The following is a 60,948-nucleotide window of genomic DNA, read 5'->3' as shown; positions in this document are numbered from 1 at the left end:
TTGCCCTTGCAGCCGTCTTTGTAATGCCCTACATTCAGAATAATAAATGGAAGACACCAGTCCTCCACTCCAACTACTTTATAACAGACTTAATATTACAAAAGAAACCTAGGTTGTGGGTTGATATTAATTGTTGGGTGGCATTTGCCGGTGAAATCTTAATCACAAGCTGTTAAGTGGACACATTTTTTGAATTTTATACATACCCGTAACTCTTTTTAAAATGCGTTGTACCTTAATTATACAAATTAGTCTACCATTGGAAAAGACTTTAGAGGCAAAATAAGTACCCCGCTATTTGTGTTTTAATGTAAAAGATAGTCAATTTATAAGGGACAATTTCAATGATGCCCCTCATAAATAATTAAAATTTAAAATCCCACTTAGACTACAATATCAAAAGAAAAAACTTATTTTCTGCCTACACCAAAAGAAAAAGAAAAAAAAATATATATATATATATATATATATATATATATATATATATATATATATATATATATATATATATATTTCCATTTCCCCTCACATATGAGAAAAGAGACTTATAAATAGTCTCCCTCTCTCTCCACATATCCAGTTTATTACATTGTGACTCAAATTCTCATGAATGGGCATAGGTGCTACAATTAAGGTAATCTACAATGTGCACATTCATGTGAATTTTCCTTTGAGAACAAGAGATGCATGTGTTACAGCTCTTGAAACCCTCCATACTTCATGTTGTACTGGTTTCCATGACTCTGTGGTGTTTGAGCTCTTTGCCTTTTCAATTGCGTCATCGACTCCTGGAAATGATTTTGATCCGTAGTCGTTGTGGTTTGATGGCCCATAAATCTGTGAAATTAATGTGGTCAACAATGACCATAGTAATACATATAACACAAAATATCAGGTATAAACCAAACCGAGGTATTAAGAAATGACTTGATAACCTAAGATCGAACTAAAGGTATGGTCCTTGATAGAGTGGAATGGCGGAAGATACTTTGAATATATAGCCAATTCTAACTACAATGAGGACGATGGTGACAAAGTCATGGTGTATGGTTTATCCACTAGTTCATACATCCTGCATGCATGGGGAGAGAGAGAGAGAGAGAGAGAGAGAGAGAGAGGTACCAAATGCTTGTACCATGGCCTTCCAAAAAGCCCATCTCTATCTGTAAATGCTCGTTCAGCCATCATTAATCTGTCATTTAGCTCTCTCACTTTCAATGGGTCCTTCCCCCACATTGATGCCCATCCATTGCCTTCTAATGCCTATATAGAACATCCTTTGATCCCATTAATCATCTAAAAGATGAATGTGCAAAACCCAATTCCTTTTTTTCCCTAACTATACTTTTGGTCCAGGCAATGAGAAAAATAATTTGGGATTTTCGGATTTTTCTACTCCTAGTAGAATTTTCCCAAAGTCATTGAAATGGCCACAACAGAGCCTTACAACAGCTGCATGTTGCGATCTTTTAAAGTTCTACTGAGAGTAGAAATTCCCAATTCACAAATTATTTTTCTCCGCCCCAAAAATGGCTGCAAACCAAACACCAACAAATCAAGAAAAAAAAAAATGATATTATAGAAAAATCAAGGGATGCCTAACCTTTCGTTGGTCATTTATTTTAGTGGCTGCCTTGTTTAGCTCCTCAATAGACTTATATAAAGGGCTCAGGCTAATAAGCTTTCCCAAAATCTCATTTTCTAATTCCTTTGTGCTTCTCTGTTAATCAAAACATCATTACATTAATACTAATTAAATCATGAATGCATGTTACATGTATGTGTGTACTTATGCCATAGACTGTATGTGCACACGTATGGATGGATGGATGGATGGATGCACTTACTTGGAGCTCAGAAGCATAGGAGACATAATCAAAAGGCAAGAACTCTTCATCAGCCAGTTTAAGAGCAACAAGTCCCCAAATGCTTGCCACTACTTAGAAAAAAAAAAGAAGAGGGAAATAAAATACAAAAATTAATATGATTTAGTTATACTTTTGTTAGGACTCAGCCAATGTCTTAATATTATTTTCTTCAACGCGGGTGAGTCCATTTCTAGACATGACTCAGCTGAGCAACCATCCGAGTTGAGCCACCTGTAGTGTGGGTCACACCTCAAAGGTGAATCTTCAACATAATTAGAAATCAAAACATGGAGGATTTTCAAATGCTAATGGTAATTATTATTTTCAATTTTTCCAAAAAAAAAAAGGCGTAGAGAAAATACCTGCCACATGTCTATGGAACATTGGGTCCCCAAACTTTTGCATCCGGACAAAGTCATCATACAGTGAATGGTACACGGCGTATTCTGCCAGAGACAAATATTCCTGTAATATTAATGGAATGAATATCCAAAACAACAAATCATAAAGAAAACCCACTAGGAAATCAGCAACCACAGCCACAACAATAAAAATATAGTTTCTCTAGGGTATGTTTGGTTGCTGGTTTTTATATTTCATAGCTTAGTAATTTCCTGATTTCTAAACTATTATAAAAATAGTTTAGCTCACGTTTTTTGGTTGGATTTTACATCAGTTGTTCGGAATTGAAACAATATTTTAGCTTTTCATAGGTTTATCCACATAAACATGGTGCATCAATTAAAACAAATTTAGTTATTTCCCAAGAAATACTAAGCAGAGTGTAACATTCTCCAAAAACATAAAATCCAGGAATTTAATTCCTCAACAGCCAAACAAACCCTTAATACATAGTTTTTTTTTTTTTTTTAACAATCCATCAAACTAATTGCATAGCTTCTCTCGTATATACAGTAAAGATGCTAGCTACATGTGTGTACTTAGAGCTGGGTTTACTTGTAATAAGCTCCAATCGCTCTTTGTAAGAGTATAGGAAAGACTGTCTGGCTGGCTGGATGGCCCTCTTGTTGCTCTCTTCATATCTCATGGGAATCATCACCGGTATAGTAGGCGCTGTTTGGTTGTTTGATTCTTCGTTAGGAAAGTGTAGCAAAACCATGCCGCATTGAATAGAATAGACTCAAAGTGTATCCAAAGGGCACTATTTAACAATTCACCTCAATGCAAACATCCAAACTACCCATATGTTTAATTGTCCATTGTGCAGTGTTCCAGTATTATGTACAAAGATAGTGAAGAAAATGAACCATTAAAACTAGCATTATATGTTTATTGAGTCATGCAACATAAGTGGAGAATTACTGAAGATTTTCATAAAGTAAGCTATGTTGTCTATCAGTATATATCAATGCATTTATACTTTAAGAAAAGTCTTGTGTAATTATTTTGATTGTCGAAATGCGAAAGTGAAAAAACAAAAAACAAAAAAAAGAAGAAGAAGAAGATAGATACCTCCTCCATAGAACATGTCGACGGCAGGAACACCAACATGTTGGATGAATGATGCGAAATCTGATCCACCTCCTCCTAACCTCCCAACCTTCACAGAAGAAAACAATGTCAACAACCAAAATGAAGATGACAACAGCAATGATCACCTACAACCAGTTGTATCCTACAACGGCAATTAATTAAGGAAGGAAGAAACCTTCCCATTGTTGTCTCAACCATGATTTGAGGGTGGTAACTGACGGAAAAGCTGGCACATTTTTTTCAGGCTGGGCTTTCCATGCCAACCTAGATGGCAAGTGGACCAGTACATTTGGAAACCTTAGCCGACCATGATCATCGGTGCAGCCAAATGCCTACTGAGCGAGTCATTGACAACTAAACAAAACGGATTAAGGAAATGCCACATTTGAGCTTTTTTAACCATGGGATTTTCAGACCTCCAAGGGAGCTGCATTAGCCCTTGTTTGAAAATCAGAATGGCAATACCCGCCGAACGCTACTTACCATTTGAGAATCATTTGATTGAATCCACGATTCGTATACTGTTTGGGAAGAGTTATCTGGGTCTTGAACCTACAAAAAACCAAAAGTATGTAGTCACACGACAAGAACAAGCATCATAATGACAATGGCAAACAACAAAAACAACAGCATCAGCGAGAAAGGCGGAAATGGGCTGGGCTGGGCCAAAGCATGCCCAAGTACAGTTCATGAGATAAGGACCTGAGTCTAAGAGCGAAGGACTCAGCCCATCAATGTTAAAATTGTTGGTCTGAGCCATACCTACTCGTTGGTCCTTTAGGGCTCAAGTCCAACACACCGGGACTGCACTTGGGTGGAACCAGGCCAACGCAGGAGGCCATTTGCTACCCTAACAGTAAGAGATGGACCTGTTGAGTAGCCTGCTTGAGGAGTTTGTCGAGCTGAGGAGTTGAAGAAACATGGAATCCTGATCCAGAGACAGCACAATCTACATTCAGATAAGCAACTACCCTAGAAGCAAGCATTTCCCTGTTCTCTTCCACCCATTCCGTCGATCCTATCTGCGAAAAATAAAATAAAATCATATAACAGAGAAAATAGATTGATGGAGGCAAAAAATCGCACGTGCTCCACCTTCATGGGCATGTTCGCACTTTGCTCTATGGTCTGATCATCTATCTGGACCGTCCATTTGTTCGATACCACTATTGACAGGCCATGGTGCAACATTCACATTGATCAAATGATCCTGACCCTTCCAATGTCGGTCATTTTGTTATAACCGACTGTTTTTCAGACGCTATATAGATTGGATGCTTAGTATCATCTATGCAGAGTGCTTCACTGGAATAATAGGCCATCGGTTAGATGATCCTGACACTATGTTGTTCAAGATCATCTTGTTACCACGTTTGTTTTTTACAAGCCATGGGAAAAAAGGAAAAAATATCACCTCGTTTGGATGGCTCTAACAACCATCTGTTTTTACAAGCCATATGTATAGGGGTGTACATCTGAGTCAAACCGAGTCGAGCTGGCCTCAGCTTGACTCGGGTCGGCCACTAGCTGACCTCAGCTCGAACTCGGCTTGGCTAGGTCCTCGATCCTGACTGGCCAGCTCGGCTCGGTTCGGTCAGCAGCTCAGGCCAGTTCGAGCCGAGTTCCCCTGTGCAGCATTTCCACAAACACCTAGACTGCATCTTCAAAATCCTACTATATGTAAAACAGAAGCAATAGTTTTACAAGTATTTTATCAAACACCTTCTAGTATTTGTTTCATGTACATACCTTCCTTGCCACCAGCCACACTTCGTTGAGTCATTTCATCAAACACTTGGTGAGTAACATCAATAGCAAAGTAACCGAGTCACCGAACTGGTTCGATCCGAGTAGAGTCGAGCTAGGGCCAGCTCGAACTCGGCTCGAACTCATTTTCGAGCTCAAAAAATCAACTTGACTCGGCTCAAACTTAGCTTCAATCCGAGTCGAATCGAGCTTTTTCAAGTTGAGTCGAGCGAGCTAACCGAGCTAGCTCAGTTCATGTACGCCTCTACATATGTATAAGATGATTAGCATTACCAAACTAGAGCTCAAAGATCAACTTGACTCGGCTCGAACTTAGCTTCAATCCGAGTCGAATCGAGCTTTTTCAAGTCGAGTCGAGCGAACTAACTGAGCTAGCTTGGTTCGTGTACACCTCTACATATGTATAAGATAATTAGCATCACCAAGCCAGAGGACTTCTTTGCAAAACAATCCACTTAATCTTGATTGTCCATTTTTCATACTATTAATCTAATGTAGGATAATTAACCACTTGTTCTAAAAGCTCGAACAAATTGATAGAACATGGAAAGTCAATCCCTTTATCTCATCATCCACGAACCACATCCCATAGATTAGGTTCTTGGTTGAATCCCCAGTGGGTGCACATCACATAGGTTCCACTTCACACAAGTGACCCGCCTTACATGGGTGGGTCCACACCCCACATCCCATGGGTTGGGTTATTGGGGAGCCTGCCTGGTACAAGCAAACAACCCACCTTACATGGGCTACTCACCCTGAGTGTAATCTTGTATTTCACATGCCACGCCACTTGAATCCGATGTGAAAATGTCCATGCATTATGATCCCATTGATAAGATATCATATGGGCAAGACTCTCGCCATTTTTTTTTTCTTTTTTTTTTTTTTTACCATGTCTTGACCCCAACAGTATAGTAGAATGAATCAAATCCTAACCCTTCCTTGCCATGAATAGGTTTTATCTGTTTTTCTGCATTTTGATTGGTTCATGTCATCACTCATGTTGTCAGCATTGCTGCATTAAATGCACTTTGTGATAATGTGATCCAATTACCCTGCAACAAACAGATTTTTTCTATTTGTGATAAGTAAAAGATCCGAATTTGAATGAATCAACGGTCCGCACTTTTGTTTGGCTGTGCAAACATCACATACAAGCTTTAAGCTAAGTGGAGAGAGAGAGAGACCAGGCCATATTCTTCACCATCCCAGTTGCACAAAATGATCGTTCGTCGAGGTTTCCATCCTTTCTTTTGCAACTTCTCCAGCCTTCGAGCTACCTGCAATGGTTAAAGAATACTTGAGAAACCGCAGATGCAAGACGCGTGATAATCCGTGTCGAGGATCGCATTCATCTGTTTGAAACTAGGTCATCCATCCATGAGGCGTATACGTAGCCCACAATTCAAACAGATGAAATGATCCTAATCATCCGATTGCTGGTCATAAGGACGGTCCGATCAGGGCCCACAGTTTAATACGCCTCGTGTACAGTGGACGCATCAGTGAGCATGCCCCGCGGCACTTAATTAGGAAAGCGGATTAGGTGGAGTACCACACACCACCGACTTGAAAGCGTGTGTGGTACACGACCGTGGAAATGAGCCCACACAACAGATGAAAAGGTAGATCTCTCATAAACATTACAGTGCCCACATAAGGTTGATTTCTCACAAACATAACGGTGCCACGTAGGTTTTCATGGCAGTAACTTCCTGGGAAAGGCTAAAAAGTTCCTATGCTGAAAACTTGGATGGGCCCACTATGGTGTTAGTGAGAAATACACCTGTCCATCCTTTTTTTTTAAAGACCATTTTAGGACATGGGACTAAATATGAGCGGAAACTAATAATCAAGTAGGCCAAAAACGTAAGATTGAACCTACATACTTGAAATATTAGTGGGGCCGCAGAAGTTTTGAATCAGTCTAATATTTGTGGTAGGAATTTCCCTATCCACCATTTTCTTTAATGTGGACCACTTGAGTCTTGGATCCTTCTCATTTATGGTCTCAAGTCCTAAAATGAGCAGACATAATGAATGGAACGGGTAGATATCTCACAAACATCATTATGGGCCCACTTATGTTTGCAGCGCAAGAACCTCTTGCAGGAAATTCATATGGTTCAAAAGACGGCTCAAAGGGGAAGCGATTCGCTTGTGTACCAAAGACCACCGACCTTACTAGACGGTTGACATCACCAGGTCCTATCATGAGGTATGTATTATATCCAAACCATCCATCAGCAGAGAAATAAGACAAATTCAAAGATTGAGTGGACCACAATGCAAAAAGCAGTAGGAGATTGAACGTCTACCATTGAAACCCAGTTAGTGCTTACAGAAGTTTGGGTTCGACATGATATTCGTATTTCCTCTTCATCCAGGTCCGTGTTACCTTACAAAAAGGTTAGATGTAAAATAATCGTTATTATGGGCCCTACGAATGTTCTAATGGTGAGAATCATTATCCCACTGCTATTTGCGGTGTGGTCAACTTGAGCTTGAGCTTTGGATATGCCTCATTTTTAAGGTTACGCTCTAAAATGATCTCACCAAATGAATGGATGGTGTGAATATAATAAATACATTATTGTGCCACCCTCTTTTGAACCGTTCATACTACCTCGAGCTGGAGGAGTGTCAAAGCTCGTCTTCTCACGACACATACACACACCAGCTAGGTCAATAGTGTGTGGTACACCAACCAATTTGCTTCCCTACCGACATGGCTGGTGTGTTGAAGTTACCAAATTCTGTGGGTCCCATCGTGATGTATGTGTTATATCTAAATAATCCATCCACTTTGCAAACTGACATAAGGCTTGAGATGAAAAATAAGACAGATCCAAAGGCCAAGTGAACCGCACTGTATAAAGTAACGGGGGATTGAATGTTACCATTGAAACCCTTTTGGGGTTACAAAAGTTTTGGATCAATATGATATTTGTTTTTCCTCTTCATCTAAGTCTGTATGGCCGTAGGAGCAAATTGAATGGAAAATAAATGTTATGGTGGGCCTACAAATATTTTAATGGTGAGAATTAATATCCCACTGCTACTTGTGGTGTGGTCCACTTAAGCTTTGGATATGACTCATTTTTAGGCTCATGCTTTAAAATAATCTCGCCAATGGATGAACAGTGTAGATATAATATATACATCATTGTGAGGCTCATGTAACTTTGTTCACTAAAAAATGAGTCCTATCCAAAGCTCAAGTGACCCACACCAGAAATAGCTGTGGCGAAGATGGTTACAACCAAGAGATTTCTGAGGAATCCTCAATCCACGTCATATCTATCACACAAATGGTTTGCATCAAAAGACGTAGCACAAAGTCCATGGACAAGCCTCCTAAGGGTCATTAGGTACAAGTAAATGTTTGATGTCTTCAATCTGACTAGAATAAGGGTTGGTTAATGTCATTGACAGACCACTTGATCATATTGAAAAAATCCTGATTTCCCCTCTATATATGCTCGCTAGACAGTTTTTGGGGCATTCTTCGATCACATCGAAGGTGGCTTTGATCCCATCGACATACCTCGATGACTGTCGATCCTATCAAAGGTCCTATAGACATAATTGTGCGATTTTGCAAAAGTGTACATTTTGTTTCCTAATTCGGTTGTAACACTATATAACCAGGTGTAATCGAGATTATAATATGCTAAGATGTTCCTAAGGTATTCTATAGTAGAGAAAGAGTTTTGTAAATTGATTTTAAGGTTTCTTAGATCGGTAACTCCATCCATCTCTTTTAAATTCGATTTCATAATAGATTCCTTGTCGCTTTGTATCATGGTTTTTTTTTTTTCTGCGAGAGTTTTTCACGTAAATTTGTGTGTTTTTTGTGTTCTTTATCTACGTTTAATTTTCTCTTGTTTGATTCGAATTCGGTGTTTGCTTCCACGATTTCCTAATAAGTGGTATCAGAGATAACACTAGGCTTCGATTTTGAATCTCAAATATGTTGTCGAAGGGATAAAATATGAAGTATGAAATAGAGAAGTTCATTGGTAGAAATAATTTTGAGCTATGGAAGGTGAAGATGAGAGGCCTTCTAGTTCAACAAGGATTACAACATGCTTTCCTTGGTAAGGTGAAGCGTCCTGTGTCTATGAGCAATGAAAAGTGAGATGAACTTGATGAGAGGGCTACTACCTCGATCTAATTGTGTCTAATAGATAATGTCTTCTATAATGTCTTGAATCAAAAGACCATCGTAGGGGTATGGACAAACTTGATAGTTTGTACATGAAAAAAATCCTCAGGCAATCGCTTGTATTTTAAAAAATAATTTTATAAGAATCTCTCGCACTGTCATCTCGTTGAGCTCTCTTACACCGTCTTATGAGAGTATCTTATAGACACTATATGCCATGGTAGGGAGATCATAAACAAGGAAACTGTTATCTCAACCCTTCATGAGAAGCAGTTAGGAAAGAAGGACAGCGGTGAGGGTTCTTCCATGGATGCATTGGTCGCTAGGAGAAGAAATTTTGATTGGAAAAATGGTAACTCACAATTCAGATCCAAATCGAAAAGTAAATAAAAGATGAAGTGCTGGAATTGGGGAACGATGATACATATGAAGAAGGATTGTCGAAATACTAAAGCTCAGAAGGGAGAAAATTTTGATATTACAATGAAAGAGTCCAACACAGTGGAATCAAGTGAGGAAGTTGATGGTGGTGTTGTTCTGACTGCATCCAAATTTGAATATCTAGACAACGAGTGAATTTTAGATACGGAGACTTCATACCACATGATTTTTCAACGAGATTGGTTTACTAGTTATAACAAGTGCAATGGTGGACATGTGTTTATGGGCAATGATATTGCCTGTAAAGTTATTGGTGTCGGATCGGTGCGCATCAAAATATTTAATAGGGTAGAGCGTATCTTGATAGATGTGAGACACTTTTCTGACCTAAGGAAGAATCCAATATATCTTAGAGCATATAAGGTACTTGGGTGCAAATTCATGGGTTTAGATTGTTTCCTAAAAGTTGTAAAGGGGGTACTCATAGTGATGAAAGCACAGTCGAGCGGTAACATTTACAAGTTGATTGGGAATACCGTATTGGGTGGATCTATAACATTTGTAGCGAAGTCCACATTGGCATGTTTGTGGGATAAACACCTAAGCAACATGAGTGAGCGATTATGAAGGTATTTTTCGATCATTGTTTGATTCTTGCATTTAAAAATGTTCATTTTAATATATGCGAGCAATGTATATATGGTAAACAATCATGATTATCTTTTAAATCGCTAAAACATAATTATAAAAGAGTACTTGATTATGTGCATTTGGATGTATGGACGCCGTCGTTATTTCTACTGGGGGTCATCATTTTTTGTCTAATTCATAGATGATTGTTCTAGGAAAGTATGCATTTATTTTTTGAAGTGTTGTCACATTCAAAGTATACGTCAATGGTTGAGAAGTAAATATGACAGAAACCAAAAGTCTTAAGGACGTACAATAGTGATGAATTCACTTCATAGGAATTCAACTAGTTTTATAAAGATGAAGGGATTGTGAGACACAATATAATAAGACACATACTATATCAGAATAGTATTATGGAATGGATATATCTGACTGTGTTAGAGAAAGCTCGAAGCATGTTGAGCAATGCTACATTGGACAATCAATTATGGACTGAGGCCGATAATATGACTTATTATCTTGTGATTCAATTCCCGTCTACGACGATAAACTATAAGATTTCAGAAGAATGGTGAATTGGTCATGATATAAATTACTCACAGTTGTAAGTTCTTTTTTTTTTTTTTCCATGATGCTTACTTTCATATACCATTAGTCGATAGATAAGTTACACCAAAGAGTTAAAAAAGTGTACTTTTCTGTGATATGGTGATGGTGTGAAGGGATACCGGTTGTATGACCGAGTCATGCAGGAAATCACGATTAATCGGGACATCAGGTTTAATGAGGATTCATTGTTCCACAAGAAAAAATTGTTTCATCCGACGTTGTACATGATATTTTTAAAATAAGATGTTTTTGCTCACTCTTGATGCTTCAGTTCTCCAGTGGTGAAGATGGTGGGCCATACAAAGAAGATTACTAGGAGGGAAAATTGGAACAATCCGTTCATCAGGTGGACCTCACGTGTACATTGAGTAAGACCATCCACTATCCATTGATTCCTACGGCCTATCCCACCTGATGAATGTAACATCCTCCTCTTCACTCCCCGTGATTTTTACGGTACGGCCCACCTTTTGCACGGGAAATAAACCACTGTCATGCAACGTTTTATGTGAAGATCCTTCTCCTAAATTCTCATGTAGGGTTATTGTAATCATTTCCCGTGTGAGGGCAATTGGGTAATTTTATGGAACCAATCTAATAAGCATCCAAAGGGAGGAATCAAGACCATCGGTTTTAGCTCAATTTCTATCGTTTATCAATTCATTGGTTTTCAACATGTTTGTGTAAAATACAAAATATAGAACATTTGTTTGTTTGATCATGGTCCCTTTCATATGTGCGTGTATAAATGCCTGATCAAATCACATTCTTTTCAAGTAACCAAAAATATTCATTGGAGGATTTGTTCTGCTTGACAAGTGAGAAAAGAAATGGGAGGAAGGAAAGATAGGGTTTTGATCATTGGGGCCACTGGTTACATAGGAAGAAGGCTTGTCAAGGCTAGCATGGCCCTGGGCCATCCGACATTTGCCCTTTATCGACCGGAGATTGCATCCGATGCCGAAAAAGTCCAGATGCTCATCAGATTCAAAATGGAGGGCGTAACACTTCTTCAAGTACTCCAAATTACCCTATTTTGTTTCGATTGTCATACTTAAAATTTGGTTTTGTCTCTTCATTTTCTTTATTATTATTAATATTTTTTATTTTTTGTTATGTGGTCCACTCTAATTTTTTTATCATAAATTTGCTGGTCGATAAGTCCATGGTGGGCCCATGTGGCTTCATGGAATAGGATGATCCAGACCATCCATCCAACATGTTGTGAAGTGGGTGGACAACTATACAAATCTAGAGGCGAACAGTAGTGTGTTTAGATGGATGGTGGGAGATCCATGCAAATGATGTGGACCAGTAATTCAAAGGTGGTTCCGAGTTTAGCAGATGGGATCGTCGAACATTGGTTTTCACCACTTTACTTCCTTAATCACTTGATTAAGCATCCCTTTAAATAATCTAGAAAATGGTCTTATGATATTAAAGTCTATCTCATCCCATTCAGTAGAATCCTTGTAAGTGGTTGGGGTAATATGGGAAGGATCATCACTAGATGGCCTACAATGGGCCATTTGTTAATAGTCCCTAAATCCCACAAGAATGCTAATTCAGATGAACTCATTAATTTGCAGGGTTCTCTTGAAGATAAAGAAAGCTTGGTGGAGGCATTGAAGCAAGTAGACGTTGTGGTGTCAGCTGTAGCTGGAAATCACCTTAGGCATGCTATCCTCGATCAGCTCACTCTCATTGAAGCCATGGAAGAAGTGGGAACTATCAAGGTTTGCTGTGTCTCTCTGTATGTTACACTTGGAAGTGGTGTACACTCTCATTTAAGAATGTTGAGAGTGTCCATCTAGCTTACGCAAATTCTATGCATAAGCCCCACACTCAAATCGCTGGTTTAAACCATCTCTACCATCCAAACAGTGTACATGCCCATCGATCCAAACGGGTCAAATAATCTTGAATGGGCCATATTGTCAAAATGGTTGGGATCATGCTTCCATGACTATCAGAATTTTGTTGGTCAGATGGCTGGGATCATTTGATCAATGTCATTTTTGGGCTCTGGCCTATGCAATAAGCTGTTCATTGTCTGGACAGTGTAGGCTGACGTTGATGCACTGTCGAAGATGGATAACTATGGCTGTACACAAACCGGGCTAGCCCGGTTAACTCGCTCGACTCGGCCCGACCTGGAACTGAGTTCAGGCCGAGTTCAAATATGTCCCAGTTCGGCCTGACTCGGTCCGAAACCCGACTTGACCTGGCCCGACTCAACTGTTTATATATATATATATATATATCCTAAATTCTTACCTTAATCATTTGAGACAGGAAGTGAGAACGCCATACATCCCTTTGTAGATGGAGCAAGCCCGAAATTGGCCCGAACTTGGCTGATTTTTGACTGGGCTGAGTTCGGGCAGGACATGTTGGCCCAGTGATCGGGCCGGGCCGGGTCGGGTTTGATAGGTGACCGGACCGGGCTGGGTTGAGCCAAGTTCGACTTGGTTTAGCCCGATGTACACCCCTATGGATAACTAAGAATGGAGAGAAAGATGACAAAGATGCCAAAGGGGCACGGATTGGGTACTATGACCCACCCGTCCCAGCTAAGAACAGACATGGGCTCTAAGGGGCCATCGTGATGTATGGGCCATATCCACACCGTCCATCCAATTTTCAATATCATTTTAGGCTATAGACCCAAAAATTTGGGAGTTCCAAGGCTCAAGGGGACCACACAGTTGATATTAAAAACTTACAGTTGAAAACTTTTTAGGAGTCACGGAAGGTTTGAATCAAGCTGATATTTGTGTTTCCCTTCAACCAGGTCTATGTGACCCTATGAACAGGTTGGATGGTAATTAACCATCACAGTTGGCCCTAGGAAAGTTTCAACAGTGGGTGTTCGTTATCACCTCTGCTTCCTGTGGTGTGGTCCACTTTAACCTTGGATCTACCTCATTTTTAGGTTTGCACCTTAAAATAATATGGAACAATGGATGGACGGTGTGGATAAAACTCATACATTACGGTGGCCCCTCAGAGGCCCTGTCCGTTCCTAGTTATGAACGAGCAGGGGTCGTTCTCAATCCGTGTCCATGCCAAAGATGCTGCAAGATTACTCAAACGCGGATTATTCAAATGGGTACTGTACGAGGGCACGTTCGACGTTACATGACAACTCGAGACTCGCCGATTCAACCTGGTCAGATTATGGGCCTGGTCAGTTGGACGATGCAGGTTCTGGTTTGCTGGTCAACTAAAAAATCAGCTAACTCAGCCTGTTTTAACGAGTCAGCCGACTCACAGAAAATACATTTAAGTAAATTTATGACGCACCTGGTTGACTCGGGACTCATTGGGTGACTCGACCCAGTGAGTGATTCTATACATGAAATGCCACCTCACAAGGACACATGGACATATGGTTTAGAGCTATGACCAATCCATGGTGTGACCTACTTTTTTTTTGAAAGGTTGGAAACCATGTTGATGTTGTGTGAGTGTGTCTAATCAATAAGCCCTCACGGTTTTGTATAAGGGGCATAATTTAGTTTTTATTCTCTTATGAATAAGGTAACTATATAGAGGAAAGGATCTATGTCCTAAACACTTCCATCTAGGAATATAAGCATGTGATCCAGACCTTTCATCTACTGGGCCCTACTTTTTGGATGGATCATACCTGAAAGGCAGGATGGTGTAATGATCACAGTAGCCGATTGGACGGTTTTTTCAAGCCATTGAGTGTAACCGTTGAATGTATATTTTTCTTACCGAATCACCGAAAGCCCTAGCTTGGATCATCCAATCGGTGTGCTTTATGGGGAATAGCTCATCCATGATAAGGCCCAGAAGATGAATCGTTTGGATCAACTACAAGTGTACAAAATTTTCTAAAATGATAAAGAAAATCATTGTGGTGATTTTTAATGGTTGATAAAACTACTGATGGTCCCATGCAGCGGTTCCTTCCCTCTGAGTTTGGGATGGACGTGGATCGGATGGAGCACGCAATCCCCCCTGGTGACTATGTGTTCAAGGACAAACGTGTGATTCGGCGGGCCATTGAAAAGGCCAAGATCCCCTACACTTACGTCTCGGCCAACTGTATGGCTGGCTACTTCCTGGCTGCTCTGGCGCAGCTGGGCCACTTCATGCCACCCACCGATCATGTCTACATCTATGGCAACGGCGATAAGACCGACAAGGACTGTAAGTTCCACTCTAAGTGGGCCACCCCGATCTTTCTATTGCTAACTTAGACTGCTGATAGTTGTTTGTTATTGACGTGGCAGGTATTTGGGTGGATGAGGATGACATGGCAATGTATGCTATGATGGCCGTTGATGATCCACGGACACTGAACAAGACTCTCTATCTCCGTCCACCTGTTAACATACTCACCCAGATGGAGGTGGTGAAGATCTGGGAGAAACTGATTGGAAAAGAGCTGAAGAAAACCTTCGTTACACAGGAGGAATGGCTTGGCAACATGGACAGTACGTAACCGACTCTTGGATCCTTGTGATTGGATTAGGGGTTGTGAATGAAATGAAGGGTGGTGATGCGTCCGGACATGTGTCCTGATCATTAAGAGAGACCTGATCACCAAGAGGCAACGGTACAACTTGTGATACCGTACCATTTCCCTGCAAAAATGCCAATTGTGCAGGAAATCAGGGCCATGAAAACTACACACCCCACTATAAAGTTCTGCCTTTTAAAAAATCAGTCTGATTGGTTCACCAGGTGACCCACACCCGTATATTGAGTCAGATTGTCGGATTCCAACATGTGGCCCACCTGCGAGAGGACCGTCCAAGTTTTTGTGCCACGTGATTTTCATGATGCAGCCTATCATATTCATGGTACAGATGTCCTGCACAATTGGCTGAAAAGGACGGTACGGCACATAAGTTGTGGTACCTTGGGACGCGGATTGTCTGCTTACGCTGTCAGTAGCAAGACTGCTACTGGACGGTGCTCCGTAAACCCGATCATGACTTATGTGTTTTATTCGGAAACGGGGCTGAAAGTGGGGAGGGTTAACTCAGGTTGATGCTGAACCAACCCTAGCCCAATCCAAGGTGTCTGTACCGTAACCTTGACTTAACCCAGCTCAATTTTGGGTTGAGAATTCTCAACTCAAGTTCAACCCAAGCAGGATTGGTCAAGTGAATACATAGTAATATTTTTGTTATTACATTAGTCTATTAATTTCAATACATGTCTTATTTTTTATACCTATAATTTTATTAATTATATATGTAGTTATTTAGGGTAAAGAACTTCATTTTTTTCTGACCAAAAAAGCTAAAAAATAAGACTACTTTAAAAATCATGTTGCGTAGGACGCAATCTATTTGAGAGAGAAATGTAGCATATCTTGTTAGCTTTAGTCTTCGGAAATGGCATAGACCAATGAGACGTAATTGCAATGGAATTTCCTATGCCTTCAACGCAGATGATCCATGCTCAATTATCATTTATAACTTATATATCGATTGGGTTCCATCTAGTTGAGCAACCCAAGACCTTAACCCAAGCCTGGCCCAACCTTTATCGGGTTGGTGTTTTTATAGCTCAAGATCTAAACCAAACTCGATACATCTTGCCCGAGCCCAACTCAATGTCGAGTCGGTCACAGGTCGATTGGGTTGAACCTGCCTAACTTTTAGCCCTACTTGCCAGTAGCCAATGGCTAGTCGTCAGTTCTCTGTGGACCCCACTATGATGTATGTGTTTCATCCATGTCGTCCACCCATTCTTGCAGATCATTTTATGGCATGAGCCCAAAAATGAGGTTGATCCAAATCTCAAGTGGACTGCACAGTGTTGATTAAACGCACACTATTAAAAACTTCTTGGGGGACACAAAAGTTTTGGATCAAGATGATATATATTTTTTCACTTCATCCAACTAATGTATGACCTAATTAATAGGTTAGATGTCAAATAACCATCACGATAGGCCTTAGGAGGTTTTTAATGGTGGACATTCAATCACTACTATTTTCCCATGGTGTGGTCCACCTGAGATTTAGATCTACCTTATGCTTTGGTATCAAGCCCTAAAACTATCTTTCAAAATGGATGGACGGCATGGATAAAACACATACATCATGGTGGGGTCCACATAGCACCGACTACTAGCCACCTGACCGGTGGCAGTGTTAGTACCAAACCGTGTCCGTTTTATCCTCGCCCGTCTATCTATCCTCCCAGGTAAATCCAATTCTCAAGTGGATCGCATGGCAAGATAATAGTGATGATTGAACGCCCACTGTTAAAAAGTTCTTATACTGTAATGTTTATTTGTCTTCTAAACCGTTGATCAGGTCATACAGACTTGAATGAGGGGAAAACACAAATGTTATCTTCTCCCTAACTTTTGTGGCCCTTGAGAAGTTTTTATTGGACCACTATTTCCCGTGGTGTGGTTCATTTTAGATTTGAATCTGGCTCAGTTTTGGGATCATGGCCTAAAATAATCTAGGAAAATGGATGGAAGGAGTGAATAAAAGCATACATCATGTTGGGCCCACATAGCACCATAGCATCAGTAGGCAATCCAAGTCCCGTACCCTGTCTATAGATGTTTAGCTTCTCAAGAGGATGATAAAACAATATGGATAAAAGGCAAAGGTCAGGATCGCATGTAATCAATAGGATCAATAAAATCTTCCGGTTGTAAAGAATTTTGGGGCATTCCCTTTCCATGATGGGGCCCATCAGATCAATGATATGTGTAATCGAATCATGAGGACTCTTATGATTTCTCAAGAGGAAATGAATGGGTGTAATCTAGGTAATATTTTTTGCTTTTAATGCAGAGATGCCGCCTCCACTGCAAATCGGGGTGGCCCACCTGTACCAGATCTTCTACCATGGGGACTTAGAGTTCGAAGTAAAGGGCCCACATGGTGTGGACAGCCATGACCTGTACCCGGACTACAAGTACGTCACTGCTGGAGAGTACCTCAAGCGTTTCGCCTAAGCTCTTGTTATTAACACGGAAATTAAGGTTGTATTATTATTATTATTATTATTATTATTACAACACCCATCCACCCACTACATGGGCAGTTAAGCCATGATCTTAGTCTTGAAATGCAGGCTGTCCACCACTGAGCGGTGGGTTGGAACCCCTTTTATAGTTGTATTTGAATATTTGTTGCATGTAATAATAAGCAGGCAATATTAAGAGCCTCCTAAGTTCCTAATAGTTCTTTGTCATGAAATTATATTGGTTATTTTCCCTTGTTTACATCCAAATTGTTAGTGGTCCCCACCTGAACAATGGATCTGCTTAATTTCCACTCATAGTAGCTGGGTCCCCCTTTCGAACTGGGCTTCCGTGGTGATCCCTTCAATACCCAAATCTCCATACTAATCGTGATGTGGACCCCACCATGATGGATATATTTTATCCGTGCCATTCATCCATTTTTCCATCTCATTTTAGCCATGAGCTCAAAAATGAGTCAGATCTAAATCTCAGGCAAACCACTGGTAATTGAATGCCCAAATTTTTCGTAGGGCCCACCAATTTCGTCACACAGACTTGGATGATGGAAAAACACAACTATCACCTTAATCCAAAATTTTTGTGGCCTCCAAGAAGTTTTTAACTATGGGCGTTCAATTACCATTGTTTCTTAGTATGTGATCCACCCAAGAGATTTAGATTTGCTTGGACAAGTGCACTAAAATGAGCTGGAAAAATGAATGGACAGCAAGGATAAGACACATGACTCACGATGAGTCCCACAGCACTATCAATTACTGGGTCACTATCAGAATGGACTCTCTCTCTCTCTCTCTCTCTCTCTCTCTAAGTGAAGGCAATGAACTCACATAAAATCATCTCCGGTCAAGGCCTAACCGTTATATGATGCACACAGAGGCACCCAATAACCCACCACTTCCATGAAAGTGAAGGTAATGAGTTCACATAAAATCATGTCCGGTCAAGGCCAAACAGTCATATGATTCACAGCTATAGTGACGTTTTAACATGGGAGAATCCTATCAATGTCCTGATTCCGAGACAATAAGAAATAGGCCCACTTTTTATTTTCACTACTTAAAACTGAAAGCCCACCATTCAATAGGATACTATTGAAATGCCCATTTAGTGATGACGTGCCGGCAACAAAAATGGACATATTTGATATGATGGACATAGGAGCTACAGGGAAATTAACAAATTTGTCCTCACATGGAGAGTTTTTATGTCATGCCGGACCACCTCTGACATATGTACATGATGCTTTTGGGTGTGGGTCATCATGTGAAAGGACATGTAATTAGGGAAACTTGCCATCTTGATGCAAGTAGCATGTGACCTAAAATTACGTGGGGCCCACCATAATGTCCATATGACATATATACATTTGTCCATCAATTTTGCCAAATCATTTAGAGGATGTGAACCTAAAATGAGACAGAAAGAAAACTATAGACCACACCACAAGAAACAGTGATTGAATGCCCACCTTTGAAACTTTATTAGGACATGTGGGAGTTGTTGATAGAGATAATATTTGTGTCTTTCATACATATTTAGGTGGGAATCATCTTATGCTAAGGTTGAATGACATATAAAGATCACAAAGGTTTCAATGGTCTGATGTTTCTGTCCCCACTGTATCCTGTGGTGCGGGCTGCTTGAATTTTGGATCGACCTTATGTTTTTTGCTCAAATCTTAGATGATTTGGCTATATTTATGTACATGATGGATATCACGTGGATGTCATGGAGGGTCTCACAGAGCTTTGGGTTGCACATTGGGGTTACACCTAACTCACATCCTTTTCCATCTTGGCTCCAAATCAAGTGTCTTGCAACACTTGTTCTAGGGAGCTGGTGAAACAAAAAGCTGTCCCGCGAAACTGTCTAATTGACATCTACTTCATCCATCAATTTTTGCCAGTTCATGTTAAGATGTGACCTAAAAAATAAGCAACATAAAAAATTCAAGTAGCCCATATCACAAGAAAGTGTAGAGAAGAGATACACACCATTAAAACCTTATTTAAGGCCCACCATGGCATATACATTCCATCTGACCATACATAGTGATTCCACTAAGGCAGCTCAGAAACAAACAAATATCAGCATGATATGCAAAACTTGAGTCGGGCTGGTGGAGTTTGAATGGTGGATGTCCTCATCACCACTGTTTTTTGCCATGTGGCTCACTTGAGTTTTAGATTGATAAGATTTTTGGGCTCACTTGAGTTTTAGATTGGTATGATTTTTGGGTTCACTTCCAAACATAATCCAGCACAAATGATGAATAAATTGGATGTCACCGAGGCATCTGTGTGTCAAATAGCTTTCGGTTGTACGGGTTCCCTTAGGAAGTCACGTCCAGACCAAATTTCAATCAAATATGCATATGATTTGCCTTAAGCAAGTTTTTGGAAGTGAAATATAGCTGACCACCGACCTCACCGGTGTATTGACGTCACCAAGTTATGTGGGCCCACCATGATGTATGTGTCATATCAAAATTGTTCATCCATTTGGCAAGCTCGTTATAAGGCTCGAGCCCAAAAAAATAAAATAGATCCAAAGATCAAGTGGACCACACTACAGAAAGCGGTAGGGGATTAACACATTTGGCATTGAAACTTTCTTGGGGCTCATAGAAGTTTTGGATCAATCTGATATTTGTTTTTGCTCTTCATCCAGGTCTGTCTGACCTTAAAAAATAAACATTATGATGAGCCCTACAAATATTTTAATAGTGGGAATCATTGTTTCCACTGCTATTTGGGGTGTGGTCCACTTGAACTTTGGATAGGACTCGTTTTTTGGATTATGCACTAAAATGACCTTGCCAAATGGATGGACAGTATGGATATAATAAATACATCATTGTGGTGCCCACATAACCTTGATCTCCTTCCAACTATTTGTATCAGGTTGGGCTCAATGAGCTGACACGCTTCTCTTTGAGTGCCACGCATACACACCAGCCAAATCGGTGGTGTATGATATAGCAGCTAATTCGCTTCCCAAGTTTTCACCATAGGTATAGCCACACCTGAACTGGCAATGTCTTATGTTGCCCTTGCAGCCGTCTTTGTAATGCCCTACATTCGGAATAATAAATGGAAGATACCAGTCCTCCACTCCAACTACTTCATAACAGACGTAATATTACAAAGGAAACCGAAGTTGTGGGTTGATATTAATTGTTGGGTGGCATTCATGGGTGAAATCTTAACCACAAGCTGTTAAGTGGACACATTTTTTGAATTTTTTACATACCTGTAACTCTTTTTAAAATGTGTTGTACCTTAATTATACAAATTAATCTACCATTGTAAAAGACTTAGAGAGGCAAAATAAGTACCCCACTATTTGTGTTATAATGTAAAAGATAGTCAATTTACAAGGGATAATTTCAATGATGCCTCTCATAAATAATTAAAATTTAAAATCCCACTTAGACTACAATATCAAAAGAAAAAAAATTATTTTCTGTCTACACCAAAAAAAAAAAAAAAAAAAAAATTTATTTTTTGCCATTTCCCCTCACATATGAGAAAAGAGACTAATAAATAGTATCTCTCTCTCTCCACATGTCCAGTTTATTACATTGTGACTCGAATTCTGATGAATGTGCATAGGTGCTACAAATAAGGTAATCTACAATGTATGCATTCATGTGAATTTTCCGTTGAGAACAAGAGATGCATGTGTTACAGCTCTTGAAACCCTCCATACTTCATGTTGTACTGATTTCCATGACTCTGTAGTGTTTGAGCTCTTTGCCTTTTCAATTGCGTCATCGACACCTGGAAATGATTTTGATCCATAGTCGTTGTGGTTTGATGGCCCATAAATCTGTGAGATTAATGTGGTCAACAATGACCATAGTAATACATATAACACATAAAATATCATGTATAAACCAAACCGAGGTATTAAGAAATGACTTTATAACCTAAGGTCTAACTAAAGGTATGATCCTTGATAGAGTGGAATGGCTGATGAAAATTTGAATATATAGCCAATTCCAACTACAATGAGGACGATGGTGACAAAGTCATGGTGTATGGTTTATCCACTAGTTCATGCATCATGCATGGAGAGAGAGAGAGAGAGAGAGAGAGAGAGAGAGAGAGAGAGAGAGAGAGAGAGAGAGAGAGAGGTACCAAATGCTTGTACCATGGCCTTCCAAAAAGCCCATCTCTATCTGTAAATGCTCGTTCAGCCATCATTAATCTGTCATTTAGCTCTCTCACTTTTAATGGGTCCTTCCCCCACATTGATGCCCATCCGTTGCCTTCTAATGCCTATATAGAACATCCTTTGATCCCATTAATCATCTAAAAGATGAATGTGCAAAACCCAGTTCCTTTTTTTCCCTAACTATAGTTTTGGTCCAGGCAATGAGAAACATAATTTGGGATTTTTGGATTTTTCTACTCGTAGTAGAATTTTCCCAAAGTCATTGAAATGGCCACAAAAGAGCCTTACAACAGATGCATGTTGCGATCTTTTAAAGTTCTACTGAGAGTAGAAATTCCCAATTCACAAATTATTTTTCTCCACTCTGAAAATGGCTGCAAACCAAACACCAACAAATCAAGAAAAAAAAAATGATATTATATATAGAAAAATCAAGGGATACCTAACCTTTCTTTGGTCATTTATTTTAGTGGCTGCCTTGTTTAGCTGCTCAATAGACTTATATAAAGGGCTCAGGCTAATAGGCTTTCCCAAAATCTCATTTTCTAATTCCTTTGTGCTTCTCTGTTAATCAAAAACATCATTACATTAATACTAATTAAATCATGAATGCATGTTACATGTGTGTATATATGTACTTATGCCATAGACTGTATGTGCACACGTATGGATGGATGGATGGATGCACTTACTTGGAGCTCAGACGCGTAGGAGACATAATCAAAAGGCAAGAACTCATCATCAGCCAGTTTAAGAGCAACAAGTCCCCAAATGCTTGCCACTATTTAGAAAAAGAAGAAGAAGAAGAAGAAGAAGAAGAAGAAGAAGAGGGAAATAAAATACAAAAATTAATATGATTTAGTTATACTTTTGTTAGGACTCAGCCAATGTCTTAATATTATTTTCTTCAACGCGGGTGAGTCCATTTCTAGGCATGACTCAGCTGAGCAACCATCCGAGTTGAGCCATCTGTAGTGTGGGTCACACCTCAACGTTGAATCTTCAACATAATTAGAAATCAAAACATAGAGGATTTTCAAATGCTAATTGTAATTATTATTTTCAATTTTTCCAGAAAAAGATAAAAATGAAGAGAAGAAAAAAAAAAAAAAGTAGAGAAAATACCTGCCACATGTCTATGGAACATTGGGTCCCCAAACTTTTGCATCCAGACAAAGTCATCATACAGTGAATGGTACACGGCGTATTCTGCCAGAGACAAATATTCCTGTAATAATGGAATGAATATCCAAAACAACAAATCATAAAGAAAACCCACTAGGAAATCAGCAACCACAGCCCACAACAGTAACAATATAGTTTCTCTAGGGTATGTATGGTTGCTGGCTTTTATATTTCATAGCTTAGTAATTTCCTGATTTCTAAACTATTATAAAAATAGTTTAGCTCACGTTTTTTGGTTGGATTTTACATCAGTTGTTCGGAATTGAAACAAGATTTTAGCTTTTCGTAGGTTTATCCACATAAACATGGTGCATCAATTAAAACAAATTTAGTTATTTTTCCCAAGAAATACTAAGCAGAGTGTAACATTCTCCAAAAACATAAAATTCAGGAATTTAATTCCTCAACAGCCAAACAAACCCTTAATACATAGTTTTTTTTTTTTTTTTTTTAACAACCCATCAAACTAATTGCATAGCTTCTCTCGTATATACAGTAAAGATGCTAGCTACGCGTGTGTACTTAGAGCTAGGTTAATTTACATGTAATAAGCTCCAATCTCTCTTTGTAAGAGTATAGGAAAGACTATCTCGCTGGCTGGATGGCTCTCTTGTTGCTCTCTTCATATCTCATGGGAATCATCACCGGTATATTAGGCGCTGTTTGGTTGTTTGATTCTTCGTTAGGAAAGTGTAGCAACACCATCCCGCATTGAATAGAATAGACTCAAAGTGTATCCAAAGGGCACTATTTAACAATTCACCTCAATGCAAACATCCAAACTACCCATATGTTTAATTGTCCATTGTGCAGTGTTCCAGTATTATGTACAAAGATAGTGAAGAAAATGAACCATTAAAACTAGCATTATATGTTTATTGAGTCATGCAACATAAGTGGAGAATTACTGAAGATTTTCATAAAGTAAGCTATGTTGTCTATCAGTATATATCAATGCATTTATACTTTAAGAAAAGTCTTGTGTAATTATTTTGATTGTCGAAATGCGAAAGTGAAAAAACGAAAAACAAAAAACAAAAAAAAGAAGAAGAAGAAGATAGATACCTCCTCCATAGAACATGTCGACGGCAGGAACACCAACATGTTGGATGAATGATGCGAAATCTGATCCACCTCCTCCTAACCTCCCAACCTTCACAGAAGAAAACAATGTCAACAACCAAAATGAAGATGACAACAGCAATGATCACCTACAACCAGTTGTATGCTACAACGGCAATTAATTAAGGAAGGAAGAAACCTTCCCATTGTTCTCTCAACCATGATTTGAGGGTGGTAACTGACGGAAAAGCTGGCACATTTTTTTCAGGCTGGGCTTTCCATGCCAACCTAGATGGCAAGTGGACCAGTACATTTGGAAACCTTAGCCGACCGTGATCATCGGTGCAGCCAAATGCCTACTGAGCGAGTCATTGACAACTAAACAAAACGGATTAAGAAATGCCACATTTGAGCTTTTTTAACCATGGGATTTTCAGACCTCCAAGGGAGCTGCATTAGCCTTTGGTTGAAAATCAGAATGGCAATACCTGCCGAACGCTACTTACCATTTGAGAATCATTTGATTGAATCCACGATTCGTATACTGTTTGGGAAGAGTTATCTGGGTCTTGAACCTACAAAAAACCAAAAGTATGTAGTCACACGACAAGAACAAGCATCATAATGACAATGGCAAACAACAAAAACAACAGCAGCAGCGAGTAGGGCGGAAATGGGCTGGGCTGGGATGGGCCAAAGCATGCCCAAGTACAGTTCATGAGATAAGGACCTGAGTCTAAGAGCGAAGGACTCAGCCCATCAATGTTAAAATTGTTGGTCTGAGCCATACCTACTTGTTGGTCCTTTAGGGCTCAAGTCCAACACACCGGGACTGCACTTGGGTGGAACCAGGCCAACGCAGGAGGCCATTTGCTACCCTAACAGTAAGAGATGGACCTGTTGAGTAGCCTGCTTGAGGAGTTTGTCGAGCTGAGGAGTTGAAGAAACATGGAATCCTGCTCCAGAGACTGCACAATCTACATTCAGATAAGCAACTACCCTAGAAGCAAGCATTTCCCTGTTCTCTTCCACCCATTCCGTCGATCCTATCTGCGAAAAATAAAATAAAATCATATAACAGAGAAAATAGATTGATGGAGGCAAAAAATCGCACGAGCTCCACCTTCATGGGCATGTTCGCACTTTGCTCTATGGTCGGATCATCTATCTGGACCGTCCATTTGTTCGATACCACTATTTACAGGCCATGGTGCAACATTCACATTGATCAAATGATCCTGACCCTTCCAATGTCGGTCATTTTGTTATAACCGACTGTTTTTCAGACGCTATATAGATTGGATGGTTAGTATCATCAATGCAGAGTGCTTCACTGGAATAATAGGCCATCGGTTAGATGATCCTGACACTGTTGTTCAAGATCATCTTGTTACCACGTTTGTTTTTTACAAGCCATGGTAAAAAAGGAAAAAATATCGCCTCGTTTGGATGGCTCTAACAACCATCTGTTTTTACAAGCCATATGCATAGGGGTGTACATCTGAGTCAAACCGAGTCGAGCTGGCCTCAGCTTGACTTGGGTCGGCCACTAGCTGACCTCAGCTCAAACTCGGCTCGGCTAGGTCCTCGAGCCTGACTGGCTAGCTCGGCTTGGTTTGGTTAACAATTCGGGCCAGTTCGAGCTGAGTTCCCCTGTGCAGCATTTCCACAAACACTAGGACTGCATCTTCAAAATCCCACTATATGTAAAACAGAAGCAATGGTTTTACAGGTATTTTATCAAACACCTTCTAAGCAACATAAAAACCAAGAAAAAAAGAGTACTTGTTTCATGTACGTACCTTCCTTGCCACCAGCCAACACTTCGTTGAGTCATTTCATCAAACACTTGGTGAGTAACATCAATAGCAAAGTAACCGAGTCACCGAACTAGTTCAATCCGAGTAGAGTCGAGCTGGGGTCAGCTCGAACTCATTTTTGAGCTAAAAAAATCAACTTGACTCAGCTCAAACTCAACTTCAATCCAAGTCGAATCGAGCTTTTTCGAGTTGAGTCGAGCAAGCTAACCAAGCTAGCTCAGTTCATGTACACCTCTACATATATAAGATGATTAGCATCACCAAACTAGAGCTCAAAAAATCAACTTGACTCGGCTCAAACTCAGCTTCAATCCTAGTCGAATCAAGCTTTTTCAAGCCAAGTCGAGCTAACTAACCAAGCTAGCTTGGTTCGTGTACACCTCTACATATGTATAAGATGATTAGCATCACCAAGCTAGAGGGCTTCTTTGCAAAGCAATCCACTTAATCTTGATTGTCAATTTTTCATACTATTAATCTGATGCAGGATAATTAACCACTTGTTCTAAAAGCTCGAACAAGTTGATAGAACATAGAAAGTCAATCCCTTTATCTCATTGTCCACGAACCACATCCCATAGATTAGGTTCTTGGTTGAATCCCCAGTGGGTGCACATCACATAGGTTCCACTTCACACAAGTGACCCGCTTCACATGGGTGGGTCCACACCCCACATCCCATGGGTTGAGTTACTAGGGAGCCCGGCTTGTACAAGCAAACAACCCACCTTACATGGGCTACTCACCCTGCATGTAATCTTGTATTTCACATGCCACGCCACTTGAATCCGATGTGAAAATGTTCATGCATTATGATCCCATTGATAAGATATCATATGGGTATGACCCTTGCTTTGTTTTTTTTTCCTTTTTATTTTAACCATGGCTTGACCCCAATGGTATAGTACAATGCATCGAATCCTAACCCTTGCTTGCCACAAATAGGTTTTATCTGTTTTTCTGCATTTTGATTGGTTCACGTTATCACTCATGTTGTTAGCATTGCTGCATTAAATACACTTTGTGATGATGTGGCCCAATTACATTGCAACAAACAGATTTTTTCTATTTGTGATAAGTAAAAGATCCGAATTTCAATGAATCAACGGTCCTCACTCGTGCAACATCACATACAAGCATTAAGCTAAGTGGAGAGAAAGAGAGAGAGACCAGGCCATATTCTTCAGCATCCCAGTTGCACAAAATGATCGTTCGTCGAGGTTTCCATCCTCTCTTTTGCAACTTCTCCAGCCTTCGAGCTACCTGCAATGGTTAAAGAATATTTGAGAAACCGCAGATGCAAGACGCGTGATAATCGTGTCGAGGATCGCATTCATCTGTTTAAAACTAGGTCATCCATCCATGGGGCGTATACGTAGCCCAAAATTCAAACAGATGAAATGATCCTAATCATCCGATTGCTGGTCATAAGGACGGTCCGATCAGGGCCCACAGTTTAATACGCCACGTGTACAGTGGACGCATCAGTGAGCATGCCCCGCGGCACTTAATTAGGGAAGCGGATTGGGTGGTGTACCACAAACCACCGACTTGAAAGCGTGTGTGGTACACGACCGTGGAAATGAGCCCAGACAACAGATGAAAAGGTAGATCTCTCATAAACATTACGGTGCCCACGTAAAGTTGATTTCTCACTAACAGAACGGTGCAACGTACGTTTTCATGGCAGTAACTTCCTGGTAAAGCCTTTAGCAAAAAAGTTCCTATGCTGAAAACTTGGATGGGCCCACTATGGTGTTAGTGAGAAATTCACTTGTTAATCCAATTTTTATAAAAGATCATTTTAGGACATGGGACTAAATATAAGCGGAAACTAATAATCAAGTAGGCCAAAAACGTAAGATTAAACCTACATACTTGAAATATTAGGAGGGCCACAGAAGTTTTGAATCAGTCTAATATTTGTGGTAGGAATTTCCCTATCTACCTTTTTCTTTAATGTGGACCACTTGAGTCTTGGATCCTTCTCATTTATCGTCTCAAGTCCTAAAATGAGCAGACATAACGATTGGAAGGGGTAGATATCTCACAAAGATCATTATGGGCCCACCTATGTTTGCAGCCCAAGAACCTCTTGCAGGAAATTCATATAGTTCAAATAACGGCTCAAAGGGGAAGCGATTCGCTTATGTACCACAAACCACCGACCTTAGTAGAGGGTTGACATCACCAGGTCGTATCATGAGGTATGTATTATATCCAAACCATCCATCAGCAGAAAAATAAGACAAATCTAAAGATTGAGTGGACCACATTGCAAAAAGCAGTAGGAGGTTGAACGTCTACCATTGAAACCCAGTTAGTGGTTACAGAAGTTTTGGTTCAACATGATATTTGTATTTTCTCTTCATCCAGGTCCGTATGACCTATGAAAAGGTTAGACGGAAAATAATTGTTATTATGGGCCCTATGAATGTTCTAACGGTGAAAATCATTATCCCACTGCTATTTGTGGTGTGGTCAACTTGAGCTTTGGATATGCCTCATTTTTAAGGTTATACTCTAAAATAATCTCACCAAATGAATGAATGGTGTAAATATAATAAATACATTATTGTGCCACCCACGTAGCTTCGATCTCTTTTGAACCGTTCATGTTACCTCGAGCGGGAGGAGTGTCAAAGCTCATCTTCTCACGACACATGCACACACCAGCTAGGTCTGTGGTGTGTGGTGCACCAACCAATTTGCTTCCGCACCGACATGGCTGGTGTGTTGAAGTCACCAAAATCTGTGGGTCCCATCGTGATGTATGTGTTATATCTAAATAATCCATTCACTTCACAAACTGACATAAGGCTTGAGATGAAAAATAAGACAGATCCAAAGGCCAAGTGAACCACACTACATAAAGTAACGGGGGATTGAATGTCTATCATTGAAACCCTTTTCGGGTCACAAAAGTTTTGGGTCAATATGATATTTGTTTTTCCTCTTCATCTAAGTCTGTATGGCCGTAAGAGCAAATTGAATGGAAAATGGATGTTATGGTGGGCCTACAAATATTTTAATGGTGAGAATTAATATCCCACTGCTACTTGTGGTGTGGTCCACTTAAGCTTTGGATATGACTCATTTTTAGGCTCATGCTCTAAAATAATCTCGCCAATGGATGAACGGTGTGGATATAATATATACATCATTGTGAGGCTCTTGTAACTTTGTTCAAAAAAAAAAATGAGTCCTATCCAATGCTCAAGTGACCCACACCAGAAATAGCAGGGGCGAAGATGGTTACAACCAGGAGATTTCCGGGGAATCCTCAATCCACGTCATATCTATCACACAAATGGTTTGCATCAAAAAAAAAAAATGAAGTTCCCATTTGTACAGCATCCGGCAACTCAGTGGACCGTACGATAAAGTGGACGTACTAGTGGCAAGACTGTTGCCACAATCAATCGCCACTGAGAGCAGTTTTGTCAATGGCGATCGTTGACACCACTACAGGAAATGATGGTACGGGCCATCATATGAATGGAAGCAGAATGGCTAGTGTACCACACACCTCCGACTTGGCTGGTGTGTCTACGTCACCAAGTACTATGGGGTATGTGCTATATCCAAACCCGTCCGTCCATTTGACAATCTCGTTTTAAGCCTTGAGCCTAAAAATTAGACAGATCCAAAGATCAAGTGGACCACAATGTCAAAAGCTACGGGAAAATGAACATCTACCATTGAAACCATTAAAACCTTTTTGGGAGCACAAAAGTTTTGAATTAATAGGCCTCATTAGCAGATGGGATGAAAAATAAATGTCATAGTAAGCCATATGAATGTTTTATCTCTGAGAATCATTATCTCACCGTTATAGTAAAAGCCTTACGAATGTTTTAAAGGTGAGTAGGCCCTGCTATTTGTGGTCAGCTTAGCTTTGGATATGACTCGTTTTCCAATCATGCTTTAAAATTATCTGGCCTAATGAATGAACGGTGTGAAAATAATAAATACATTCACTACGAGGCTCACGTAACTTTGATCTCATTTGAAATGAATGTCCATACACATCATGAATTTGTACTGTCTGATTTTCACTTTGTCGGACCAGAGAGCAGTGTTACGCGGGTAACACCTCAATGGGTAACCCTTATCCTGTGGGGCCCACCTTGATGAAGTATTTGTATATCCACTCCGTCCATCCATTTTCCCATATCATTTTAGGATGTTTTACCAAAAATTAAGTAGATTCAAATATCAGGTGGACCACCCCACTGGAAACAGTGGTGAATGACAATTAAAAGATTTTTGTGGGCCACCAAAAAATTGTATCAAGCTAATATTTATATTTTCTCTTCATCCAGTTCTTTTTGACTTTATCAACAGGTTGGATGGAAATAAAAATTACGGTGGAAATTACCATTGGCTGGATATGCTTCACTTTTTTCCTTTTTTTTTTTTTTTTGGCAAAATGTCCTAAAATGGGATGCAAAAACAGATGGACGGCCTGGATATACAAAAATAAATAAATAAATAAATAAATAACATTAAAGTGGGCCCACACCCGGGTAACACCTAGTCCACTCCCGTTCGAGCAGAGGCAAGTGGGGCCCACGGTCACTGAGTCAAAGAGTTGAGTGTGGGTCGGCTGTGGATGGCCCGTGTACTAAAATCCCCCCATACTCGGAGAATCGTAACCGTTAAATAGGTGGTCAACAAGCTAATGGTTAAGAGGAAATTATTTCAACTGTTCACATTCAGCCAAGAAAAATAGGAAATCTTATACACGTCGGACAGGTTTTTCAGAATTGAGCGGTGGGCCCCACTTGTTCAAACAGAAAACCCTAGTGATTCTGTACAACAACGTTGTATGATACCTCAGCATTCAACGCCAGGGTGGAGAGTTTGTATAGTGCGCTCGGGATTTCTTTATGTACAGGTGGGACATCCTAACCTTCCAATTGGTGTGCAGCGATGATCTATATTTAAAGGCCAAATGTTCAATGGATAAGATTCTAAATCCGTGGGATTTTTTCTACCCCTACATCGAGAGTGAGGCCCATCATCTTAACAGTTTGGATCACTGAAGCATGGGCGCCACCCGAACAAACTTAAAACCGATTACCTTACAAACTCTCCGCAGCATTGTATATATGACCATACCTTTATTGGCGTGTCCCACGTGCCTTCACCACCAAGCCCTTCAACACGGCAGCATGCTTGCTAAGCTGGCACGTGCTTTTACCAGCCAAGACTTCATGTGCGCCCCACAAGGAAACGGATTGGCTACTACCCCTGCCACCAGCCAATGGCTGATGGTCGGTGCTCTGTGGGACCCACCATGATGTATGTGTTTCATCCATGCCGTCCATCTATTTTTCCAGATAATTTTATGGAATGAAACAAAAAATGAGATATATCCCTACCTCAAATAGACCACGTTACAGGAAACAGTGTTGAATGTGCTTCGACCATTAAAAACCTTTTGGGGGCTATAAAAGTTTTGGATCAAGCTGATCTTTGTTTTTTCCCTTCATCTGAGCATATATGACCTAATCAAGAGATTGGATGTCAAATAAACAGTTCAGTGGGCCTTAGGAGGATTTTAATGGTGGATATCCAATCACTATTGTTTTCCTGTGGTGTGGTCCACTTGAGACTTATATCTCTCTCAATTTTGGTAGCCCTAACATCATCTCTAAAAATGGATGAACGGAATGGATGAAACACATACATCACGGAGGGGCCCACAGAGCACCGACCATGAGCTACCGGGCTGGTGGCAGGGGGTGTAGCCAATCCGTTTCCGCCCCCACAAGTGCTTCTGCAGACTAAAAGTCAAGGCCGCCCTACAAATCAGGCAGGCGACAGCAGACAAAAGAAGTGGAACAGCTCAAAAGCCTTCTAGTAAGGAGAATGCTCATTGTGGGGCTGTGGGGCCCACCTGATTGATGTCTTGTATGGTCACCACGTGCCAGCTTGGCATGTAAAGGAGCGTATAGAGGGTCCTCAATGACAAGCTATCTTAGAACATAGCTTCTAAAAACGTCCACTAATTATGTGATGCAGCTTGATTAATTGAATGGTATAAGCGACCCCGTCTATGCACAAGTGGGACCATGGTTCGGCACTCAAGACCATTAATTGAATGGACCATGATCCCATAATCTCCCAGATTGGAAGATTATCTAGACATTTTTCAACTGAAGGTGGACCATTATTGTATTTCTCCATCTTTATCATTACATTTATGGCCACCGCAACAAGGACTAGAGATGAAACGAAACAAAGAAATAGTGTGTTATATCCATGTAATTACCTCTAGTAATGTTGCAGTTCCACTGTTAGGATCAACAGCTCCAAATGTCCAGGCGTCCCGATGATTGCCCAGAAGGACATATCTGTGAACATGATGCATGTTGGACAAATCGTATCAATAAACAAAATATCTGTTCATGCCCTAACATAAACTTACATAAATGCATAATAATAAAATTAGTTTAGTATCTCTCTCACCAAAACAATGGTAAATCATAATAGTCCTTTTCTAAAAATTCTTATGCTAATGTATGTTATGAGTATTTTAAAAATTAGAAAGGCATGTGTTTAAATAAAAAGTGAAAGTATCTTGTTTGGTGTTTTGTCTTTTAATGCATTTTAGTTTCATATTATATAGAATAAGAGTTGAAAAAGGGTTTATAAGCATTTGTCATCTGCGAACTCCATGAGGTACATTGAACAATGTTCTGATGGGAAAACTTGAAGGGAGTGTATTTGAAGGTAGCGTAGTTGGTAATGTAGTTGCATTAACTATCTTCTAGTGAAGGGTCTCAAACACAAGACCTGATAGTAATTTGATGCAGGACAATTAATCATTTGCTCTAAAAGCTCAAATTGATAAAGCATGACGAATTAATCCATTTATTTCATAGCTTAGGTACGACATCTCATGGGTTAGGACTCCGGTCAAACCCCCTCGTGAGCCCCAAATAACATGGATATCGCCTCACACGGGCCGCTCACTCCGAGTGTGCTCATGCATCCCACAGGCAACCCTACTCTAGCCCAGTGTGAAAATGCCTCTACATTACCACGTGTCGATAGCCATTTGTGATTCATTGTATCAAAAGACATGAACTATCTCAAAGATAATGACCACATATGCGCTTCGACCCACTAGTTATTTCATATTATTGACAATCTATTCATTCTAGCATTGCATATCTCCGTTCTAGGTGTGGGATTCCTGTATTTCATTCATTTTCATTATAGTTAAAACAACTACATATATCACAAAACCTTCCATATTTATATTGAATGAATCATTAGTCCAAATCACCATTTTGCTCATTTCTTGTATTTGAGTTCACTAACCATTTAGAGACTGTTTGATAGACCTACTCAAATCTTTTGAATATAAGGTCAATAGAGTATTAATTCCTTGATGTGAGACATCATTCATGAAGGGCATTATTCGAGGTTTGGCGATTTAAAGAATGGGGAGAACTGGTATATGGTCTACAAGGCATGCATCCATCATATAGCCAGATAAGATTGTAGAGAACTGATAAATAAGATTGCGTACTAGGTGTGATGTTTGAAAGGAATCATCTATGATAGAGCCTACTACTATGATAGGGCCTACTACAAAGACGTCCCTGGTTCATGCATCCTCATAATATTCCAACTCCATTGCGTCATATCCTAGGTGTTTCAAAGCATGACACGTGTCTATTCCTCAAACACTTGTAGAGTTAGGTACAGCATGTAAACAGATTTCGACACCCCCACATGGATGGATGCTGGCACGGTGGATTGGTTGAATCCTAAAAGTAATCGTGAAAAGGAAATCATTTTTCATAGATGTGACGTTTTTTGCTGACTTCGATAATAAAGACGCTTGAATGTGATTTTCTTTTAAAATGGATAATTTTCCTTTCAACCCCAAATCTAATAATATCGTTTTCCACAATTTTTGAGAGACAATATTTATTCTTTTAATTGTTTCATTTTTTCATGAAAATCATATTTGTTAAATCAACCTTCGTAGATTTATTTTTTCTCCGCAAATTTTCTAATGTATTCTTTTCATGAAAATCATATATTTGCTAAAACACATTTTTAGTTCCTCTTCCTAAATTTATTATGCATTCCACTAGTCGATATGAGTATAATTCCTTTGAGATCCATTTGAATTGTTAGCATAATGTATTCTTCGGTAATTCTATGTTATTAAAAAGGTTCATCATCAGCGTCATCATCATTATAGCCTTATTTCAATTAATAGGGTTTGGCTCCATGAATCCTTTGACATGCTTCGTATCTTTCGAGAGTAGTACCTTTAATTAGACTATATATAGGCCATCATGTATATTCAGTAGATTATCAACCTCTATTAATGAGATTTTTCTCACTAAACGCCTCATGCACCATTCAAAGACAATGGTGAGACTCCCAACATGTTTTGAAATGGAAATTAAATTATCCTTTCCAAAATCTCATTTTTAAATATAAATTGGGTTTTCACCGTGTCTTTGGATGATGGAAGATGGTTATGGAACGGCTCGTTGCCTATTCTAAAGTGGGTCCATAAAATAACTAAGAAAAATAATAACAAGGCCATAAACGTACCGATCAGGCTCTTCTACTCCTTCGATCACACCAAAGACATTTTGGATTGTCGTTATTGTTTGATTTCCCTGAAAATTTCATAAACAGCCCGGCCATATGGAATTGAATAACAAGAAACAAACATCAAAAGGAAATTTTAAAAAGAGTGTGGGGAACGGTGGGACAGTAAAATGCACAACTTATCATCTCCCCATGCAAAATGGTGTGGCCCACTTTGTACTATCGTGGGGATAAAAACCAGACCATAAAATAATCATTAATAAACACCCAATCTTGGTGGCCCAACATATTGCATATGTAGATCCAATCCGTCCATCAGGCCATAAACCTCATTTTAAGGGCACATACAAAATATCAGCAAGAACGATACTTCCATGGGCCACACCAATGAGAACAATGTAAAATTACTCCTAAAACCACCATGCTCGTGCGGTGTGGCCCATTTGAATTTTGGATCAGTCTGATTTTTGTATCTTCAACTGATGGGTTTTATGAAATACACACCATGGTGGCCCCCACACAGAAACCTATGGTTAGCATCCTATCCATATTACTCCCAGTGGGGTGGACCACCTGTGTTGTGGATATGGCTCATTTGTTTATGGGAGGACTCAAATTGAGGATAGAACCTGATGGATGGATTGGATTGTGTGGACACTCATCTCCCACCGTCCAATAGTAATGAACACGCTGGGGATTTCGGGTCCTCTGGATACCCGCCAACTGCCTTTGAATATCGGAAGATAACGCGCAGACCCGTGGTGCTGCCGTCGTTGCTGAAGTAGCTTATTGCTCATAACAACAACAGCAGCAGCAGTGCAGGAGGTGTACTCATGTGATAGTTCACCACCAGTTTAAAACGAATTTGAACCATGCAGTAGTTGTGAGGTAATCTAAAACGTCCAAAATCTCCAACCGAACCAAATCGTAAATGGAGAAAAGAATAAAAGATATCAGTTTGATTTTTAATGTATGCTCCATCCACGATATGGACGGTTTCGATAGCCGCGACGAGTGACTAACGTGAGTAGGATGAGTCACCACCGTTTTAAAAATGTTAGTGACTATCAGATGAGTGTACGTACTTAACTAGTTGAAATTTCATGTAAATTTCATTTAGGGAACCTTACATTATAGGTGAGATTCAGAAACCCTGGGCCCGGGCCCACCCGGTAATCGATCGACTCTGCTCCACCTTGCCAATCATCAGGCGCCACGTGTCCCCCGATTGCCTCCATGATCGCCTCACCGTCGGCCGAGGACACTGGCAGCGACGGTATCAATGGAATCCCTCCTCCTCTCTCTATCTCTTCATCATCCATCCTTTCACATGCACTAGTGCTGGCCCACCCAGGTGTGGTCGGATCGCCGGCCCCAATATACAAAGACCCCACCTGGACCCCACTCGGCGGCATCCAACGGTCCTCAGGAAACCACTTCCCATCTACTCCACCACCGTAGTCCTTCGTATCCGTATACACCACCACTCCCACGGCGCCCGCCTCATATGCATTCCGTACGATGTCCCCGCGATATATCTTGCCGTATCTCACCAAAACCACCGTACCGGATACGTTTACTCCCATTCCTTTCAACGTTGCATAGTCTTCCACGCGTCCGTAGTTGACGTACGCCACGTTTCCCGCCACGGATCCCGACCTGGCGTAGGCGTGGAACGTGGGGACGGCTTCCCGGGCTACGTCAGCGTACGGATCACCGGCGTAGATCTCCTGATCGAGAGAGAAGGTGATGGTGGGGCCCAGCGGGTGGGCCCGAGTGAGGGTGAGGGAACGGGAAAGGGGGTAGTTGAGGGCCACGTGGTAGGATGAGATGTGGGTCCGGAGGGAGTGGGAAGTGAGAGTGGAGAGGACGTAGGATGCGGCATCGGCGTTGGCGGGGGAGCCGGCGACGTGGGGCCGGCGGGTGAGGATGAGGAGGTGGTGGGATACGGTGACGTTCTCGGATTCGGATACGGATACGTAGAGGGAGTGGTAGGTGGATTTGGGAGGAGGAGAGGCTGTGAAAAGTAGGAGAGAGATGGAAATGGATATGAATAAAAGGTAGGTGGTTTTTGATGTTTTTGAGGTGGGAGATTTCCTCTCTTCAAGGAGGTTTTCTTCAAGGAAAGGCATTTAAGAGAGAGAGAGAGAGAGAGAGAAATTTGAAGAAGTAGAAGATTTAAACCGAAGGGTTGTAGCTTTTTTATAGAATCTGGATTAGGATCATAGTTACTAATCAGGCGCACCATAAGAATACGGTAAGGACAATGAAAAAATAATAATAATAATAGTTAAAATTTCGGCTATAAAAATGGAAACGCCAAAAGTAGGAGAAAGATTCGTTTGGGTGTGATAGAATTTGAATTAAAAAGTTGGGAACGAATATTCCTCTTTCTTGTGCATGTGTGGCACTTCATGTGGTAGGCCTCATCTTTGGCCCTTCAAATTTGGACCACTCACTATTTTGTTTTAACCATCCATTTGATAGCTAATATTCGGATGGTTATAGCATTGATTGATCTGATGATTTTGGGGATACGATTCATTGATAATAAGATTGAGAATTTGTATAGCCTACATATTTGTCTACCAGTGTGATGACCACGTGTGAGAATGGTGCGCATAACTAATCTAAGAGGTCTAAACCCTTTATCTCGATAAAGAGAGAGAAATAAATAAATAAATGGCTTGATACTCTAGTAGAGTGTGATGGATTCTACACAAGCACTTAGATATTACGTACACCTCTTTGGCACCTTAGATTTGGTGGTAAATGGTTATTTTTCAAATATAAATAGCTACTTTTTTGTCTCAGATTCATACAGAGGTAAATAGAATGATCTGCTGGACACATAATACACTAATGATACCCAAGACAATTCAATTATCAGCTACAACACGAACAACACGAATATCACATTAATTGATACAATAATCTGAACCATTTAAACGTTGGACATCTAAATGGACAGTTAAAAATTGTTGATGGGTCATGTATTTGTGATCCTTGCATTTGTGGCGTACCTAAGACTCGGTTTTTTATTTTTTTATTTTTTTGCTAAAGTATAAATTTTAATAGGTTTATTACAATCATTTTATCAAATATTACACACATACACACATATACACACACATATATATACACTAATTTAGGATATGAAAGATGATTTAGTTAGACAAATCTAAGTCCTGTGAATAAAGTTGGGTACAAGACAACTCGACTCAGCAGACTTGACTCGTTTGACTCAACCCAAATTAAGTTAGTGAGTCGATCTGAACTGAGTAGACTTCATTCAATCTGATGTCAAACCGAATCAAGTTTGGGTCACCTAGTAACTCGACTCGAGTCAACCCAAAATCCAACTCAGTATTGACTCAACTCAATTCGAAACCCGACTCGTACATATATGTATATGTATATGTGTGCATATATATAAACACATTTCATATCCGAGATACCGAATAGTTGATAAATAGGCTACAATTTCGACAAGTGCACCTAGGTTTTGAGTTGTGATTTCAACTCGTGGATGCTCGTTGCACCCGACTCGACTCAGTGCCGAATCGAGTCGGTACCTCTAACTAGGTCAGACTCAATCCGGATTAGTCATGGCCAGATTTGGACTTGGATTAGGTCAAGCATGCTAGACTCGGGACCAAGTCGGGTCGAGTTTGGGTCAAGTCTATTTTAAAACTAGATCGAGTCGAGTTAGCTCTAACTCGGTTCAACTCAACTCGATACCCAACTCTACCGGTGAATATACCAAAGAATTTCAATGCCCTCCAAATACAAGCTCCTAAATAAAAGATTTAGATTCTAGTGCATTTCAACCAAACACAAATGAGGATTCAAAATTACCTTGATTCCAATATAATTGTGATTTGGATTCCCATGCATTCCAAATCCAAGCTCACAAACAGGCCCTTAGGAACTTTGAGCACAACATGTAAGTCTTCAAATTTATTTTTCCAAATTATGGATCATAGCTTGGATGGCTATAAGACCAACCATGCTTTTATGGGATAAAATAGTAGACAATTAAGTAACAGTGCATATATAATGAGTGTAGCTAAAATAAGGATGCAAAGATGGATAAGTGAATTAGAAATGAATATACTTGAGAGAATTAAAGGGTAGCACAAATAGGTGACAAGGTGTGAGATAATAATCATATATGGTTTAGTCCTCCAATTAGGAGTGAGTTTCTAAATGTTGAAGGTTCGCTTTATAGAGTTAATGTGGCAAAATCGATTCTTATAGCCAACCCCAATTTGTTTAGATAAAATTAGATGATGATGATGATAATGATACAGTTTATATGCATTGATCTTAGACCAAAAATTATAATTAATTATTCTTCTTATTATTGGATTAGAGATTTATTGGATGATTAAAACTAAAAAGATACATGTGTTGGTGGTAGACTCTCAAGAGTTTCAACACAAGCTAACGGGTTCGAGTACCCATTGTGGTGTGAGTGCCTGGGGTGTAAGCGTGTGTTTAAAAAAAAAAAAAAAAAACTAAAAAACTAAAAACAAAAAACAAAAAAAACAAAACGAAACGAAAAAGAAAATAAAAATAAATATGGAAAGATAGAGTTGATTTCATTGAGGAAGCGGATTGCGTACTGAGTAACTCGGTACCCTAGCGTACTGAGTAAACTCTGTGGGGTCCACCTTGATTCAAATATTTTTATCTTCTCTGTCCATCCATTTTAAAAGATAATTTAAAGGCATGAGCCTAAAAATGAATTATATCCAAATCTCAAGTGGACCTCACCACGGGAAACGGTGTTAATTAAAATTCTATCGTTGAAACTTTTTTGGGCCCACAGAAGTTTTGGATCAAGATGATATTTGTGTTTTCCCTTCACTCATGTCTTTGTGATCTTATGAATAGGTTGGATGACAAATAAATATCACAGTGGGCCCTAGAGAATCGACATGATCTTATGACCAGTACGTTGGTGGACATATATTCGATGGATAAAAATGAAAATTATCCAATGATCCTAATTGATCTAATAAGTGTCCTTAAATCAATGGTTAGGATTGTTCTACCAGTAAGATTTTTGGGATGTGACTTATTGTGTATCAAGCTTCCGTACTCTGTTAAACTACCAGAGAGAGAGAGAGCTATCCGCAAGGGCGATTATCCAGGCCGTTGGATTCGAAGGGATTCGTTCGGGTGTATTAAGTTAGGTTTTATATTTTCTATATACCGTTGTCTTATACACGGATATATATATATATATATATATATATATATATATATATATATATATAACGCATGTTAAATGTTTTTTAATCGGTATCTGTTTATGGATACATCGAATCAACGTTTTCACCAGAAAAGGTGAATGTTACACGCGTACTTGCTGGAAGCGGATTGGCTGGTGTACCACACACCAGCTATATAGCTGCTGTGGGCACGAGTCGTGCGAAGACGAGCACTGACGCTCCTCGAGCTCTCAGTTGTACCAACGGTTCAAAGGAGATCAAAGTTACATGGCCCCAAAGTGTTGTATTTACTATATCTACATTGTTCATCTAATTTTAAAGATCATTTTAAAGCATTATCAAAAAAATTAATAATATCCAAAGATCATCTGGACCACACTACAAATAGCAGTGGAGATAATGATATTCACCGTTAAACAATTTGTAAGGCCCACCATAACATTTATTTTCCATCCAATCTGTTCATAAGGTCACAAAGACCTGAATTAAGAGGAAAAACAAATTTCATATTGATCCAAAACTTATGTGACCCCGAAAAGGGTTTCAATGGTAGATGTTCAATCCCCCACTGCATTTTGCAGTGTGGTCCACTTGATAGTTAGATCTGTCTTATTTTTCGTCTCAAGCCTTAATACGAGCTCTCCAAATAGATGGACGGTTTGGATATAACACATACCTCGTGATCAGACCTATGGAACTTGCTTACGTCAATACAGCACCAATATAACTGGTGTGAGGTTCATCAGCCAATCCGCTTCCGTACTTGCTTGGGCGCGTATTAGCTACTAGCAGGTTGAGTAGCGAGAGTGACGTCACCAAGTCACATGGCCCCACCATGATGTACATTTTGTATCTAGGCCTTCCATCTATTCGAAGAGATCATTTCAGGATAATATCCAAAGAATGAATTAAATCCAAAGCTCGAGCAGACCTAGCACAGAAAACAGTGGAGACAGTGAAGCCCACTGTTAAAAACTTCTAAAGGCTACAAAAGTTTTAGATCAAGCTGATATTTGTGTTTTCTCTTATTTCATGTCCTTTTAAACTTTTGAACAGGTAGGATTTCAAATAAACATTATGGTGGGCCTTAAGATATTTCAACGGTGGGAATCACTCTCCCCACTATTTTCTGTGGTGGGGCCCACTACAAATTTTTATCTGCCTCATTCTTTGGCTCATTAATTAAAATGATATCTCAAAATGGATGGACAGTGTGGATATAACACATAAATTATAGTGGGGCCCACAAAAGTTGGTGACGTCACTTCAGTAGTCGACTCGCTACTCAATCTGTCAGTATCTAATCCGCGTCCTGCTTGCCGACTATGATCAGGAAACGTGAAGGAATGGTAAAGGTAGGGTTGTTCATGAGTCAAGCTACCTCGACTCGGCTCGAGTCAGCTCAGATTGACTCGGCTTGAATGGCTGATTCGAGCCGAACCAAGCTAATTATTTGAAGCTCGAGTTAAGTTCAAGCCAATTTTGACCAGGGGGCATTTCAACTCGACTCGAAGCTCGAACTCAAGCTCGACTCGTCTTGATTAATAAATATATTAAATATTATATATTATCTATTATATTATATTATATTATATTATATTATATTATATTATATTATATTATATATATATATATATATATATATATTATTAATATAAGTTTTAAGTTTAAACTTAAAAAATAAAAAAACAAAAAACAAACCCTACGGTCTCTACCCAACCACACACACCCCCTTCCCTTTCCCTTTCTTCTCTTTTTCTACCCACTGCCAGCCGCACGCCCGCCTCGACCACCACCACCAGTTTTCATTTCAGTTCTACAATAATATAATTTCAATCTCTTGAGATCTACTTCTTAGGCGAGAAACCCAAGAAATTCGAGATGGGTTCTTCTTAAATTTGTTAGAGCTTCAAGGAAATCCAATGATATGATTGGTTAGAGCTCTTTACTTGGATTTCTGATCTGTGTTCTACTCTGTTTCTTTTCTAGTACTTGGATTTCTGCTAGTGAAAGAAGATCAAGAATAGATCGATTCTTTCAGGTTTCCTCATCCGATTTAAAGCTTTGTTTGATTTTTTCATCGGGTTTTGCTTTGATTCTCTTAAGATTTTTAAATTTTTCATCAATGGAGGAGGACGAAGAATAGAATCCATTACTCTCTCACCCAACAAGCTCGAGCTCGACTCGAGGTAAACTCGACTCAACTCGAACCACTAGCTCGACTCGAACTCGACTTGACAACTTTGGCAAACAAGCCAAGCTTCAATGTTGAGCTCGAGCTCGAACTTGAGTACATCATGGATAAGCCAAGCCAAGCTTGGCCCACCTCGACTCGACTTGGCTCAATGCCCACCTCTTAGTAAAGGTAGGGACAAATGGTCGACTGCATACAAATCTACCAGAGACTGTGGTACCGTTCCATATTTCTTGCCAATGTACTACTATTTTAGAAAATCGGTACCATGGAAACGGTATGTCCTACCATAAATATCGTATTTATCCAAAATCAGACTGATTTTCTCCCAATGTGGACTAGGCCTATGTATTGGGACAAACAATCGATTGTACGTTGATTCCAGCTGTATGGTTCACTTGAGAAGCTGACCCGGCTGATTTTTGTACCCGGTAATGCTTATACTCGGGAATGCCGTTTCAGTGGCATTGATGTCCTACCTTGCCGGTACTCCAGTACTTGTAAAATTCTACTATGGCATGAGTATGTGGGAAGCGAGTTGGCTGGTGTACCTCACACGAGCTATATAGCTGTTGTAGGTATGTGTCGTGCAAAGACGAGCACTGACGCTCTTCGATCTTCGAGTTGTACGAACGGTTCAAAGGAAATCAAAGTTACATGGGCTCCATAGTGATGACCGTTCATTTATTTTTAGAGATCATTTTAAAGCATTATCTAAAAAATGAAATCTAGACCACACCATAAAAATCAGTGGAGATAATGATTTTCACCGTTGAGCAATTTTTACGGCCCACCACAACGTTTATTTTACATCAATTTGTTCATTAGGTCAAAATTACTAAATGAAGAGCAAGTTGTACAGACGATTCAAAGGAAATCAAAGTTACATGGGCTCTACAGTGATGACTGTTCATTTATTTTTAGAGATCATTTTAGAGCATTCTCTAAAAAATCAAATCTGGACCACACCCTAAATATCAGCGAAGATAATGATTTTCACCGTTGAGCAATTTTTACGGCCCACCACAGCATTTATTTTACATCAATTTGTTCATTAGGTCAAAATTACTTGAATGAAGAGCGAGTTGTATGAACGGTTCAAAGGAAATCAAAGTTACATGGGCTCCACAGTGATGACCCTTCATTTATTTTTAGAGATCATTTTAGAGCATTATCTAAAAAACGATACCTGGACCACACCATAAATATCAGTGAAGATAATATTTTCACCGTTTAGCAATTTTTACGGCCCACCACAACGGTTATTTTACATCAATTTGTTCATTAGGTCAAAATTACTTGAATGAAGGGGGGAAAAAAAAAACATATTGATCCAAAACTTCCATGACCCTAAGAAGGGTTTCATTGGTACACGTTCAATTTCCCACTGGTTTTTGTACTGTGGTCCACTTGATAGTTAGATATGTCTTATTTTTCGAATCAAGCATTTAGACGCAAAATGTACATACAGTATACATATAACTATAACGGAAAAGGTACTGTGCGCTTGACCTGACTATAAGCTCCCATGAGGTCGAGCTGTGTGGGCCCCACCGTGATGCGTGTCGACCATCAACACCGTGCATTTGATGGGTCCCCTCTAAATTATGGGATATCCCAAAAATCAGCCGTATACGGAACTCAGGTGGGCCATACCATCTAAAATCATGTGAAGACATGCTGAAAACATATAAAAGCACTTGGTGGGGCCTACTTGAGTTTTTAATGCTGCCGAAACTTGGTATGAACCCTCATCCAAGTGGGACACACATAATGGATGGGCTGGATTGGCAAAATACATTCGGTGGGCCCAAAAAATGATTATGAATGTTTTAATGGTGCACGGCCCCTCCCCACTTCTGTATGTGGTGTGGCCCACACAAGTCACGGATTGACTTGATTTTTGAGACCTAGGCCCACGATGGAATGGTGCATCTGACTGATGGGGTAGATGTTCGAAACGCATCACAGTGGGGCCACACAACTCAACCTCATGGGACGGTCTCGTGAGGTCGAGTGCATAGTACTTTTTCCCAACTATAACACATACCTTATCATCAGACAGACGGATCTTGCTAATGTCAATACAGCTGGTGTGAGGTACACCAGCCAATCAGCTCCGAGTACGTGGGGTGCATGTGCATGCGTAAAAAAAAAAAAAAAGAAAAAAAGAAAAAGGTTATCAAGAGGTCTTTCAAACTGTATATCCAACCTTTTCCCACCGTTCTTTTCGTGTATTCCATATTACACTTTCCCAAACTAATACCCCATTGTACGAATCCAACCAAATTACCCCGTGTGGCGGTTATGCCTTCGGACCGGCGGTGGTACTGCCGCCCCCTTGAACATTCCAACGGTGGTGCTGCCACCCACTACCATATCCGGCAGTGGTGCGGCCATTTCCATGTTGTATTGAGGTCATGGGTCCCATCATAAGGTATATGTTATATCCAAACCATCCGTCCACTTGGAGAGCTCCTTGTAAGGCTTGAGCCGAAAAACAAGACAGATCTAAAGATCAAGTGGACCACTTTGTAAAAAGCATTTGGGGATTGAACATCTACCATTGAAACTCTTTTGGGGTCACAAAAGTTCTGAATAAATATGATATTTGTTTTATCTCTTCATCCAAGCCTTTTTGACCTTATGCACAGATTGGATCGAAAATAAATATTATGGTGGGACCTACAAATGTTTTAATAGTGAAAATAATTATCCCCATTGCTATTTCTGGCATAGTCCATTTAATCTTTGGATATGATTCATTTTTTTTCCTCATCATGTAAAATGATATCTACAAATGGATGAACAGTGTGGATATAATAAATAAGTAATTTTGGGGCCCATTTAACTTTAATATCCCTTGAATTATTCGTACAACTCGGAAATTGATTGAGAACTTCAGGAAATTGGTCGAAAACTTCGTGAAATTAACTGAGAACTTTGTGAAACCGAACAAGAACTTTATAAAATTGACCAACAACCTCATGAAATTGAACAAGAACTTTATGAAATTGATCGAAAACTTCGTGAAATTGAATGAGAATTTCATGAAATCAACCAAGAACTTCGTGAAATTGAACGAGAACTTTGTGAAATTAAATAAAAACTTCATGAAATTAACCAAAAATTGAGTTAAATTGACTGAGAATTGAGCGAAATTGATCGAAATCTTGCAGAAATTGACAGAGAACTGAGTGAATTTGACTGATGACTTCTTGAAATGGACTGAGAATTGAATGAAATTGAATGATACTGCGTGAAATTGACCGAGAACATCATGGAATTGACTGAGAACTTCATGAAATTGACTGAGAATTGAGTTAAATTGACTGAGAACTTCAAGAAATTGACCGAGAACTTCGTGAAATTTACCGAGAAATACATGAAATTGACCGAGAACTTAAAAATGACTGAGAACTTCGTGAAAATGACCGAGAACTTGAAAATGACTGAGAACTTCATGAAAATGACCAAAAAGTTAGAGAAAGTGACCAATAACTTCTTGAAAATAACCGTGAACTGAGTAAAATTGACTGATAACTGAATGAAAATGACCGAGAACTTCATGAAAATGACCGAGAACTTCATGAAATTAACTGTGAACTTCATGAAATTGACCAAGAACTTTATGAAATTAACCGAGAACTTCATGAAATTGACCGAGAACTTGGTGAAATTAACCAAAAACTCAATGAAATTAACCGAGAACTTTGTGAAATTAAACAAGAACTTTGTGAAATTTACTAAGAACTTCATGAAATTAAACGAGAACTTCATGAAATTTACTAAAGTTCTCGATCAATTTCATTAATTTTTCGATCAATTTCATGAAGTTCTCGGTCATTTTCATGAAGTTCTCGGTCAGTCAATTTCACTTAGTTTTCGGTCAATTTCATGTAGTTCTCAGACAATTTCATGAAGTTCTTGGTTTGATCGAGAACTCGATAAAATCATAACAATTCACAAAGAAATCACCATCCACAATTAAATTAATTCACAATTCATGAACAAATCTTTATTCAACATGAATTTTATACAAGATATTATTAACAACAAAATACAACATTTCATAAAATTTTCCTCTTCTTCTCATGCGTGGCTTCTTTGATCGATGCATCATCTTTAGAGGATTTGGGTTTTGAAAGAGGGGTTTGGAAAAAGAAGATATGTCACGCCCCAAACTCGAAAATTGGGCTCACAAAATTTTCAATCGCCGAATTCGGTGCCGACAACCTCCGTAGTACCCCATTCTCGACTCCCAGTGTGCATGAGCCAGATTCCGTTCCTGGGATCCTACAAGGAGGATTTTTCAACATACAGTTATCTCGTAAGAAGCATAACCACAAGTATACTTTAATCACAAGAACAACATCATCATCACATATTCACTAATATAATCATTCGAGTACAATGTTGAAAGGAAAATACAAGATAAATGCCAAAAGCTCTAGAAGCTCTGCTGCACACTCCTGCCTCAGCTCAACTGCATCATATCATCACCTACATGCATCTATCGTGCATAAGCTTATAGAAAGATTAGAGGGTGGTGTAAGTGTGTGAGCAGTATTTGCATGCTCAGAATGTAATATCAGAGTAAACGGAAATACTGGTAAGTTCATAAATCATATAATATCAGAGTAAGCGGAAATACTAGCAAGTCTATAAAATATCATCAATCTCATCCAGCATATGCGATGAAAAGACATAGTAAGAAGATGTCATAAACTGAGAAAGTAATGGGAGTTAGTTATGCAATGCGGAGACATAATGAGTCAAATATCAGATACTGATGATGCAATATCATACGTAATTCTGAAGAGCTATGAATACCATCAGCCTCATCTTAGTCATATGAATGCAGAAACATAACAACTCAAAATGTCATATGCTAAGGATGTAATGTAATATGTAATATGTGGTGCGAATGAAATGACCAAGCTATAGTGTGAAGTTAGGATGATAGTACGTGGTATCGCAGGCTATGAGGCCTATCACAAAAGACTTCTATCCAAACCAGTCTCATACCTAAATTTGGATAGTTAGACTCAATGTGGTAAGCTTCTGATCTCAAGTTAGTCGTGCCCCCAACCAAAATCTTGGCCATTGTGAAAGTACACATAACAATTAATTGCGCACCACTAGCCCGAGTGGATAGTGAATGAATGAACGAATGAATATGCAACTCCTGCTCAATAAGTCCACATATCAATACTGTTCCTCTCTAGAAAATCATAGGGGTCTATTACACCCCAAACCAGATTGTTGCCCTATCGCGCGCAACAATGTGAGTAGAAGAGACCTCACTATCCGCCTGCCAATATCAGGCCGGCTCCTCGATAGTGGACCCATTCCTCGAGCTGGTCAAACTCAGCCTAGCTTTACATCCTCCTCTTGGGTAGGTAAGGCCGCACCCCCTTCCAACCGACCACGACACTGTGAGAGACGTGGCCTAATGGTATACAGCTCTCATGCACTCATGCATCCACTCGATCTATACGTTGGAGTAACATTTAGAACCAAGAGGGTTTATGGACTTTCACCCAGGGATATCTATAGCACCCCATGTAGAACAGATTTTTGATATCTCATCTGGTCATCCACGATATGCCTGTGGAGGCTACGACCCTGATGTCACTAGGGCGTATGGTAATCATAATCACACAATGCGAGATGCATAAGTCACACAATCCAATCATGTATCAATCCTGCTCATATCGTGCACTCATGTGGGGTAACTCTGCTTATCAAGGAGTCCTATGAACAACATGTCCTTCCAAAGGGCCTCACTATCATGCACATTCCACACCATGGGCCTTACTTAAGATCTTAATACACATCACGATGGGCCTCTCACATGGGCATAATATGCATCACAATGGGCTTTATCACCTGGCCCTCAAATGCACTACAATGGGCCTCATTACATAGGCCTCATATACATCACATTGGGCCTTAAACACGAGCTGAATACACATCACAATGGGCCTTAAATACGGGCCGCATATACATCACATTAGGCCTCGACAATCGACTTCAATATTCAGCCTCGACAATCGACCTTGATACTCGGAATTGGCCTCGGCAAATCGAAATTGGCCTCGACAATCAGAATCGGCCTATACAATCGAAATCGGCCTCGACAATCAGAATCGGCCTTGACAATCAGCCTCAACAATTAAAATTGGCCTTGACAATCAGAATTAGCCTCGACAATCGGAATCGGCCTCAACAATCAGAATCGGCCTCAACAATCGAAATTAGAATCAGCCTATACAATCGGCATCGACAATTGGCCTCGATAATCGGAATCAGTTTCGACAAATCAGAATCGGAATCGGCCTCGACAATCTGACTCGACATCGACAACCAGAATCAGAATTGGCCTCGACAATCGGAATCAGAATCTACCTCGACAATCTGACTCGACCTCGATAATTGGAATCAAAATCAGCATTGACAATCGGAATCGGAATTGGCCTCGACAATTTGACTCAGCCTTGAAATTCTAACTCGGCCTCAACAATCAGCCTTAACAATTAGAATCAGCCATACAATCAGCCTTGACAATCAAAATCAGAATCGGCCTATATAATCAGAATCAGCCTATACAATTGGCCTCGACAATCAGAATTGGCCTCGGTAAATCGGAATCGGAATCGGCCTCAACAATCTGACTCAACCTCGACAATCTGACTCGACCTCGACAATCTGACTCAGCCTCGACAATCAGAATCGGAATTGGCTTCGACAATTTAACTCAGCCTCGACAATCGAAATTGGAATCGGCTTCGACAATCTGACTCAACCTCGATAATTAGAATTAGCCTCGACAATCTGACTCGGCCTCGACAATCGGAATCAGTACCAATGATCGACAATCGGCACCGACAATCAACACATAAACAAGGCGGGGTCCATAGAGGAACAACTGATCGACCCTAATATAAAGATCGGCCCTTGGCCGTGGTTATATCAAATCTGATAGCGCGAAACCATCTGTCTATGGCAAATTGGGCCCACTAATTAGGGTTAACCCATAAGATAATGATGAGAATGAGATTATCCAAGCCTAAGGGAAGGTCACAATGTGGACATTCAACTATTATTACCCATCAATGTTGTCATTTAACCGACATTATTCCTAAGGAGTGGCCCACACAGAGCCATATGTATAGTGGGCCCATGGCCTCACACAAGGGCCTAATATACATTGTCATGGGCCTCACTCAAGGGCCACAAATGTATCACAATGGGCCACGCCCACGGGCCTCGAATACATCACAATGGACCTCGCTCATGGGCCTCAATACTAGGCCTCATATATTAAGTGGGCCACATTACATAGGCCGCATCATATGGGCTGCACCATCGGGCCGTAATTGCCTCACCATGGGCTCCATACGCGGGCCTCATATACAATGTGTGGGCCACATATCTGGGCCTTACAGTACAAACAAGTGGGCCCCGCCCATGAGCCAAAATACATCATGATGGGCCTTATGGATGGGCCGCACCATTGGTCCTCAAGTGGGCTTAGACCACACCAAAATTACTTCAATAGTTGTAATTGTAACATGTGTATCACTATACCCTATCATACATGGGCACATGGCTCTCTACTGATGATCTGCACTGTACAAACATTCCCTATGTAAATCAGCACCATCCATACATTGAATAGCACGTCCAAACATCAGACAGCACCGTCCAAACATTGTCCAACACTGTCCAACATAATCTGGACGGTGTGGATGAAGTAACACATCATGGTGGTGACCACATGGTGGCCCACTAGAGATTTGAGTCTGCCTCAGTTAGAGGCAGCCTTAAAACGAGCTTTCCAATGGATAGACGGTTTGGATAGAATACATCCACACGTGGGACCCACAGAACTTGCTGACGTCAGTCAGTAGATGGGTCCCACCATCTGGACAGTTGAATATCACATGGGACCCACAGAATGGGTTGACATAAATGGTAGTGGGTCCCACCATCTGGCAGATGGATGGTGTGGATTAAAGGTTGATGGACGACCTGAATGTCACATGCACAACACGGCCAGACCCACCATCCCAGCCCATGGACGGTGCGTATTTACAACGTATCACAAGGTGGGTCCCACGTGGGGCCCACCATCTGGTTATATTTATATATATATATATATATATATATATATATATATATATGAAACTGAACTGCAATGTCCAGCGTCCAAATGGACGGCTGGACAAAATACATACATTACTGGCCCACCGTCCCATCCTGCTGGACGGACGGCTGGGTGAAAGGCACATATTTCTGGTGGGCCCCACCCTCGCACATGTCACATGTGTAGGGTGGGTCCCACATAAATGGATGAACGACCTGATGGGTGGGTACGGCTACTGATCAACCCAAGCCCGTGTAACGCCCTGAAAATCGAGGGTTGAGCAGAAGCTCAGCTCCCAAGTTACAACACATCACTTATGCAACATAGGTAATGATGATTGAATGTTGTCCATATTAGAGCATTACGCATGAATGAGATTATACCAAATCAGCATATCATACTCCAGAGACAGTTAAATTACGCAAGCGGAAGACTGTGATAGATATATAAAATATATAAACTGTTGTACGTCTCCAGAGTGTGAACATGTTACCAAGTTAAATATATACATGTATACTCCAAAAATGAACAAAATGAATATACATGGGTGTTCCAAAAGTGTAAAATAACAAGTGTAATGGCGTCTATTTAGCATCCCTGTAACCCCGTTGATCAGAACATGGTCTACATAGACTCGCCTGATGGCTGCATATAGGAAGAACCCTCCTTGTCATTATAAAAGTCCGGCTCCACTTCGTAAGCATCGTCATCATCTGAAACTAAAACAGGGTCTGGTTGGTGTTTAAAACACCGTCCCGTAACATGGGAGTGAGTGATTAACTCAATGGAGCTGTAAAGTAAAGGTTAACATGTTATCAATTCAGTCAAGTAGTAATGATAAAGCAATACAATCAAGCATCCCTAAGTACTCTGGTTAATGCAAATATGATATGTATTAATGATGCATGCCCTCGCGTGCACTCCCTCTGCGAACTTCATCTCACGGTCGCGGCATACATCCCTTCCACAGTGCTCAACTCCAACGCCAAAGGCACATGCAATGCAGTGCATGAACATGATTACCTAGTTCTTATTAGACCTTTTCACACAGCAGGATTGGAAAGTTAAGGTACCTCCCTTATATCAATTCCCAAACAATGATCCATTCTAGGGTCGTCAATCCTAGCAGTCACATACGATAGGCAAGTTTAAGTCACTACCACCAACGCCTTACCAACTGATAGTCTATTTTCGAAGGCTCATCACCAACCCGACTGGGGACCACAGCCAGGCTGCGCTGGGGTAGGCCTATTTTATACTCTAGTTGCTATAGAAAGACTCGTCACCTCAACACAGTCTCAGAGTATGCTCGAGGTCACTACAAAGGGCTCGTCACCTGATCAGTGTAGGCCGACAGCTCGAATACAATATCCCATACCACCGTATTCGCTCACGAGGTGGTGTTGCTCACTGGTCACTACGGGGAGACTCGTCGCCCCAGCGTAAGCCGATAGCTCGACCACGGTGTCCCATACCACCATGTCTGGCTCATGAGTCTTAGCGGATCAAGGTATTAAGATTAACAGGGTTTCCACTAGTGAGTTTGGTACCTTATGTTCAAGCAGTAGTGTCCATACATGGTGAACATAGATCGGGTTAATCAGGTTACTTGATGAGCTCGACTGGTATGAGCGCACATCGAGTTGATCGACATGAAGTACGTAAGCACTCCGTGTGGCCTAACCACTGTCGACAACCCAAGTACGACTCGAATTCATCGAACCCGTCCGGTGTAGCGAAACAACCTCAGCCACCAATCTAGGACCTGTTACCGATTGCCTAAACTATACCATAGTCCCAAACACACTCCAAAATAATTTATTTCACATGTGATAGTCAAGAACAGTATGTGACAATCAATCCACATAGAGATCTTATTTGAGCATTTTAACAAACACCTAGTGTATATGTTAACATACATAGGCATTTCATCACAACTCACATAATAGTATGATAGGTTACATAAAGGAAGCCATAAATATAGATAAGGGGGTTGAGAATCCTGTCTCAACGCCCTTATATCATACCTTTAAACAAGCATTTACTCATTCAGACATTTTCACAAGCAATTAGACTACACACTTCAACATACGTAACATATGTTAGAGATAACGAGTGTTAGGGCAAATCCTTTCACCAAGGAGTTGTCACACGCATAACAGCCATATAGTCACGACGAATAATCATGGCAAGCACGAATCCAAATTTCATACTCATTCAATTATACCAATAAACACATGGAATACACTATATTCAACATAGTTTATATATATTTGTAAAGCGCGGGAAACATCGTATCTAAGCATGTGATAGTATTTAAGTTAGTCATAAATCATTAACTGACATTGAAAGCCTTGAAAACCATAACCTAAACATTTATAGTCCGCACCTTTCGCCGGTAGACTCGAAACGAACTCAGTTTAAAAATAATGTCTTTGTCTACGGCACAATGACAACCTATAGCATGAAATAGGTTATCTATTTCATCACTTACACTATTGAAAACCCTTAAACAGATTAGGGTTGGGTTTTCTTACCCAAGTACGGAGTTGGAATCACTAAAAAAGCGATACAGGTGTGATGGTTAAGCACGTGGAGTGATGGAATTGAATCCCAGGAACAAACGTCAACTCTCTCTCTCTCTCACACTTTCTCTCTCTTTCCTTCTCTTTCTTTTCTCTTCTCTCACCTAGGGTTAAAAATTCGTATGTGAAGGGAGAGAGAGGGTTTAAGACCCTTATATAGGCCCAGAAGTGATGGGAATGGCCCCAGGGCCAAGGTATACTTAGGTGTAAGACCCGTATCCCAGTCCGTTCTGTTCTGTCGAATCCCGCGATCCTTCCTGTCGAATTTCGGCAACCTGTGACGTATAATTGACGTTGCGATCAACCCTAAGTCGTATGCTGTACATTTGAGTCGGCTTAAATCAAGACTTGTACCATTGCGACCGCACCGTCGTCGCGGTTCCGACGCCGCGTCTCTCGCACCGATCCGATACCCTGGCAGGAAGATGTGAGCCGGCGTTTATTTCGAAGAAAACGCCGCGCGTTTGCAATCCCAAGAGAATCTCTACAGTGTGTCAAATCAATCCCATCAATCAATCCCATCCATCACCTCATGTCAAGTACACATCACCTTTCTCCACAAGTAAAGCAACCCATGCTTTTTCTCACCAAAGTCAAACCACCTCTCACTTCACCCATCCCCCACCTCACATCACTCACCCATCACACCCATCACCTCTCCTTATCTCCCTCTCTCTCTCTTTCTCCTCTCTCACACCAATTCCAAGCAACCCATAAGCCTCACACGTCCACATTTTTCCAAGGAGAGAAAAAGAGAAGTGAGTAGTGTGGCCCACTTTCCATCCCAAAATCTTCCATCTTAGCCCTTGAATCTTCATCTCCCACCATCAAAGTGAAGCACAAGGAGGTCGGCTTTCCAACGGACCAAGAAGATCGGACGGTGGGTGCCTTATAGGATAGGTTTTTCATGTTTTGATGATGGACCAAGTGAGGCCTACCGATCAATGGTATGGATCTCACTTGGGACCTTAAGATGTGGTCGATGGCCCACCTTGATCTTCATGATCATTCCGTGATGGGGCCATTCTCTATGAACCCCATCATGATGTTTATTTTCTAGCTTGAAAAGGGTCATCTAGACCTTTCATTTTGGTGGAGAAGGGATCTCCACCGTTGATCCTTGATTTGGTGGGCCCACATGCAATGGGACCCACTCGATGTATGATTGCTTGTAAGGGAGGGCTCATAGTGGCGGAGCCCTCCATCATGCGTGTCCCATTTCTCTCTCTATCTCTCTCTCTCCCTCTCTTCTATTTATTCATTTATTTATCTTTATGTGTGATGGGGTGGCCATGTGACCCACTTGGATGGGCCCCACCTTAATGTATGTTTTATCCTTACCATTCATCCATTTGGTGGCCCACAGGAGCAAGGCCCACCTTGTGCATGCCCTATGCATAGGCCGTCCCTGGACTGAAATGAAAACACAAATATGAGCTTGGTTCATGAGTTTTGGAAGGGGTTTGCCCATGTAGGCCCCACCTTGATGTATGGGGTTAATCCACACCGTCCATTCCATTTTCCAAACCATTTTAGGCGTTGAGCCAGAAGATGAAACTGATCCAAGCTTCTGGCGGGCCATACCTTTCAAAACAGTGATCTCCACCATTTAAAGTTCTCTGGATTTTTCTACACGCTGAAACAGGTCCGATATTGGGCTTGATGAACTTGTTGTGGGCTATAAAATCTGATGGTTAGAGTGGATTACCTTAAAGCGGGCCCCACACGTGAAAAACCATGGAAATACCGGTTTTTTTTAAAAAAAAATAAATATACATAATATAAGGGGCAGCGCCTGCTGCCACTGACACAACAGCAGCAACAGCACGCTGCTGCGTTCTTTGACGGGCGGCCAGCAGAGACCCACGGCTCCAGCCGTGGGCCCCACAGTGATGTATACTTTCCATCCAATCCGTCCATTAGGTGGGACCCTGCTCGAAGTAGCCCCCCTCAAAATTTCAGCCTCTTCCAAGACTCAGTTGGCCCACACCAAAGGAAACAGTGGGATTGAACTCTCTACCATTGAAACCAGTTTTGGGCCCACAGAAGTTTAGGATCAATATGAAATTTGTTTTTCCACTTCAACCCAGGTCTGCGTGACCTCCTCAACAGGTTGGATGGAAAGCAAACGTTATGGTGGGCCCCACGTGGGACCCACAGTGATGTATGTATTTTATTCACACCGTCCCCAGCACGGGACGGTGGAACCCACTGCGTATGTGTTCTCTCCAGGCCGTCCACGGCAGTGGACGGTGAGCTCCACCATGATTTATGTGGTTATCCACACTATCCACTGTCTGGACAGTGGACCCCACCATGATGCTTGTGTTGCATCCCCAACCGTCGGGCTTTTTTTTTTTGCAAGCTCAGGCATGAGCAAAAGAATGAGTCAGATATGTGGTTCAAGTGGGTCCTACCACTATTATTTGAAGTGAGGATCGGTTAATCCTTTGGCATGAATTTTATATATATGTATGTATATATGTATTTATGGCCATTTTTAAGGCCCACCTTGACATTTATAAGGCCCGTGTTATGAGGCCCATTTGATCTACATATGGAGCCCAATTGGTGTGGTCCATTTGAGATACATAAGGCCCATATGATTAGGTCCATTCGAGATACATAAGGCCCATATGATTAGGCCCATTTGGCATGCATAAGGACCATGTTACAAGGCCCATTGTGATGTTTTCAAAGGCCCGTGGGATATGGCCCATTGCAATGTACATAAGGCCCGTTGGTAAGGCCCATTAATGTGGCTCATTTGATGAATGTAAAACCCATGTGATTAGGCCCATTCTGATATATTCTAAGGCACATGGGTTATAGCCCATTGCAATGTACATAAGGCCCGTTGGTAGGGCCCATTAATGCGGCCCATTTGATGAATGTAAGGCCCATGTGATACGGCCCATTTGATGTGTCTAAGGCCCATGGGTCGAGGCCCAATGAGATGTCCTTAGGGTCCATTGCAATGTGTGATTCCATATGGTTTGTGTAATGGTATTTTATGGCGAGCCATGCCTTGGGAGCGATGTTGGTTTGACGTCCACATTGTAAATACAATGTTGGTTAAATGTCCGCATTGTAACTCTCCTTAAGGCCCATTGATAGGCCCATACTTGTTGATAGTTCCTTACTTTATAACATGCTTAGTATAGCTCCATGATACATGCCCATATGCATCATATGTATGCTTGATATGAGGAATGCTTGATCATAGCATAAGCCGTTGGGCTGAGATATTTACAGGACTCCTTTTGAGACGGAGTGCCCCACATGAGCGCGTGGTACGCGTGAGATTTCTGCATGATTGACGGTTTGACTCATGCATTTCGCATTGTGTGTCATGATTCACTGCACACCCTAGCGACATCAGGGTCATGGCTCCACAGACACATCGTGGATGGCTGTATCGGATACCGGAAATATTGGCTCTAGCATTGTGGGCACTTAGGATGTCCTTGGGTGAAAGTCCCAGAACCTTTTTGGTACCAGGAGATGCTCCAACGTCTGCCACCGAGTGGATACATGAGCGCGCGAGCGCCATCAGTAGGCCGCGTCTCCCACCGTGTCGTGGTGGTTGGAAGGGGTGTGGCCTTATCCGCCCGAGTGAGGGGCTATAAGCTGGGTTGGACCAACTCGCAAATGAGTCCGCTATCGACAAGCCGGGTAGATATTGGCGACTATTGGTTAGGCGGATAGTGTGGTCTCTTCCACTTGCTTGTTGTGCAGCGAGGAGGCAGTCAGTGTGAGGTGTATTAGACCCCGGTGATATCCAGAGAGGAACTGTACTGATATGTGTACTTGATGAGGACTGATATGCTTGCTTCGCATCTCGCATATGACATTTGGCTACATAGGCCTCGCATCGCATGGCCTTGGTATGGCCGATAGCATTCATGTCTTGCATCATATAGCGTTGGTCCAGCTGATAGCATTCATGAACTTATCGCATATTTCCGCATTACTCTGATATTGTACACTTGGCGCTGGCCTTGCACACACACTTACAGTACCCTCTAAGCTTTTGTAAGCTTATGCACGACCGTTGCGTGCAGGTAGTGTTGGACAGCAGCAGCGCTGAGGCAGGAGTGCACATCAGTTTATTTTGAAGCTTTTGATCACCCTGTATTTCCCTTTCTGCATTGTACTTAAAAGTTTTCGATATAGTGGATATGTGGTGATGTTGTTTTGTGACTTGGTTATGCTTATGGTTATGCTCTATTACAAAAATTTTTTTACTGAAAATCCTCCTTGTAGGATCCCAGGATCGGAATCTGGCATGAGAGTGCCGGAATCCGAGAATGGGACACTACGGAGGCTGTCGGCACTAGATTCGGCGATCGGGAATTTTGTGAGCCCGTTTTCCGAGTTTGGGACGTGACAGTTCTTATGCAACTAAGGTTACCTGAGGATCACATCACATATCTGCAATGAACTTAGAATGAATAGGTTCCAAGTCGAAATAACTTCACGATTTTTCGACTTAGACCCTTAACCTTCATGCCTTCGAGAATTCTCAAGGCTGATAGACTCTTGTTCCTTCCTGTAGGACAAATGGCTAGAAGATCGACCCGAGCGAATCCCCCTCCTCCACCTGCGACCCCCGCTCCTCCACCAGCTGCTGCTCCCGCTCTACCACCGGCGACTCCTGTTCCGCCACCAGATATTCCTGATTTCCCGCCCGAGGATGCCACTCCTTTACCGAGACCAGTGCGGATCCGACTGTACCTGTGATGCCACCCAGGTGCAGCAGATGCTGCCGGCGATGACCGCTATTCTTCAGGCGCAGAGCAGGCGTCCTTCACTAGCCCAGGTAGAGCAGAGCGTGCGAGCGCCCTTCTCAAGGAGTTCTGACAGCACGATCCTCCGCGTTTCTGGGGCGAGCCTGACCCTACTGCAGCGGAGATATGGTGCTCTGAGGTGGAGAAGATATTTGATACCATGAGATGTATGACCAGGGTGAGGCTTAGCATTGGTGGGCATCTGTAGCCCGATCGGTAGTGACCGATTTTGAGTGGACCTGGGAGGACTTTGTAGACCAGTTTGACCGGAAGTTCTTTCCCGAGCATATGCGACAGCAGCGCGTATTAGAGTTTGAGACTCTGGTCTAGGGAGACATGACTGTGTCCCAGTATGAGGCATGTTTCGTCGCGCTATCGAGATTTGCGACGTATCTTATTGACGATGAGGGGCAGAAGGCCCGCTGTTTTGAGAATAGTTTGCATCCTGCCCTCAGGAGTCTTATGATCGGATACATGCTTCCGACATTTGAGCAGATCATGGAGAGGGCACAGATTTATGAGGCAGATTGGGCTAGTTTGTAGAGAGCCCGTGAACAGAGGGGAGATCAGAAGAGGAAGGCGCCCTCTGGTAGTTTCCACCAGCAGCATCGTTCACAGTAGCGACGCACAACCCGCCCAGCATTTCGAGCACCGGCAGTACCCCCAGCACCACTTTCGGGACCATTCACAGGTACTTGCTTTGGGTGCGGTAGGATAGGACATCGCGTGCACGAGTGTCCTCATCCACGCGGCGGCGGCTAGGACACCGCATCGGCCTCCACGGCAGCCACCACGCGGGCGGCGACCACCTCACCGGCCTCAGGCCTTCCCCACAGCCGCGAGCGGCAGATCGAGCCACCACCGCGGCGCAGATCGCATCGCATCGCGAGACCTCGAGGGGACTGCACCTCCCAGCAGCTCGGGGTAGATTTTATGCCGCACGAGACCCTCGATCATCGGGAGGGGTCGCGAGGGTACTCTCCTATTTACGCATGCATTGCACGTGTATTATTTGACTCGGTGCATCTCATTCCTTTGTGGCCCGTTTTTCGCCGATCGACCGGTTTGCCGATGGAGTCCGCCGTGAGGGTTTGTCAATATCGACGCCCTTAGGGAAGACTGCAGATATTAGACCGATTTTGCTCGTCTTGCCCGTTCGATTGGGGATATCTTTTTGCTGCGGACCTATTCGTGTTGCCGATGTCCGATTTTGATGTTATCTTGAGCATGGATTGGCTCGCCGAGTATCATGCCGTATTGGATTGCTAGGTGAGGATAGTCACGTTTTGTATACCCGGCATGCCGCAGTTCTAGTTTGTAGCGAAGCCCAGAGGAGATCAGTTTTCCTGCCTTTTGTTGTGTCGTTGAGGAGTCAAATGCTTTGAGTATCGACCAGCTGCAGGTCATCTGTGATTTATGTTTTAGGACATTTCAGGGTTACCATGTCGTTGGCACACCGAATTCCAGATCGACCTTGTGCCTGGTACCGCGCCTATTTCAAAGGCCCCGTATCGTATGGCACCGTTGGAGTTACGGGAACTGCAGAAGCAGTTGGACGAGTTGCGCGAGTTAGGCTTTATCCGTCCGAGCAGTTCGCCGTGGGGAGCACCGGTACTCTTCGTGAAGAAGAATGATGGCTCGTTGAGGCTTTGCGTAGATTACCGCGAGCTCAACAAGGTCACAATCAAGAATAAGTACCCGCTTCCGAGGATCGATGATTTGTTTGATCAGCTGCAGGAGGCGCAGTTCTTTTCGAAGATAGACTTGCGGTCCGGTTATCATCAGGTTCGGGTTCGAGATGAGGATATCCCGAAGACAGCCTTCAGGACTCGCTATGGTCATTTTGAGTTCCAGGTCATGTCCTTCGGACTGACCAATGCGCCCGCAGTGTTCATGCAGTTGATGAACGAGGTCTTCCGTCCTTATCTCGACCAGTTTGTTGTGGTGTTCATCGACGACATTCTGATCTATTCGAGGACCCGTGAGGAGCATGAGCGGCATCTGGAGATCACATTGCAGACCCTTCGTGCACACAAGCTTTACGCGAAGCTGGAGAAGTGCGAGTTCTGGCAGGAGGAGGTGAAGTTCCTCGGTCATGTGGTGACGAGACAGGGTGTCGCAGTGGACCCCTCAAAGATTGATGCCGTACGTCAGTGGGGCCAGCCCACGAACGCATCCGAGATCCGTAGTTTTCTTGGTTTAGCGGGCTACATCCGAGGTCCCTGACATTAGATTTAGGTTAAGCTGAGTTTTCGGTCCGATCGGATATACAGATCGACCGTGGCGGACCAGTTTCAGTTCAACGGTCACCGGTACTTGATCAGGGCCACAAGTGCACTGACATGTGTTGAAAATTTTTCCTGATCCGAGGGTGTAATTGGGTCAGATTCTGATAGTCAAAATCCTTAGATTTGGCCTGCAAGTGAACGACTCAATTCACTTAAGTTTCAGTTCGTTTTCTAAAGATATTCACGTTTCTCACACACTTCGCTCCGGGCTCAAGTTGTGCGTTTCTGGGTACTATTAGGACTTGATTTTCGAGTCAAGTCCAGTAATGTGGTTATAACCGTCTAGTTTCGCGGTAATCAAACTTTCGACATATGGTCCAGATCCGATACGAAGTTTCAAAGTGCTCCCAAGTGCAACTGGGTTTTGAGATGGATCCTAAGTTTTAAGATAATGTAACATTAACGATTCTACACATTTTCAGTCTTGCAGATCATATTTAAAGTGATTAGTGCTAATTTTGCAGGTACTCTAGTGTAGCACTAGCTAATTCTTGTCTAATTTCTAAAGGATTTGGTCCTAAGTAATTTCTACCTGAGGGGGTACTCGGGTCTTTGTACGGATTTTTCCGGGATGTTACAGCCAGTCCCTCGAAATCCCAAAAAGGGTGAGTCCCACACGTATTGGTAAGCCCTCCTAAGGGCATATACATACACCATATATATTATATTATAAAAGATAATATTATATCATATTACAATATTATAATATAATATAATATTACACTATATTTACATATCATGTACATATATAAGTATGTATATATATACAGCCTCTGTCCACCGTCCAATAAACTGGACAGTGCTGGATGATGCACTTCATCATGGTGATCCCATGTAGTGGGCCACGGAATTTCGATCAAGCTAATATTTGTCTTTCCCTCTCGTCCGGGCCTATGTAACCGTCCGGTCATGTAGGCCCCAACCAAGATCAAGGTGGC

The 60,948-nt window shown here is 41.3% G+C and overlaps 3 protein-coding genes across 3 annotated transcripts; 1 reads left to right on the top strand and 2 right to left on the bottom strand.

Annotated features, from left to right (window-relative positions):
- Positions 1-521: 521 nt before the first annotated feature.
- On the bottom strand, positions 522-4,423 carry LOC131258307 (probable glutamate carboxypeptidase LAMP1). The gene is made up of 8 exons (XM_058259541.1): positions 4,232-4,423; positions 3,846-3,914; positions 3,342-3,429; positions 2,231-2,314; positions 1,848-1,936; positions 1,604-1,720; positions 1,123-1,263; positions 522-837 (listed from the first exon to the last, which is right to left on the bottom strand). Exons 1-8 carry the CDS (start codon positions 4,406-4,408, stop codon positions 655-657), a joined length of 948 nt encoding a protein of 315 aa, XP_058115524.1. The 5' UTR covers positions 4,409-4,423; the 3' UTR covers positions 522-654.
- Positions 4,424-11,753: 7,330 nt separating this feature from the next.
- LOC131249377 (bifunctional pinoresinol-lariciresinol reductase 2-like) lies at positions 11,754-17,890 on the top strand. Its single transcript, XM_058250126.1, has 5 exons — positions 11,754-11,939; positions 12,513-12,659; positions 14,856-15,105; positions 15,189-15,392; positions 17,727-17,890. The coding sequence occupies exons 1-5, from the start codon at positions 11,754-11,756 to the stop codon at positions 17,888-17,890; spliced, it is 951 nt and encodes a 316-aa protein (XP_058106109.1).
- Positions 17,891-21,408: 3,518 nt separating this feature from the next.
- On the bottom strand, positions 21,409-37,027 carry LOC131258297 (probable glutamate carboxypeptidase LAMP1). Its single transcript, XM_058259532.1, has 12 exons — positions 35,892-37,027; positions 34,762-34,829; positions 32,450-32,531; positions 27,340-27,432; positions 25,247-25,399; positions 24,856-24,924; positions 24,353-24,440; positions 23,228-23,311; positions 22,795-22,883; positions 22,550-22,666; positions 22,066-22,206; positions 21,409-21,754 (listed from the first exon to the last, which is right to left on the bottom strand). The coding sequence occupies exons 1-12, from the start codon at positions 36,891-36,893 to the stop codon at positions 21,572-21,574; spliced, it is 2,169 nt and encodes a 722-aa protein (XP_058115515.1). The 5' UTR covers positions 36,894-37,027; the 3' UTR covers positions 21,409-21,571.
- Positions 37,028-60,948: the final 23,921 nt, after the last annotated feature.

Source organism: Magnolia sinica, chromosome 1 (genome assembly GCF_029962835.1).
Source record: "Magnolia sinica isolate HGM2019 chromosome 1, MsV1, whole genome shotgun sequence".
NCBI lineage: Eukaryota > Viridiplantae > Streptophyta > Magnoliopsida > Magnoliales > Magnoliaceae > Magnolia > Magnolia sinica.
The sequence above is the reverse complement of the archived record's forward strand: the minus strand, read 5'-3'. Positions and strand labels throughout refer to the sequence as shown.

What these genes read in the sequence shown, in the direction of transcription:
- LOC131258297 (XM_058259532.1), bottom strand. Translation starts at nt 36,893, where the DNA reads ATGCCTTTCCTTGAAGAAAACCTCCTTGAAGAGAGGAAATCTCCCACC. An exon ending in ATGCTGAAGAATATGGCCTG is followed by an intron (nt 25,400 to 27,339) that starts GTCTCTCTCTCT and finishes TATTTTTCGCAG; the next exon opens with ATAGGATCGACGGAATGGGT. An exon ending in AAATAAATGACCAAAGAAAG is followed by an intron (nt 22,207 to 22,549) that starts GTTAGGTATCCC and finishes TGTTCTATATAG; the next exon opens with GCATTAGAAGGCAACGGATG.
- LOC131249377 (XM_058250126.1), top strand. Translation starts at nt 11,754, where the DNA reads ATGGGAGGAAGGAAAGATAGGGTTTTGATCATTGGGGCCACTGGTTAC. An exon ending in AAGAAGTGGGAACTATCAAG is followed by an intron (nt 12,660 to 14,855) that starts GTTTGCTGTGTC and finishes GGTCCCATGCAG; the next exon opens with CGGTTCCTTCCCTCTGAGTT. An exon ending in CGATAAGACCGACAAGGACT is followed by an intron (nt 15,106 to 15,188) that starts GTAAGTTCCACT and finishes TTGACGTGGCAG; the next exon opens with GTATTTGGGTGGATGAGGAT.
- LOC131258307 (XM_058259541.1), bottom strand. Translation starts at nt 4,408, where the DNA reads ATGATTTTATTTTATTTTTCGCAGATAGGATCGACGGAATGGGTGGAA. An exon ending in AATCAAATGATTCTCAAATG is followed by an intron (nt 3,430 to 3,845) that starts GTAAGTAGCGTT and finishes TCTTCTGTGAAG; the next exon opens with GTTGGGAGGTTAGGAGGAGG. An exon ending in CCTATGCTTCTGAGCTCCAA is followed by an intron (nt 1,721 to 1,847) that starts GTAAGTGCATCC and finishes TTTGATTAACAG; the next exon opens with AGAAGCACAAAGGAATTAGA.